The sequence below is a fragment of the Chinchilla lanigera genome, unplaced genomic scaffold (genome assembly GCF_000276665.1).
Source record: "Chinchilla lanigera isolate Chin_1 unplaced genomic scaffold, ChiLan1.0 scaffold00003, whole genome shotgun sequence".
NCBI lineage: Eukaryota > Metazoa > Chordata > Mammalia > Rodentia > Chinchillidae > Chinchilla > Chinchilla lanigera.
In genome coordinates this window covers 11,796,496-11,868,270 of record NW_004955404.1, presented here as the reverse complement: position 1 = coordinate 11,868,270, position 71,775 = coordinate 11,796,496, and the positions used below count along the sequence as shown (strand labels likewise).

Genomic DNA, 71,775 nt, shown 5'->3' with positions numbered 1-71,775 from the left:
AATCTTTGCTTCATTTGGAATATAGTCTTAGGGCACTATGGTATGTGCGTGGAACTAAATTTTTTCTCCGTTTAACTACCCTATTATCATTGCTGAAAAGTTGGTGTTTTCTCCCACTGCTCTGATATGATTTTGTCGAATACTAAGTGTCCATAAATTTGTCATTTTATCTATTTTGATCTTCATGGTCCCTTCCATTTGTGTATTTGTCTTTTCATACACCCATATTCCTTCTAATTATGGGGCTTATACAATACCTTGTGTTATCTGTTGGCAGACAATACCTTTGTATCTCTACATTCTTGCACATTGTGTTAGCTGAAGATGCCTTTGGTCCACACTATCTTTACTAGGGTATTTGCATAGCAAACAGCCTTGGAAGACAGAGATCATGTCTCCCTGAAGCAAAGGGCAGGCATGTTTATGCCCACAAAGGAAGATTTGGGCTTCCTAAACTCAAGCTTCTTCCTCTTCAGTGCAGTTCAGTGTATGCAGGCCTCTTCTGCGGCACTGTGAAGCTCTGGTGGGGTGGACTGCAAAAGGGATAAAATTCAAACTCTTCCTGGTCCTTGATATGACCTTACAGAGTAGTCCTTCCCCAGTTCTCTTCTGTTGTTGCTCTATTTTTCTGATATCCTTACATGTTTATTTGTCCCTGTAAGCATAGGCTTATCTGGTTCCAACAAAAACCAAGCAACCGCGCACCAAAACCTTCTGTTGCTTTTACATGCAGTGTGTTAGCTTTACAGATCAATTTGGGGAAAATCCATGTCTCTCTTGTCAAACGCCCCTCTTTTCCATTTTCAGAGTTAACTTTGTAATCCAGATCCATATCCATTTACACTTGAGTTAAAACCCTTCTTAGGATCAAATCTAGGGTTTTGTTTGAAATAAGCGGTGAGAAAACCTTTTGGAATGTCAGGATGAAAAGCATAATGCCCAAAATATGACCTGTGACTGAACAGAACCTGAACTCCACCTGTAAAACGGTAGCAGAGCCAGGCCTACAGGGGTGTTTGGGAGAGTGAATGAGTTAATGTTTGTGGGTCAGGCCTGGGGAGAGCTCAATAAATGGTATTCTTGTTATTATAATTACCTCTTTGTCCTAACAGTGATCTTTCATCTCATTTGGACTGAAAAATCCCAGTTCTAATCATTTTAATATGTGCAAATCTATATGGTAAGAAAACTTGGAATCACCCTTCCAGCTTGGAACTATGATTTATTGAATAGCTATTGAACGAGGATTCATTAATTTGGCTAACGTGGTTATTATCATCTATAAATAAAGTCTTCTCTCTCAAATTTATCTTTTAATTGAAAAACCTTTTACATTCCTCATGGAGGCTCCTACTTAATCATTTTTACAGTGGAATGAGAATGAAAGCCCTGCCACTCAGAGAGGGATTGTAATGGATGGTTTTGTTCTATATCAGAACTATTGTAATAATTCTGGGTCCTCTGTCCATGGAAAGTTTGGTTCAGTGATTAAAACTGATAGAAGGTGCTATCATCTTCCCAGTTTTACTGGAATTTGGCTATATGCTTTATTCCAACATATAGTTTTCAGTTCTTAATATTTTATTTGGATATTAAAAGCCATGCGTTTTAGATCAAAATGACATATGTGAATGATTTCCATGATATATGCTCACCTTTTTTAAAAAAGCCTAAATCTGAAATGCAAAAGGAGTCCTGAGCTATAGAAAGCAATTTCCTCAGCACAGTCACCTTGTCCAGAAGAAGGAACGAAGAACAGACCAGGTCTGTCACCTCATGGAGAAGCTATGGGATTTGAGGCCCAGTTTCCCGGTCCCAGGCCAGCCTGCCCAGCCGGGCCATGGGACACTTCACCATGGTTCGTAGACTCACCTAACTGTAGAAAGCAATAGCTACTTAACACCAACCGGTTAGCAACAGTGAGAAATCTGACGAACACGTTTCTCAGGCCAGCACGGGCCAGGGGACAGCATGTGTTATAAGGAGCTGGGGAGACAATGCAAGAAAGGTCCCATCGCCAAAGCCCCACCCATGAGGGTGGCTCCTTCTCCATTCTCTTTAGCACACTCTGTCCCTCCTGCTCATGTCATTTTCATACTCTCCTGCCTTCTGGAATACCAGAGACTACTGCAGTGGACATGCGGAAACACGACATAAGCTAAAAATGCCACACTGCCTAGGTCAGTCTAGCGCACAGACAACATCCAGCCAGAGTGGGCTTGTGCCTGTTCCTGGCTGAGCTGATGGAAAGAGTGTCCAACAGAACAAGTCAGAAAAGCAACTGCATGGATGGGAGCTGGCTGGAACATACCTGGCCGCCTGGCTGTCACGGTGGAGGATGGTGACGGGGTCTCTGTGGTTTAACCCCAGCCAGCCTGTCCCCAGCAGCTGCAGCCCCCTTGCCCAGAACTGGAAAGTGCAAGAGAAAGAGTGGGCAGCGGGTCATGGCCCACAGGTTTCCGCTTCGGGATTGGGAAGAGCAGGCCGGCAACGTACCTGGTGGGGAAGCCAGGCTTTCCCAACAAGCTGAGCAACTGTCTCAGGGAAAGGAAGAAGAGAAGCACAAAGCATACTCGGAAGCTGCAGTGGGGCTTTTGATTAGAGGTGAGGAATGAAAAGGATATGACTTCTCTTCTAGGATCACTAGGTGACAGCAAAATGGTTCCATACATACGTGAAATATCTAAACCTGCAGGAATTAGAGAGACAGCAACGCTGGCATTTTTAGAAACTGAAAAGCAGATAGATGAGTGGTAAGATATTTAGCAGACTTCTGAAAGCTGAAGCCAAAGTTAGCAGTAAGCAAAGGCACAAAACTCATATTGCAAAACACCAAACACACACACACACACACACACACACACACACACACACACTCAGGAATCCAGAGCACCAGGTGCCTTGGGCGCAAGGGTAAAGGTGGGGCAAATAGGAATGGGCCCTTAAACCCTCCTCCCCTTCGTGGTTGGCTTCTTCCCTAGGTCTCAGCAGAGAGGTGGCGGAGCCTCTGGTGAGGGTGAAACCACAGACTATGACAATTTTGCTAGGCTTGGAGCACTAGAGGACAAACAGAGGGGGTCAGTGAAACTACGCAGGTGGCCAAAGCCCTCCTCTTCCTGCTTCCCACTCTCCCGCTTCAGGAACAGACGTGCTCTGCTCTGGGGAGCCCGTCAGCTGAGGGACGTAAAAGCAACAGCACTGCCTTCTGGGCTCGCGCTGTAGAACGGCTCGTCCAGGGCTCCCTAAGCTAAGACCACGGCCAAGTGCGTGGAGGTGCTAATCGGCATTTTGGCCCCTACTCTGAAACATGAGCAGAAGACATGTGATGGGGTGGGCTGTTTGAAACACATACCAAAAAACAAGCCAATCTGAAAAAAAAAAAAAAAAGGCCAATTGGGGGAAACAGACTACACAGGGGAAGAAAAATTTAAAATAGCTACATTGGTAGACTAAAAGTGATGAGAAAATGCTGTAATCCTGCTATAAGCTGGTTACTGTAACGGATAATAATTCAGATAATTAAAAAGACACTTTGGATTAAAGACAGCATGGTGGAAATCAAAAATGCATGAGAAAGTCCAGAATGTAGATGAGGCAATTTCAAAAGAAAATAGAACAAAAGGAAGAAGAGACACGCAATAAAAAAATTTGAGAGCTGGTCAAGGAGGACTCACATCTAAATAAAAAAGCATCTAGAGTGAGCAGAGGGAGAAAATTAAAAATAAAAAAGTCATAAATGTGTTCAACCGTCAAAGGACACGAGGGCCCGTTTGCTGCCCCACAAACATGGAGCACAATGGATAAAAACAAGCCCACACCAGACGCATCACCACAACATTTCAAATTACAAGTGGAATATTCCCAATCCAGAAATCCAAAATCTGAAATATTCTAAAATCTGAAACTCTTTGAGCACTGACACGATGTTACAAATAGAAAATTCCAACCTTGTGTAACAGGTGCCTGTCAAAACACAGGTGCAGTAGAAAGACCGAATGGACTTACCTTCAGAATGTGTGTATAACACGTATATGAAGCAGAAATGAATTTCATGTTCAGAGCTGAGTTCCACCCGCAAAGTGTCTCATTATGTATAAGCAAATATTCTAAAATTTTAAGGAATCTTAAATCAGAATGCTTCTGGTCCCAAGCGTTTTGGTTAAAGGGTACTAAGCCTGTCTTAGAATCTGAGCAATGATCCTACAGGCTTCCAGAGAGAAAATATTCTCAGATAAGGACCAGTAATGGACACGGCTTGGGGTTTCAATAGCAACGCTGAAACGTTTTCCAAATCTCCAGGAAAAAGGCCTCCACATGAAGTTCTACACGGTCAAATGTCAATCAGCTAGGAGGGGAGAGTAAAAACATTTTCAGGACTAGGAGGCCCTAGGAGAATTTTACACCTCCTAACTTCCTCTTCTCAAGAAGCCATTAATGATAGAGTTACAGGACACAGGGTGTGACAAAGTGGATTGGTCAAGGAAATCCCAAGATGGTTAAAAGGGATTTTTCTAGAATTCCGCTAAATCTCGACAAGCTAGCTATAAGCAAGCCTTCATTTCTCTCTGTCCTCTTCCTCTTTATTTTTGCTTTATAATACTTATCAACACCTGACATTATATTCTGTTTATTAATTTATCTGGCTCATACAAGTGCCCAGAAAAATAGCAATTTTTTAATAAATAAGTGTTGAATGAAGGAATGAAGGATGAGAATATAAATAAAGGAATGCTCACGCTGGTGTGTGAGAGGTGTTTCATGATTGAAATTCTCCATTTTTCCAGACCCAGGCCAGTGGAAGTGGCCTGATGCTGTCCTGAGGCACAGCGACCCCTGCTGGAATCTCGCCTAAGTCAACAGACCAGCTAGGACCACTATGGCCAGTTCCAAGGTGGAAACTTCTAGAAATATAAGTACTCAGTATCTGATGAGGCCTTTTGATTGCATGCACAAAAATGTGCTAATAAGAGATTTCTAACATTTACAAAGGGCATTTGTTGTCATCTTTCCTCAGGAATGTACTCCTCTGCCACCTTGTGGCCAAACCCGGGAACTTGCAGGCAAACATTTTGCCCTCCCTCTGGGCATCTGACCAGACCCTGGGGCTGTCCAAATTCTCAGGCTCCCTTTTTATAGAAAGCCACTGAGATGATTACTTTGTTTAATGGCTCTGATGGGTGACAGCTTACGGGTCATTTCTCCAGAGCCCAACCCTACCTGATCTTTATCTTCTGGTTTAGTCACAGGCCCCACCGTTAACCCAATCATGTTGGACCCCTAGGTTTTCAATAAATGCCTGCACGACCCATGGACAAGGCTTTACCTACTTGGCCTGGGAGCATTTAAACAGCATGTAGTACACGGATGTGCTTACTATATATGTTGTTGATGAAATGAAATAATCGCTTGCATTTATAGAGCATTTACTACACACCAGCCCAAGCACTTTATACATACTGTCTCACTGAATTATTATTATTATTAATTATTATTATTATTATTTTGTCTTTTTGAGACAAGGTCTCGCTACGCAGTTCAGGCTGACCTTGAGCTCACTTTGTAGCCCAGGCTGGCCTCAAACTTGCAATGATCCTCCTGCCTCAGCCTCCTGAGTGCTGGGATTACAGGCATGTGCACCACGCCTGGCTGTCTCACTAGATTATACCACCCAATTCATCCTAGTTTTCTCAGGACTGACCCAGGAACTTTCTCAGTCCTGGGCCAAGGTCCTGGGACCCCTTACATTACATTTTTGCACTGTCTCCCTGAGGCTGACACTACCATATCTTCACATTTCAAATGAGAAAACTGAGGCTCAGAATTTGAGTAAGTTCCCCTGCATCATCCAACTCATAAGAGGCACCATAAGGACTTAAACTGAACCCTTAGGGTCTCCAACCTGCATCGTGTGGATTCTTCCGTCCTCTTCCCGGAAGCAAAGTGTGGGCTTCGTGGGCCTGGCCCCTTCAGGGCTGCTGCTGTTATCTCAGTGTTGTCTCTGGTCCACGACTATGAAGGTGTGAAGGCAACTGAGGAGTCCTTAAGTCCTATGTGCAGAAACATCTCAGGCAAATAACAGAACCGTGAAGGTGGGCCTGTGATGTGTCCGTGGACCGGAAGCTCTTGCGTGCTTTTCCGGCACATCTGTTTATTCTCAACAGACAATTATTAGACACACATGGGTTGTGGCTTTTGGAAGCTAAGCTAAGTGGGATCAATCACGAATCAGTTCCAGGTTTGTCATCTGAACCAAGGACCCAAGTAAGACCCAAGGACTCAAGAACACAAGTAAGGTTATTAACCTCGTAGAGTATGGTCTTACTGAAGGTTCATCGTCCCGTGTTTTTGGACACAGAGTTTCGCTTTGTAATTCAGGCTGATCTTGAATTCACTGTGTAGGCTGGCCTTGAACTCATGGAGATCCTACTGCCTCAGCCTCCCAAGTGCTGGGATTAGAAGCATGCACCACCACGCCTGGCTTCCTTTTACTTTTGTATTTTGATACAGGGTCTCAGTTCGTAGTTTGGGCTGGCCTCAAACACAGTGCCTCAGCCTCCTAAATATGGGGATTATTAAATGTGTGTCACGACGCCTGGCTAGGTTTGTCTTCCAGAAGACTAAAATCTGGCTGAACAGCAGGGGCTGAGATCCTACTTGTGCAAGCGGACAGCTTGGGGGACAGGCTCTTTGTTCTGCCTACTGACCATCACACAGCTGGGGAGGTATGTGTCAGCCCAGGCTCTGACACGCGTGGCCTGGGCCTCCCTCTCTCCCTTTGCTGAGGTGACGGGGACCGGAAGTTTTCAGGAGCAAACTATGAGACGGGAACTGTCAAGGGGCCAGTTGACCCAGCGTTAGCAGGCCGGTTCCCCATCATCTATGCAGACCTGTCCTCTGAGGAGCCCGTGGGCCTCTAGAACACTCAGCACTGAGAAGCGTGTGGCTCTCGCTCCACGGAACCAGAACAGCAACCTGCCAGACTCGGTTATGTTCCTCTGGGGTCTGTAACAGCTGCGGGGCCGAGGAGTCTCACGGTTAGAACGCCCCAGATGCAGCATCGCATGGAAGCCATGGCCGAGCCCTGGGGCTGCTGAGATGTGGGCAGCAGAGGAAAAGCCTTTCTCCTCCTGCTGCAGGGGCGATGGTGGCGGTGGCCTGGCGGGGAGCCTGGGAGGCCCAGGTCTTCTCCCTGTCTGCTTCCTCTGACTGGGGCTGAGAGAGAGGCCCCGACACAGAATGCTCTAGAAAGCCCACATGCAGCAACACGGAACGGGGAAGGGCAGGGGAACCGCTTTCTGTTTCTCCCACTCTGGTCCCTCTAGGAGGAGGGCAGCGGGAGCCAGGGTTTCAGTCCTGCGAAAAGTCCGGAGGTGGACGGTGGTGGTGGTAGGTAGGCAACAGTGTGAGTGTAATTAATGCTTCCAAGCTGTGCACTTCAAAATGACCTTTTTCTCTCTTCTGTATAGTTGACTGCAATTTAAACAAATAAAGAGACATTTTCTGCTGGCCTGTGCTGTGGGCCCAGGAGGTGGCTTTCCTCCTTCGCTCTCCTCCTGTGCCTCACCCACCCCTGCTCCCAGCCACTGCCCCACCAGGCGACACTGCCTCTGCATGGTGACCCAGATGTAATCTCCATTGCATTATAGGAGGAGTCACCTGCTATGGCCACCCTGGCCCATGGGGCAACCAATGACCAGGTCCACGGGGAGGGAGTTAGTGTCTTCAGAGGGTGACAGCATCCACACAGGAGGCTGTGGATCCCTCTACGATGGCAAAGTGGCTCATCTGTCCTGGTCTGTCCTTTAAGCCAGGGTGTTCTAGCCTCTACACCCAGCCTCTCCTGGGGGGGTCGTGCTGGGTTCAGGGGATGGCAGCCTCTGAGGCCTCTAGCTCCCCCTTCCCTTGCCCTTGCCCCTTTTCTGCGGCCTCCACCGTCACAGGCCTGCCCCGTTAGGTGAAGGGGACACTGTAGCTCATGGTAACAGGCAGCCCCTTCTCCAGGCTCTGATGGGCTCAGGTTCGAATCCTGGCTCTGCCCCAAGCTGGGTATAAAGCCTTGGGCCTGTCACATAGACTGGCTGTCCTCAAGTCTGGTCTGGAAAACCGGGGTCATAAACCTTCTTCTTGTGTTACAAGTTAAGTTCATTCCTATTGCAGATAAATGCTGCTCGTGAGAGAGAGGCACCCTGGGCTTGGAGCAGACGCTGGGGCGGCCCTGGGCAGGCTCCTGGGTCTCCATGTGCCTCGCTTCTCTTCTGTGGAACCTGGTAACCCTGAGCATCGCACATGTGTGCACTTAGCTCAGCAGAGTACCGAGCGTGCCGTCTGCGCATATTCAGGGCTCGGTGCGTGCTGACCACCATTGTTTGTCCCTAAGGAAAGTGAGGACACAAGCCAGGCATGCGGTGCACACCTGTGATCCCAGCACCTGGGGAGACAGTGGCAGAAGGGTCACAAGTTGGAGCCCAGCCTGGGCAACATAGTGAGACCATGTCTCAAAATAAAAAAAAGCAGGATGGGGATGTAGCGTAGTGTGAAGGCCCTGATTCAATCACTAGTACCAAGAAAGACAGACAGACAGAAAGAAAACCTAGAATTCACAGCAAAATTCACAGCTAAAATAGTCAACAAAAATCAAACTTGAACGTACATTTACTAAAGTAACTGTGTACAGCTTAGAAACCTTCAAAATAAGTAGTTTTAATTTTTATTAGTGCATGTCTGCGGTACGTAATGATTGCATTCCTCGAGGGGAGTGGGTGCGTACACAGCACATCTTCCTTCTTTCTGCTCCCCTTTCCCACCTCCCTCCCCCTTCCCCTGTCTCCTGGCTCCCCTCCCATTTTCAAAAGATCTATCTTCCTGTCTCCTATTATCTATATTTTTATTTTGCTCTTTTCTTTTCTTGGTACCGGGATTCAAGCTCAGGACCTTGTGCTTGCCAGGCAGGTGCTGTGCTGCTGAACTATATCCCTGGCCCTTTTGCTCTTTTCAAAATAAATATTTTAGTACCCTGAAATAAGAACTATCCAGAGAGTAAAAGGAAAAAATGTAGAGATAAAACAAAAATAAGCTGAAGTGGAAAAAAGATTTATAGGTAGTATGCAAATATTTCCAAAAATATTCTGGATTTGTGGTAGAAACTTTGAAGTCTGTTCCAGGGGCCAAGAGATGGAGGGAAGAGGAGGGAGGTGGGAAAAGGTGATGTTCCTCCTCCACCCCATCGCAGCATTGTACTGGACATGCAGCCCATGTTCACATCCCTGTACTACCAGGATCATACACCGATCTTCACAGAATTGAATGGTGTGAACACACACACACACACTGTCAGGAAAAAGTGGAAAGGCCTGTGTTTTCTTCCACCATGCCTACCCCATGACAACTGCTGCTGTCTGGTCTTGCAAACAGAGCATTTGCATGATACCGGTATCAGCTGGTCTCGGTTGTGGTTAGAAGTGGTCAAGAGCCAGAGGCAGGAGACCAAAGAGTAAACGCTGAAGGGCAGTGCGCAGGCCTCCCTCTGTGTGTTCCTCATGTCCTTTGAAGGCTGATGAGGATTGTCGCCGTGTCACTTGCATCCATGCACAGAGCACACTACAGTGCTAGTATCAGATCTTTTATTTTTTTTTCCCTTTGGTTTTTTTCTGGCACCAGGAATCAAACTCACAACCTTGCACTTGCCAGGCAGGCGCTGTGCCGCTGAGCTAAATCCCCAGCCCCTAACATCAGATCTTGCTCGTTCAAATGTTTGGAAGTCTGTTGTGTTCTGGGTACCTTCAAGCAAAGGATTTCCAAGTCCTCAGATTGTCAGGTGTTCACAGGACAAGAAACGAGATCTAAGAGATGAAGACTTGCCCAACGCTGCAAGTAGCTAGAAAACAAGTTAGGATTTAAACCTCTTTCAAGGACTTAGGGTTAGCACTTGTGATTATTGTTAAGAGCAGGACGATGGGGCCGGGTGTGGTGGTGCACGCCTGGAATCCCAGCACCCTGGGAGGCTGGGACAGGAGGATTACAAATTTGAGCCCAGCCTGGCCAACTTAGTGAGACCTTGTCTCAAAATAAAAAAATTGGGGCTGGGCATGTAGCTCAGTGTGAAGGCCTTGGATTCAATCGCCAGGACCACCAAAAAAAAAAGGTAAGACAATGGAAACTGAGGCTCATCTCTTTCCTGTAGCTACTGGCTTTTCCCAATAAAGGCCACAAAATGTAAAGTAGAAACCATCGAAGTAGTAAAATTTGTGGTCCCTTATAACTAGTTTTTTTTTACATTAGAGTTTATTAGGCTCATTCAACTTATAATCTGATTAAATTATAATCATTTGTTCACTCCCCTGCCTCCTCCCTCTCACTTGGCATAGCCCAAGGTATTGAAGACATTTACTTAACAAGTAGAAGACCACCATGTTCAGGACGGTAGTGAACAAGATATACACGCAGCTTCCATGCAGGGAAAGTGACACAGCCGCGGTCCATGGAGGGCTGAGAGTACCATGGTGTGTTACGGGAGCTTGAAGCGGAACACAGCCCAACGTGGCATGGTGGGGCGACAGGAAAACTCTCGCAGGAAGTGGTCTGAAAGCGAAGGCTCAGCCAGGTGGAGGGGAACGAGGCTGACCGGAGAAAATGCGCCCAGGAGCTGGAATTTTGCCCAGGAGCTGGAATTTTGCCCAGGAGCTGGAATTTTTTTCCTTCGACCTGGGTTGAGAACTTGAGGCATTCCAGGAAGAGAAGCTCAATGTTAGTTGGACTGGAGTATGTGGAGAGAAATAAAATTTGCTGAGAGGAAAAGGAGTCTCCTGGGCTCTAGCTAAGGAATTAGGACCTGATCCCAAGGAATGAAGCAGGCTTTGATGAATCATATTTGCTTTTCTCACCCTGGACTGCGTCTCAGCTTCCAGGTAGCCTCCACGGAGAAACTGCGAGCCGGGGTTGAAGCATCTTTGAGGTCAAACATGGACTGTTCTCCTAAGCTGGTACCAGTTTCAGCCCTCAGAGCAGTGTACAAGTTTATTTCAGAATCAATCCTTGTTTGCAGAAGAATGTGAAAGGGAAATCATTCTGGGTCTGATATCTGGGATGATTAAATGATCAATATCTGTAGCATAAATTAGGCATTGAGTGTCTACAATGTTCTGGAAGAATTTTTATTTCAAACAGAAAAATGCTTATCAGTACTGAGAAAAGCACTGTGAGATGTGCACATATGAGACACAGATTTTTTTCCCCCTGGGAAAAGTAGGACCAAGAGGAAACACACTTTGATGTGTCATGTCCCCAGGATTTCTCCTATGTGGGCCCTGCTTTTGTTAATGCTTTCACTGCTTCTGATGAAATTTAATGCATATAGAGTGCTTTTAGAGCTACAGAGCATGTTAAAGATCTCTTACCTTACCCAAAGACACAAAAACACTCACTCTTAAGAATAAGAATTTATTTCACATCATTGAAACTTCCAACATCATTACTGGCCTTCATTGAGTTGTCTTTTGAGTTATACATAATTTAAAAAGAGGTAGGGATTAGAAAAACAGGAAGTCATCAGTCAGTACAGCTGGCACTTGTCGTACACCTGCAAGTTCACTTTTGGCGTTAGCATCTTCTCATTTAACATTGTTCTCATAAGAGTATTCGGAAAAAATATGGAACTCTGTTACCCTTTCACAATTAACTTAGTCCAAACTCATTTAATTTGTGTAGCAAGAGAGGACTTATTAAATGCAAGGTATATTCTCTGTTAAAAAAGAGGCTGTGTGTGTTTTAAATAAGACTTACAAAAAGAGATCTCCTCTAGAATTTTGGGTTCATTGCTGGCTCCTTGGAAAATAGCTTTCTGGGTTTGGTTCACAACTGCAAAGTCTTCCCATGAAGGGCCATCCAGTGGCGTGTCCTGCCCGCTGGGAACAAAGGCCAAGGCACAAGCTGGCTCGGTGTGTCTTCCACGAGCTTCCTCACCTTCACATCTTTGTCTGCGAAACCGACTCCAAGGTGGGGTACAGGTCACTCTTCTCGGCCTTCCTTTTCTTTTCTTCCTCGTCAAACTGAGCTTCAATCTCCACTGGATTCACGTAGGTATAGAATCGAGCCATGATGGCAAATATGATGCAGACGACCAGAAGCAATGCGGCGAAGAGGATGTACTCAGCCCACTTCGGAGGAATCAGAGATGGAGTAAGAAAAAGAAAAATACAAATCGTATCAGTGCATATATTACACGTGCATTTTCTTGGCAGTCTGGGTGCAAGGCACCTTGAAATTAAGTTCTCATGGAAAGGTGGTAGGCAAGGAGTGCAGAGAGAGATTGGCCAGGTTTCCCTGAGTGCGTGAGTAGCGGATTATGTTTCCTGACAGCCCAGGGCACAGCAACGCAGCACGAATGGAAGATGGAAGAGAATTTCTCGCACACTTCAGTCTTAAGACACATGGCTGATGCCACGGACCCCAAGGAACACCGAGCGGCCCTTTGTGGGGAAAGAATGTGCTGGATTCTACCAAGTTACCCCTCGGTGACCCCTCACGCTTCTGAGCGTGCAGCATTCGCACACACTTTGTTGGGATCTGGCGTGGGGGGCAATGAAATGGCTGTGGTGACAGAATGTAGAGGTAGAGCTTGTGTGCCGCAGTGCTGAAGGGATGAGTTTAAGTGTCGGAAAATCCCCCCTTTTATTTTAGCCAGAAAAATTGTCACCATTTCAAGAATGGCTTCACTTGAGGTATTATGGAAGTTTCTAGAAAATGTGCCTAGTTCAGGGTGAGTGGGTTGTACCCATTAACGCCAGGAAGGATGACTCCTTTGATAGGAAACCACATTAGCACGTGTGGACTGAACTTAGTCTGGTTATTTTGGTTGTACAACACTAGGGGAAATCAGAATCAGTACACTCTTAGCCACAAGGCTACTGGTGACAGCCTGTCTGGTTGATTTGGCAACGTTATCCAACTGTTACCCAAATGACCGTGTGTTTATAGACGGTGAGGGAGGGTCACAGGGATGGCCTTTGCTGCATAAGACAGGACCCCCAACGTCCTCCTCCAGCCTGTACCTGCTCACTGAAGTGGCCGGCCCCTGCCACGATAAGCACGATGATGTTGCCGACAGCCACCGTCAGCAGCCACCCCGCCTGAAGCACTGACTTCATGTTGGAAGGAGCCTGAGGAAACAAAGTGAGGTGAGCCCCAATCTCGATTTCCATCTCAGAGCGGAACACCACCGACCAACTCACTTCATCGAGCAGTCTGCCTTCAACGTGTGCACCATTAAAGGTCGATTTGTTTCAGCACGAAAGGGGTTTTCCCTTGGATAGCCTGACTCCCGACCCCTCCTGCTGCTCAGCATCCTGGAATCCATGGGCGTCCCTCTCCAGACACCAGCAGAGTGGTCCTCTTAGGAAAACGTACCGACCTACAGATCTACAGATCTTGCTGCAGCAGAGCTTGTAAGCCCAGCCGTCCAGCGCATCTTCCCGCAGGAGGGTGCTCTCTGGGCTGCGGGCCTTTTCACCTGAGGCCTCCCTGCTGAGCTGCCGAAAGCCTGCTTCAAACTCTCCTCCTCAATGCCTCTGTTAGACTATGAAGTCATCACAGGAAGGGATTATCTTAATTACCATAATTGAAGGTACAAGAAATTGTGGGATACAATGATCATAACTGCAGTTTCGATAAAATAGTTCAGAAATTAAGCTATAACCGAAGTATCAAAATTTGCCTCATTTGTCAAATATACTTAAAAGCAATATATTTTAGATTGTGCTTAAAGCTGGGTCTTACTGGCTGTGTTTGCTGGGAGCTACACTGACCTGCACTGAATCTTACATACTGAGGACACAGATCTGTAACGAGCACATTTATAGGTAGTTGGTACCATTTTGCCGTTTAATCTACTATCATGACCATACTGGCAATCACTAATACAGTTTTTTTACTTAGGACTCTAAACTCTCTATGTGTTTTTTTTTAAGTGGTGATGGGGATCAAACCCAGGACCTTGTATGCTCTGGGCGAGGGCTTTCCCACTGAGCTACAGCCCCTGCCAAGGCCACGAAGTGCCAGGGTGATGGACTAGTGTTCTTATTCAGGAAGGGCCTCTGATCTTTCTCAAATCTCAAAGCCCTTGTTCTGTAGAAGATAGAGCACTCTGTAGAATTTTTAAAAACTATAAACACGCAGTGCTTTAAGATTTAAATGACATCTCAGAAGCATTTTTGAAGGCAGGGGGTTAGGAGAGGGTGGTAAAAAACAATAAGCAAGAAACCTGAGAATATGAGAACTCCAGGCCCGTGACAGAGAAGACCACCTCGCCGCAGGTGAGGAGGAAGTACTGCGGGATCTGCAGAGCCATGTTGACCGTGTTGGGTGAAATATCTTCAAATTGCCTTATTCCAGGGCAGCCGTTACTCTAGAGCATTAAGGCAAAGGCGGAAAGTTGAAACTGAAGTCAAGATTGCTTCTTCAACAACCGTTCAAACAGGCATGCTGCTGTGCAATTTAACACGGAAGTACACAGTCTAAACGTAGGTGTGCAACCCTGCCTCCTCTACTTGGGATGGGATGGCCTTGGATACACTGAAAATGTGTGCAGTAATATTTTCCTCTTAAATTAGAGTAGATCGGAAGTCAGATTTGTTAAAAACATTGGTTTCTCTTTGAAGTATAAGTTCCTCAAGTGCATGCTTATAGTCTATACGGAAGCACGTGCTATTGGACAACATGAACTCCCTGTCAGTGTAAATCAATCTGCTGGACCTTATTTTAGTGGATAATTTTAATTAACGATAAGTTGAAGAATGAGTGGTGAGTTGAATTAATTCTGACCATTTCCAATAGAGATCCTAATATTCTTCTATGGGTATGCCCTACGTGTTTCTTTCTTTTTTTTTTTTTGGTACTGGGAGTCGAACTCAGGACCTTGCACTTGCCAGGCATGCGCTGGGCTGCTGAGCTATATCCCTGGCCCTGCCCTACATGTTTCTGAGCGCTCATGTCAGTAAAGGCCGAGCAGAACTTCTGATAGGCTGGACAGAGCTACTGACCTGCCTTTCAATCACGTAGGTGTAAGCGCTACCGAATCCAAGGTTGGAAGACTGAAAATCCCGTGAACATGCTTGTGGAAACTCTGTTGAGCTTATTGTGAAGTTTTTTCTATTAAGAGAAAGAATAAAGAATAATAGGTTCATAGTCTTGGCATTAAAAGTTTCAGCGTATTTTTTAAAGAAAAAGTCTTGATACCCTTGAATTTTCGAGGAGCGTGTCGAGGAAAGGTACTTACATGCCAGAGGAAAAAAACCGATACTCGCTGGCATTGTAACTGGTGACATCTTCATAAACCTGCCCGCTCATTGTGATGTTGACCACGTTGTTAAAAGTATTTACAAATCTGAAACAGAGGACCAGCTGCCTTATAAGTAAACCGTGGAATAGTATATTCTAGGTTATAGGACATGCACCTGACAATGGGCTATGCTACCAGTTTTGAAGGATTGAATATACTTCCAGAAAGTTCCTAAGGTCTAAAGGCAGAAAGTTAGCAACCCTAGGTCTGCCCTTGTGCACTCAAGTCATGACAGCACCCCTAAGAGGATGTGTTCAGTGTTTATACATGTCAGGTACCTTCTGAGTACTTTGTAAATATTACTAGTACAACAATATTTGGGGACAGTTAAGTAGGCACTGAAATAAATACTGATCCTTTCCTTACTCCATAGGCAGCCATGCCTTGGTGCTCCTTAAGCTTTAGTGTTAAAGAGGTGAAGGACCAAGACCAGAAGTTGCCCAGTACCTGGAAGACACCCCAGGCAGAGATTCTTTTAAGGGGTAGGGAGCAAAACCTGTTGTTTCCTTTACATCCAGAAGCCAGGGGCAAAGGGGGACCTTGGCAGGGATTGCAGAGACAGTTTCAAGAAACTGCTTTCATGGGGCTGGGGATTTAGCTCAGCAGCACAGCACCTGCCTGGCAGGAGCAAGGTTGTGAGTTAGATTCTTGGTACCAGAAAAAAGCAAAAAAACAAAACAAAACAAAAAAAAGAAACTGCTCATAGATGGTGGAGACCAATGTGGCTCTTGAGTGACACTGACCAGCACCCTGCTGAAATGCAGGAAGGAGTGGATACCCAACAAGCTCTGGCCCTCGTGACAGACTTCCAGTCCGAGTCCCCTGTGCCTAAACCTCCCATGGAACCAGGTGAACCACAAAGGTGGTGAACAGGAAGGGCAGGTGATTAGAGATCACTGCCTTAGGTGGTGCAGGCTGTAGAAGACTCTGAAATTCTTAAACTACTCAGGGGATGAGGTAGGTGCTACATAACATAAGACCGGTTGGTTTTTCCCTACTGAACAGGTGAGTGAGGGCTCATAGCTGATCATCCAAGGTAGAGAATGGGAAATAATAGTGCATGTCTAAGTTCTGTAAAGAACTATTGAAAGTTCATGCCCATAAGATATGGGGCCAAGTTTTATCAGCTTTGTGACACATATTAATGTGACACAGTGGTTTTTACATGTAATTTGTAAAGGATACCATATTTATACATCTGGGGTGCATGATCAACATATTTTTATCAAGGATGATGAGAAGTTTAAAGGGCCACTGCCCTAGAGAAACTTCCTGTATATGGACAAAGAAAAAGGTAAGAATGTGGAGTGTGGTATTATTTGGAAAAATAGGAATAACTTAAATTTTCTTGAATAGTAGATTGGGTAAATAAACTGTGGTATATCCATGCAATGAATACTATACAATGGTAAAGTGAATGGGTAAGGGAAGCACATATCAATATGGCTAAGTATGAAAATAATACATTTTATAATATTATCTATAATATTATAAAACAATATTCATGAATACATATAATATGTAGCAATATGTAATGTTTAAGAATACATAAGAAAGCTAAACAATCAAATTCTCAACTAATTTTTGACCAAAAGAATTGCTACTTTATTTAAAGGCCAATTTAAGGTAATTGTTTAAATCTTGCAAATTACCAATACCATGTAATCAGAAGGATTCCATTTACTTAAAATGTGTATATTCTTCTTTTAATTCAAATTACTCAGAAGTCTGACTTCATGAAATTATTGAAGTTGTTCTACTTATTGTCTGACATCCATTTTCGAGATCTCCCCCTTTTTTAAATCTAGGACATTACTGAAATAATAAAACCTTTGATCCCTTAAGGATGTGATGTTGTCAGTTAATAGAAAAAAGTCTCTGATTTATCTTTTACCACATAGGTAATGATGGTGAGGGTGATAGGTTACCAAACTCACACATCTCTCTTCTTTTTCAAGATTTCATCAAAGAGAAAATTTTTTAAGTAATTAAGCTTTTATAGCAGCAGATCAAGAAAGGATACCACGATCTAAATTGCCAAGCTGGGCATGGTGGCGCATGCCTGTAACCCCAGCACTAGGGAGGCTGAGGCAGGAGGATCACTGTGAGTTCGAGACCACCTTGGAAGTGAGCACAATTCCATCTTGAACTACATAGCCAGACCCTGTCTCAAAAAGACCCCTCCCTACCAAAATTGCCAAAATTTCCATCAAAGCAATGAAAACCATTCCAAGGCAAAAAGGAAACCCTAGAGGGGATGACAGCTCAGAATAAACGCAAAGGTCAGGGAAGGACCAAGTGACCACAAGCAGCATATCTCCTTCCAGATCCTCTAGGACAGCTGTGTCTGTGTGGGGCAGGACAGAAGGACAAGCCAAAAATCTGAAAGGTGTCAAGGGCTGACGTATAACCCTTTCAGATTCACATGCTGGAGCCCTCACTCCCAGCGCCTCAAGATGTGACTTGATTTGGAGAAAAGGTCTTCAGACGGGTAAAGTGAGGTCGTTAGGGTGGGGTTTAAGCCGGTACGGCTGGTGTGTTTATATGAAAAAGAGATTAGGACAGGAGCATGCGTAGAGGAAAGACCATGTGGAGACAGACACAAGATGACCACCTCCGAGTTAAGGCAAGCAGCCCTGGAAGAACCCAACTGTGCTGGCACCTTATCTTGGACTTCCAGCCAGAGGAACAGTGAGGACAGGACTTTCTGTGTGAGTGGCCACCCATTTGGTGGCACTGTGTCATGACAGCTCTGGAAAACTCATACAGAGGGGAACAAAGAAAATGAAGGAAGGATCCAAAACCCTGAAGGCCTTTGTGCTGGCAAGATGCATAAAATGCCCGTGTTCAGTTACACTAGAGAAATCGGGAAATGCCAGGGAGAAGGAAGTTACCAAAGCTTGACGAGAAGTTGAAATAAATGACAAAGACTGGCAGACACATGTTCCCATCGGAACAAGCGAGTGCAGCAGGTGTAAATGTAAGGGCTTGCGATTTGCCTCGTACCTTGGTAAGATATTTGGGAATGGGTTGCAGAAAACAAGAGAGGAATCCGAGACAAGATGACAGGGAACCCAAGAAGGAAAAGCACTTGTCTAGCATACAGTGGAAAAGTCGATGAGGACAGTGGCTTGCTTAGTGGGACAAGGAGCAAGTATGCCTGTGAGATCACAGAGCAGGCAGAAGAGCTGGTTTTCAGTGAGGAGAGAGGACTCCCTGGACGTAGTATGATTAAGAAGGTGGAGGCTTAGAGATTGGCTAAGGGCTTACACTTTTGTAAAAAAAAGGCCCATTGGGTTACAGGAAAGAAAGAAAGGAAGGAAGAGAGAGAAGAAAGAAAGAAAGAAAGAAAGAAAGAAAGAAAGAAAGAAAGAAAGAAAGAAAGAAAGAAAGAAAGAAAGAGCAAGAAGGCCTTGGTAAAATCAAAGCCAACAAGAAGGGCAGCAATGAACCATTCATGGGATGTGATAGGATTGTCCAACCCACCTTGACATGCAGAAGATTTGAACCTGAGGAATACTTTTTTCAAGGATACAAAGTATGTCCTTATATTCTTTCTCTTTCAGACTGAGCATACTTTAATGATACTATTGTGATAATATTTATATGATCTTAGTGTAAATCCTATTGATCTATTTTTAGACACAACATAGTACAAGGAAAACACTGAACCATAGACATGATAAATAGGAAATGAACTGGAAGTGAGGAAGGTAAAAAGTAACTATAATTTCTTTATAATTTATATTAGTAATAGATACCATCCTAGTGATATACTGTCTATTAGTCTGTGTTTTAGTGCTGTCTTAATTACTTTCTCATTGCTGAGACAAAATACCCGACACCCAAAGTTAAGGGAGGAAAGGTTTATTTAGGTTTACAGTTTGTAGAGGTTTCAGTCCATAATGGGCTGGCTCCGAGGCTAGCTAGCATGGCAGAGGGGCATCGCCCAGCAGGAAAGAGGCAGCAGAAGACAAGCAGCAGCAAGCCACAAGCGACAAGTGACAACCAAGGATCCTCTTTCTGTCTCTTATATTTGTGTCCAACCAATGAGCCAAGAGTGAGAAGCGAAAAAGGCGTTTTTCAGCATGTAAGGACTTGCAATTCACCTCGTATCTTGATAAGATATTTGGGAATGGGTTGTAGAAAACAAGAAAGGAATCCGAGAAAAGATGACAGGGAACCCAAGAAAGAAAAACACTTGCCTGGCATACAGTGGAGAAGTCGATGAGGACAGTGGCTTGCTTAGTGGGACATGGAGCAAGTACGCCCGTGAGATCCCAGAGCAGGCAGGGTTTTCAGGGCAGGTGGCACTCACAACTTAATCCTAGCTTTGCACCATGAATCAATCCCAGCATCACATCCATGACCCCAACATCACACACCCCAGATGCACCCACCTCCAAAAAGCCCCACCTATGACCACATGAAGCCTTGGGGGGACCTCTAGATACAAACCCTAACAATTACATACTAGTAAAAGTTAAAATCAGAAATTGTTAAGGACACAGCCCCCGAAGTACGGGGCTGGAGTTGAAGGTTGAGGCTAAAGGAGATCTACTCTCAGGTTTTCAATTTATTCTTACAAAATCTTTTTATAATATATGGGTTTTGAGAGCACACAGTTCTCCACATTTTAACATGTCTAAACTCATAAGTACCATCACAATCAGACTCACTCCAAACATCACGCTGTCCTGTAGTCAAATCCTTTCTCCACTCCTAATGCAGGGCAGTCATTAATCTGTTCTGTGTCTCCATGGTTATTTTGCTTTCCCAGCATGCCATGTAAAAGGATGGAACAGTATGTAATTTTTTGAGACTGGCTTCTCTTGTAGCATAAGACATTTGAAATGCATTCATATTGTGGTGTGTATCGATAGTTCCCTTTCCTGCTGAGTAGTATTCCGTTGAATGGATGTACTATACTCTTATCACCCACTGAAGACCACTTGGGTGATTTCTAGACTTTGATGATTGTGAATAGCTTCTAGACACATTTATGTACAGGTACTTATGTAAATGTAAGATGGCATTTTTCTAGGTTAAATATCTAGCTCTTATGGTAATTGTGTGTTTATCTTTAGTTTAGAAACCTGCAAAACTATCCTAGCACTCTCAGAGACTGATGCGGAAGAATTGAAAGTTTGAGCCCAGTTTGGGGAACTTAGAGACTTAGCAAAACTGTCACAAAATAAAAAGTAAAAAGGGCTGAGCTCAGTGTGTAAGACCTATGTTCGATACCCAGGGCTGAAAAAAGGCAAAGGACTTAGGGAAGACACTGCCAAACTGCTTCTCACAGGGCCTATAACGTATTGCACTCCTCTAGCAATGGAGGGAGTTCCAGGTTCTCTGTATCCTCATCAACAATCACTACTGTCAGTTTTTAAAAAGTGATTGTAGTATGGTGTGGTGGCCCAGGCCTGCAATCCCAGAACTTGGGAGGCTGAAGCAGCAGGATTGCTATGAGTTCAATGCCAGCCTGGGCTACATAGTGAGTTCAGGACCACAATGAACTACATAAAAAGACCCTGTCTCAAAAAAAAAAAAGGGCGGGGGGGTCTGGGGATTTAGCTCAGTGGTACAGCGCCTGCCTGGCAAGTGCAAGGTCCTGAGTTCAATTCCTGGTACTGGAAAAAAAAAAAAGTGATCCTAGCCACCCAATAGGTAATGACACATGATGTTCCATATGTTTATATGCTTATTCACCACCTGTATATCATCTCTGGTGCATGTCTGGTAAGGCCTTTTGCTTTTTTTTTTTTTAAGAGAAAAAAATTTCAAAACAAGATAATAGGGGGGTAACAATGGTTAATACATTGAGTATTGTTATCTTTAAATTAGTTACTCAGAGTACAAGATATAGGCATTTAATTGTCCAAACAATATTAGCACAAACCTTTCTTTTCAATGAACTAAGAAAAATTAGTAGTATAACTATCTTAACTATCTTGTACACACACACACACATACACACACACATATATAATTTGCTTTTCCTTCATTCTTTCCCCCATCCTAGTTTTTCTTTCCTTTTAAACAGCTTTTTCCCGTTTCCCAATATCTACTGTAAATTTTGGATCTTATTTACTCTTTCAGCTTCTTACACTAGGGAGACAATATGATGTTTGCACGTGTGCGTCTGGCTTATTTCACTTACGAGTATGGTCTTGAGTTGCATCCATTTACCTATATATCTCCAGTTTACCCTTCTTTATGGTTGAGTAGTGTTTCACTGTTTAAAAAGAATACATCTTTTTTTATCCACCACATCTTTTTTTATCCATTTCTCAGTTAATGGACATTTGGGTTGTTTCCAAGATCTAGCTCTTACAAATTGTGCTGCTATAAACATTGGGTGCACATATATTGCTGTGGCATAATGTTTTTAATTCTTCTGTGAAGATACCCAGCAGAGGAATAGCTGGGTCAAATGGGACCTCCAATCCTAGTTTTTTGAGGAATTTCCACTCTGATTTCCATAGTGCTTGCACCAGTCTACACTCCCACCAATGGTGGAGAAGGGTTCCTTTTCCCACAAAGCCCCTCCAGCTTTTGTTATTGGTTGATTTCTTGATAATAGCCATTCTTCCCAGGATGAGATGGAATTGCAGTGTTATTTTATTTTTATTTTGTTTTTTTGAGACAGGGTCTTGCTGTATAGTTCAGGCTGCCCCTGAACTAATTGTATACCCCAGGCTGGCATTGAACTTGCTGCAATCTTCCTGCCTCAGCCTCCTTATAGGCATGTGCCACCATGCCTGGTTCTCAGTGTTGATTTTTATGTTACTTCATTTCATTTTATCTTATTTTATTTTTGTCTTTTTGAGACAGGATCTCACTGTGCAGTTCAGGCTGGCCGTGAGCTCACTTTGTAGTCCAGGCTGGTCTCAAACTTGCAACAATCCTCTTGCCTCAGCCTCCTGAGTACTGGGATTACAGGAGTGTGCCACCACGCCCAGCTCTCAGTGTTGTTTTAATTTGGATCTCTCAAATGACCAGTGATGTTGAACATTTTTCATGTATTTACTTGCTGTTTTTATTTCTTCATCTAAGAAGTGTGTATTCATCTCAGATGCCCATTTTTGGATTAGGTGTTTAAATTTGGGCGGTCTGATTTTTTTGCGTTCTTTATATGTTCTTGATAATAATCCTTTGTCTGAGGAACAGCTGGCAAACAATTTTTCCCACATTGTGGATTGTCTCTTCACTCTGTTGGTGGTTTCTCTTGCTGTGCAAAAGCTTTTTAATACGATGTGATCCTAGTTGTTGATTCTTTGTGATAGTTCCTGTGTGATTGGGGTTTTACTTAGAAAGTGTTTGCCTACACCAGTGTCTTCAAGAGTCTTACGTATTCTATCTTCCAGTAGATTTAATGTTTCTGTTTTAATATTTAGATCATTGATCCTTTTTTGTTTTTCTCTTTTTGTGGCAGGGTCTCCCTATGCAGTTCAGGTTGGTTAACCTGCCTCGAATTTGAAGCAATCCTCCTGCCTCAGCCTCCCAAGTGCTGGGATTACAGGTGTTTTCCACCACACCTGGCTCATTGATCCATTTTGAATTTAGTTTAGTGCATGGTGAAAGATATGGGTCCAGTTTTAATCTTTGGCATATGCAGAGCCAATTTTTCCAGCACCATTTATTAAAGAGGCTATCTTTCTTCCACCGAATGTGTTTGGCAACTTTGTCAAAGATAAGGTGGCTCAGTATGTCTGGAGTTGTTTCTGCATCTTCTTATCTGTTCCATTGATCTTTTGGTCTTTTTTTTTTCCAGTGTCACACTTTTTATTATAGTAACTTTATAGTATAATTTCAAGTCAGAGATTATGATGCTCCTTGCCTTGTCTTTGTTGCCTAGAATTGCCTTTGCTATTCTAGGTGTCTTCTGGTTTCAAATGAATTTTAGGATTGTTTTCTCTAATTTTGTGAGACATGTTATAGGAATTTTGATCAGAATTGCATTAAATCTGTAAAACAGTTTTGGAAGGATGGCCATTTTTGCTAGATTGGTTCTTCCTACCTAAGAGCAAGAGATATCTTTCCATTTTCTGATAGCCTCTTCAATCTCTTTTTTCAGAGTATTGCCAGGCGTGGTGGCACATGCCTGTAATCCCACCATTCAGGAGGCTGAGGCAGGAGGATTGTTGTGAGTTTGAAACCCGCCTGGGCTACAAAGTGAGCCCAAGGCCAGCCTGAACTGCATAGCAAGTCCCTGCCTCAAAAAGACAAAAACAAACAAACAAAGAAACAAAAGAGAGGGCCGAGGATTTGGCTTAGTGGCATAAACACCTCCCTGGCAAGCTCAAGGTCCTGAGTTCAATTCCCGGTACCAAAAAAACTCAAAACAACAACAAATAAACCAAACAGAGTACTGTAGTTTTCAATGTAGAGGTCTTTTACATCCTTTGTTAGATTAATTCCTAGGTATTTCATTTTTGGGGATGCTATTGTGAAAGGTGTTCTTTCCCTAATTTCTCTCTCAGTGAGTTTGTTATTCATGTACAGAAAGTCTACTGATTTTGAGTGTTGACTTTATATCCAGCTGTGCTACTGAATTTGGTTATTAAATCTAGAATTCTTTTGAAGCAGTTTTGGGGGGCCTTTAGGTAGAATATCATGTTGCCTGCAAGGAATGATAATTTTAACTTCTTCCTTAACTATCCTTACTCCTTTTATTTCTTTCTCTTGTCTAATTGCTCTGGATGTTTCCAGAACTATGCTGAAGAGAGTGGTGACCATGGACAGCCACCCTTGTCTTATTCCTAGTCTTAGAATGAAAACTTTCATTTTTCTCCTTTTAGTATGATGTTGGTTGTCGGTTTGTCATAGATGGCTTTTATCAGATTGAGATAAAGTCTTATTGATTCCAATTTTCTATAGTTTTTTTTAAAATCATGAATGAGTGTTGGACTTTGTCAATGGTTTTTCTGCATCTATTAAGATAATCATATGGTTTTTGTCTTTGGTTCTGTTAATACAGTGTATCACATTTATTGATTTGCATGTGTTGAGCCATTCCTGTATCCCTGGGAGGAATCCTAGTTGGCCATGGTGTATAATCTTCTTGATTTGCTACATTCTGTTTGCCGGTATTTTATTGAGGATTTTTATGTCTATGTTCATCAAGGAGATTGGGCTGTAGTTCTCTTTTTTGGTTGGATCCTTCTCTGGTTTTGGTGTCAGGGTAATGCTGGCTTCCAGGACTTGATTGGGGAGTACTACTTCTCCTTCAATTTCATGAAAGAGTTTGAGAAGTAGTGGTGTTAGGTCTTCTCTAAATTTTGTACAGAATTCAGCAGTGAATCTGTCAAGGCCTAGGCTTTTTTCTTTTTTTTGTCTTTTTTTGAAGCAGGGTCTCACTCTGCAGTTCAGGTTGGCCTTGAGCTCAGTTTTTAGCCCAGGCTGGTCTCGAACTCAAACTCTCAAAGATCCTCCTGCCTCAGCCTCCCAAGTGCTGGGATTACAGGCATGCACCACCACCCCTGGCCCCTAGGCTTTTTTTTATTGGTAGGTTTTTAATTATATCTTTAATGTCACTGACTGATATAGATTTATTTAGAATTTTTATATCTTCTTGATTCAGCTTTGGTAATTCATATGTATCTAAGAATTTGTCCATTTCTTCTGTTTTATTGGAATTCATGTTCTCAAAGTAGATATGGATGACCTGAATTTCTGCACAGGGTCCATTGTGATTTCACCCTTTTCATTCCTAATTGTGTGGATTTGAGTTTTTTCTTTCCTTTTTTGATAAGGTTGGCTAAGGGTTTGTTAATTTTATTTAAACTTTCAAAGACCCAACTCTTTGATTCATTGATTCTTTGTATTGTTTTTAGTCTCCAGTGCACTAATTTCTGCTCTAACCCTCCCTTGTATGAGCTTTTGGCTTAGCTTGCTCTTCTTTTTCTTAGAAGTTTGAGGTTCCCCAGTAAGTTATTTAACTGTGCTTGCTCTGTTTTCCTGATATAGCTATTCACTGCTATACATTTCACTCTTAGGATTGCTTTCATTATGTTCCACAAATTCCAAAGTATGTTGTATTGTCATTATCATTTAATTGTAGAAACTGTCTAATTTCTTCTTTAATTTCATCTGTGACCCATTAGTTGTTCAGGAGGGTGCTGTTTAATCTCCATGTGTTATGAAATTCTTGTGGTTTCTTTGGCCATTGATTTCCAGTTTTATTGCACTATGGTCTGATAATACGCATGGGATAATTTCAATTCCTTTGTATTTACTTAAGCATGCTGGATGAGCTAGTATGTGGTTTATTTTGGAGAACATCCCATGTGCAGCTGAGAAGAATGTGCATTCTGATGTTGTGGAGTGGAACACTCTGTAGACATTCACTAAGTCCATTTGTTCAAAAGTTCAATTCAGTTCTAATACTTCACTGTTGACTTTTTGTCTAGTTGATCTGTCTTTCTGTGACAGTGGGGTATTGAGATCCTCCAATACAATTATATTAGTGATTATTTGATTTTTCATGCCCATTAATATTTGTTTTACATAGTTGAGTGTGCTTGCATTTGTTGCATATATATTTATGATTGTTATCTCTTCCTCTTGGATTGTTTCCTTTACAAGGATGTAGTGACCTTCTTTATCTCTCTTAATCTTGGCTTGAAATCCACTTTGTCTGCAAATAGAATAGTTACCTCTGCTTTTTTCTGGGTTCCTGTTGCATGTAGTATTGTTTTCCATCCTTTGAATTTCAATCTATGAAGTTCTTTTTGAACTCAGTGTGTTTCTTGCATGCAGCATATTGTTGAATCTTGCTTCTTGATCCATTTTGCAAGTCTGTCGTGATTGGTGAATTGAGACCATTGGCATTGATGGTTATAACTGATATATATTGACTTATCCTTCTCGTATTATTTTCCTGTTGTTGGCTCCACCCTTTTTTCCCATCTCTCTGTTTAATTATTTGCCTTGCCTGGTGGATTCCTTCTGCTGGGATTCAAGGAGTTGTAGCCCTTGTTATCTCTTCCTAGAGTGTCTTTCATAACGTTTTGGAGTGCTTGTTTCATGGCCATAAATTTCCTCAGATGTTCTTTGTCATGGAAGTCTCTTATTTCTCCATTAACTTTGAAAGATAGTTTTGGAGTGTATGTCAGTCTGGGTTGAAGATTGTTTTCCTTTAGAACTTGAAATACTTCACCCCAAGCTTTCCTTGACTTGAGGGTTTGTGCTGAGAAGTCAGCTGTGATTCCGATGGCCTTTCCTTTACAGGTGATTTACTTCTTTTCCCTAACAGCTTTTAAGATTCTATTCTTGTGTTGAATTTCTGGAATCTTGACTATGATATGCCTGGCTATAGATTTTTAAATTATGGCTAACTGGATTTCTATATGCCTCACTTACCTGTATATCAAATTATCTTTCCCTACCAGGGAAATTTTCTGCCATGACATCAGTGAACACTTTTTTTTTTTTATATCATTTGTGCTATCTCCTGCTTTTTCATTAATCCAATCAATCTTAAGTTATTCTTCTTTGCCTCATCTAGCAGCTGCTGGATTGACTTCTCATGGTCTCTTGCTACTTTTAAGGAATCTTTCTTTTCATGATTGGTAACCACAAGCCTGTCTTCTATGTCTGAGATCCTGTCCTCACATTGGCTTAATCTGCTGTGGATACTTTCAATGGAATTTTTATTCTCCTGGATATCTGCTTGAATCTGCCTTATGGATTCCATTTCTTTCCTGTGTTAGGCATTCATGATTTCCATCATTTTCTTAAGCTCCTCTATTTTTTTGTCTCTATCTGCTCTATAGTCACTAAGCATAGTTTTCATTGTCAACACCATCTCTGCAGTTATCTGAGAAATTATTTCTGATTAGATTTTTTTCTAGAGCTTTATTCAATTGCTTTGCTGTTACCACTTCAGAGAGTCAGGTGGGTGGCTTTGGGATTGTCCCACCTCATTGTGCCCCCAGGATTGGCTTTGGTGAACTGGATGTCTGGAGTTGCATCTTGTTTAAGTATCTTCTCATTTTCTTTTCTATTTTTAGTTTTTATTCCTGGGGTGATGCTTGTAAATAGCCTATGGTGAGTTGCTTTATTGCTAGTATTTAGAACCCTTAGGAAATGACTACTTCTCTGAGATATCTTCAAGGTGTAACTTGTTTTTGGGTTGGAGTCTTTTGCAATATCTTACATTTTCAATTTGTTGGGCATGAGAACTTGCTGCCTGCTTGACTCAGCCCCTGTTTCTTTGGCACTGTGCCACAGTATTTTCTATGATCCTTAGTCAATCTCAGTCTTGGACTATGAGGAAGAATAGCTGTTTGGAACAATTATGTGACTTTTGGCTACAGTGGTACCATCAGTAATAACAGTAGCAACAATCACAGCCTAGAAAATGACAAACTGAGATAACCATTAATTTGCTACATTTAACTGTATGAACTAGATTTGTAGTTATGTAAGAAAATTTAACTTGGTCTTAGCCGAGATCAAAAGGCTGAGAAGTGATATATAAGAAAATTTAAAACAGACTAGAAAATTATATGTAATATATAAGTCCTTAATATGTCAATTTTACCCTCAGGAGCTAAAATTTCAAATGAATTAGGAAGAAAATAGAGAAGTAGAAGAAGAGAAACAGATTAGAAGTAAGGCTGGAGAACAAAGGGGGATCACACTAACTTTGGGAAACTGGTGCAGAAGACTGGAGGGGAAGAGAGAAGGGAGAGAAAAGAGAAGAACAGAACAGAACAAAAACCACAAAGAGGCTAGAAACCACCTTCACACTCATATAAAAACAAGATCTAACAAGGAAGGAGAAAAAAACAAGAATAAAAAACATAAAACAAAACCCAAAACACAACAACAACAACAACAAAAAACAAACAAGAGAGAAAGAAAAAAATAGTCCACTACTGGATTTGTCTCTGTTGTCACTGGTAGACAACGTGTGGACACAGAGTTCCGATCCACACTGATTTATCCCAGCAAGTCAGCAGTAGCTTTTTGCTGGGGTAGTGGATAATCTCAGCAAGCCTGCACCTTGTGGCCAAAACCAACTCATTCACCCTGCAGCTGTCAGCACACCTTCCATGGGTCTGAGCCCAGCTGAGAGATGCTGTGTGGAGCCTGCTCTGAGTTCTGAGCTAGCTGGCCCCTCCCCAAGATGGCTCCTGGTCAATCGCTCTCCCCTATGCAGGATGACTAAACCCTTAGCACTCACTGCTAGCTAGCGCAGTTCTTCATGTCCGCTGCTCCCCTCCACTGCTGCGTCTGCGTGACTGCTGGCACTGTGTGTCTGCAGTTTGAACCACTCCTCTCAAGCAATGAGTCCTGTCTCAGCGAGAAGGTGCTGCCTGCCACCTCCTTCTTCGTTGAAGCTTCTTGCTTCACTCTCTCTATGGACTTCAATTTATGCTTCAGATCCTTCCCCAGTTCAGGGGGCTCATTTCCCTCCTTCTTGTCTTCCTCATGTTGCTATATTCCAGTATCTGACAGTGACTTTCGGAGAGGCTCTTTCTCTGCTGCTTACCACTCTGCCATCTTGGTGCTCCAGTTTGTTGGATCTCTCTTCTTGTGAGGGCACTGATCCTATCATGTGGCCCCACCCTCATGACCTTCTCTAACTCCAGCTATCTCCCAAAGGCCCCACCTCCACACGCCATCACACTGGAGTAGGGCTTTACCATACGAAGGGGGGCACAAACATCCAGTCCACAATAATCCCATATAGGGAGATTGACCAAGTAAGTAACAACTCCACCATTTTTGTGCCTCGCCTTGGTTTATTTTTTAAACTGGGCTATTTTCTTACTGAATTTTGAGAGTATTTTCTACCTCCTGGATGCATGTTGTCACATGTGTGGTTTACAAGAATTTTCTCCCAATTTGTAGCTTATCTTTTTATTCTTCTAAGAGTAGTAGTTGACAGAACATTTCTAGTTACAGTGAAGTCTAATTTATCAAGGTTTTCTCCTATGGATTGTGCTTTTGGTGTCCTAAGAACTGAATGTTACAAGGACTTCTGAGTGCTTCTTATATAAATTTTAAGGTTTAACATGTTTTATGTAGATCTTTAATCAATTTTGAGTTAATTGGCCTATAGGATATGTAAGAATTTTTACACAATTTTCAGCAAGAATTTTGGGTAAGATAACAGGTTTATTTAAATTTTTTTAAAGACAAAGTCTTACTACATAGTCCAGACTAGCCTTGAACTTCCACTATCTCAGGCTGGCTTTAGCTTGCAATCCTTTTGCCTTAGCTCCCCAAGAGCTGGGATTCTAGGCATGTGCCATTGTGCCTAGCTCAGGTATGAGGTTTAGGTTAAATTCATTTTTACATGTGACTGTCCAAATGTTTCAATACCATTTTGAGAAGACTTTCTTCAATCTATTTAATTGACTTTGCATTTTGGGCAAAGAACAGTTGACTGTACTTGTGTGATTTATTTCTGAACTCTTTGATGGATGGCTCTATTCTTTTGCCAATATCATTTTGTCTTGTTTACTGTAGTTTTACACAGACTTACAATTGGTAGTAATATGAGTCTTCCAACTGTATTCTTTTTAAAATATATTTTGGCTTTTTTCCTTTGTCTTTCCATGTAAATTTTATAATTGTCTTATTTATATTTATAAAAATAATGCCATGATTATGATAACAACCATACTAAACCTATAGATCAATTTGGGGAGAACAGAGATGGTACCGTATCAAGCCTTCTAATCAATGAACATACCATATAACTCCATTTATTTGGCCTTTACTGGTTTCTTTCATTAGTATTTTGTAGTTTCTAGTATTCAAATCCCATACATTTTGTTCAGTTTACGCTACACATTTCATACTTTGGGGGGAGATATTGCAAATGGTATAATATTACAATTTCAATTTCCAACTTTTTCTTTTTTTTTCTTTTCTTTCTCTTTTTTTTTTTTTTTTTTTTTGAGACAGGGTCTCCCTATGTAGCTCAGGCTGGCAGGAACTTACAATTTAGCCCAGGCTGACCTTGAACTTGTGGGGATCCTCCTGCCTCAGCCTCTGGAGTGCTGGGATTATAGGCCTAGCCTGGATCCAATTGTTTATTTATACCAAGAGACAGGATGGATTTTCGGTTGTTGTTGGCCTTGTACCCTGTGACCTTGATTTGGGTAAAGCACTGAATACTTTTTATGTAGACAGCTGTCACATGCGAGTAGGCACAGCTTTATTTCTTCCTTTCCAGTCTACATGATTTTGTGTCTTTCTGTTGCTTCAGTGCTCTCGCATGCAGAAAAATGTGCAACAGAAATGGGGAGAGTACTATGTCCTTGTTCCCGATCTTAGGCGTCAGCATTTAGGCTTTCGCTGGGGAAGTTTTCCGTAGGTGTCCTTCTTAAGGGAAAAGAAGCTCTTTTCTACACCTAATTAGCTTAGAGGTTTCATCATAAATGGATGCTGAATGCTTTTTCTGCATCAGTTGATAAGGTATGTGTATTTTCCTCTTTATTTAGATGATGGATTATATGAATTAATTTTTTTAAAAAAAGTATTGCACCAGCCTTACATTCTTAGGGTAGACCCCATACTCTTTGTTTATAGCCTTGTTTCAGCTGGATTTACTACGGGCACACATCACTTCTATCAGAAAGTAATATAATTTGAATTTTAAAGAAATATTCATACCTGATTCCATTTTCTCCTTTGTCTGGCTTCTTGTTAAGCCCATCCTTTACCTGAGGAGAGCAAATGGTACCATAAAAGCATTTTTGATATCTAATTCCTTAAGATAAATTCACACTAACATTTCAGCCTTTGAGGAGAGTGATTTCAAACCTTATCCTAGTAGCTGAGAGCATAATTTTATTACATTTGAAGAATTCTATTTTTTTCAGGCTGACAGGAGCCTCTTCTATTTTTGATCCTTGACTTCCAGTGGTTCCAAAGAATACCACTTTCCAAGAATTTAGAACAAAGTTACTCAATAGCTCTCTAATTAAGCAAATGACTGAGATTAATTGCATAATAAACTGCACACACACCATCCCCCATTCAGTTCTTTTAAAAACTTGATTAATATTTAACTCTTCCCATGTACCAGTCAAATTTTTATTAGAAGTCAAATGACTGGTGTTTCTGAAAAAGGAAGAAGTTGAAAATTATCTGATATAATACCACACAGAAGTAAAACAAAGTCACACCAATAAAAGTCATGTCTCCAGCTTCACACATTGCAGTCAGTGGTAGATGTCAGCTACTCACCACGTGGTAGTTACCAAGGGCCCACACCAGGAGGGTGTGGCGATGGCCCTGCTCAAAGTTGTGGGCTACTGCAGTGACTGGTGATCCGGGGGAAGACATGTTGATGCTTGTCAGTTGGTCTATATCAAAAGTCATATATGTATCTGTCTGTCAATGGGTGGAAAGGGATCGCAGTGAATGCCAGAGTCTTGTTTTGCACAATCAGCACTGCAGTGGCACATTTCTCGGCATTCAACTTTCCAAGCTCCTGTTCTTACCCATAAGAAATGCCTTGTGGAGAGCTGGCATGTGCTGCTTCAGCCTCACGGATTCTGTCATGAAGCTTTTTAGCATGACCACAGGAATTCTACTTTGCATCAAGCATCTTATTTTGTTTTGTTTCATGAAAATAAATGCCACGGAAATTATCTCAGGCACTGGGCAAAGAACAGCAGCAGAGGAAGAGCAACAGCGCCAGTGGAGTCAGTACTGGGCTGCCCCATGCATCAAGAATCAGTCATGTTTAAGTCTTACTAGACTCACACAGTGAGTTCAGGACCAGCCTGAACTACATAAAAAGACATTGTCTCAAAAAACGACAAGAATAAAAAGTGATTCTAGCTGCCCAACAGGTGATGACCAATGATGTTCCCTATCTTTTATGCGCTTATTCACCATGTGTACATTCTACGTTGCTAGCTTGGCAAGGTCAAAGGCAATGGTGCCATGCACAGCTGATAGGAATGAGAGTAGTTACACCATCATCGCCAGGGTCAGGACCCAGCTCCCAGGACGTTCAAAGCTTCCTGGGGATCCCAATACGAACTCAAAGTTGGGACAGCACAACTATCCAGAGCGAGGTTTCCTAACCTTGGTGCTGTTGACATGAGGCCAGGAAATTCTTTGTCATTGAAAGCTGAAAGTCAGCATCTTTGCTTCTACATATAAGGAGCCATTAGCATACTTCTAGTCTCAGTGACCAAAGATACCTCCAGAGAGTGCCAGATGTTCCCCAAGGAATACAATCATCCAGGTTTGAACCACTGCCCTTCTCTGCTGCTTGAAGCATAGTTTTTGACAGTAGCAGCAGATGGGAGCCCGTGGAAGTGCATTTCTGATCTGCTGGTAAAGAATCTGCATCCTGGTGGTGCATGCCTATAATTCTAGCACTCAGGAGGCTGAAGCAGGAGGATCACCTCAAATTTGAGGCCTGCCTGCTACATGGTGAGTTCAAGGCCAGCCTGAACTACACAGTGAAACCTCATCTCTAAAAACCAAAACCAAGCAAACCAAACCAAACAAAACTGAACCTGCACGCTCACAAGCTGAGAGGTGGTCCATACACAGACTCAGGTCAGGAGCACAGTGATCTAGAGCACAGCCAGCGAGAGATCAAGAGAGTAAGGCACTGTGCTTCTGGGCAGATTTATACAAGGACTGAGAAAAACTCCTCCTCCAAATCCTATCATAACTTGGGACAGAAGATGGCAAAGAAAGTTGCATTTCCCTGTGCTTACTTGAGACATCTGGCCGACGGTCACCGTCTCTCCCGGAAAAGAAACAGCGATGTTATCATTTCCGACATTCAGTACTTTAATTTGGACCTGGTGTGCTTTGGGGAAGACTGGAAGAGTTTTCTGTGCAAAACAAGAAAAAATTGACAGTGAGTTCTTTTCATGCGGTGCAGAAGGTCATTTTGCTTTCAGTTTTGACACCCTGTTCTCCCTGGCCGTCCAAAGCTGCACTGGCAGGGACAAGCACACCCCCTGCCATGCCTGTGGGTCCCTCACCTCACCTCATGGCAAGCAGAGAAAAGGGTGCTCGTTGATTTGGATTGTGGAAGGCATCGGAAAGAGGCTGCTGGCGGCCTTACCCGGCACCTCCTGCTCAGAGGGCCCGGGCGTGAAGCCTGTGTCCGAAGGGTTGGAGTAGCCACAGCCTGAATGAGCCCCTCACCTGGCAGGACGTGTGAATCTGACACCTGCACCCTCCCTGTCCTCTGAGCCCCATCCTCAGCCCCGAATGGAGGATGTGCTGACCATTCTCACAAATGCTTTCAGCCTTGGCCCTCCAGGCCTGGTCTTAGGACCTCTTGTCTGTCTGTCTATCTGTCTGTCTGTCTGTTTCTTTTCTACAATGGTCTCTCTCAAATCTAGTGCCACCAAAGCAATCCATTTCCACTTTAGCCCACAATTCATTTCCCATAGAGCCAGCCATCAGCAAGAGCGTGAGCACACCTATGCTCAGAGCAGGCTGTGCCCAGTAGCTAAGAGGTGGAACGAATCCAAGTGCACCGATGAGGATATAAAGAAAATGAGACATGTCCACAACGTGGACTATTATTCAGCCTTTAAAAAGGAAGGGGATCCTGCTACATGCCACAGTGTGGGTGAACCTGGAGGACACTGAGCCAAGTATGAAAGGACAAACACTCCATGATCCTGCCTATCTGCAGTGCCCAGAGCGATCAGATCCATACATACAGAAAGCAGAATGGTGGATGCCAGAGTCCGGGGGGATGAAGGGAGGGAGAGTTATTCAACGAGTACAGAGGTTTAGTTTGGGAAGATGAAAAAGGGTGTTGGTGAGGGGCACACAGCAATATGAATGCATGTAATGCCACTTAAAAATGGGCGAGACACTATACTTCATGTTATATTTACCATAGTTTAACATTAAATTTCCTTTCTAATTTTAAAGAACTTGAAAGAGAAGGTTGGAAACAGAGAGACAGAGAGAGAGAGGGAGAGAGAGGCCCTCTCACCTCATGTTTCACATACCACACACCTACTTCTAGGACTAAGGCCTAATCTCACGCTAATAATGTTAGATTACTGTGGGCCGAACGTGGGTTAGTTTAGGAACAAACCATTATTAGAGACGTTAGCATCCAGAAATGTGTATTTCCATCAAAAAGACTATGTGCATACTTGGAAGTGTTGCTTGTTTGTGAACGATGAGCCTAACCAGATCTCCTACAAGTTTACAGGACAAAAGGACCATAAGTTTCTTCTTTTAGCAGAGCACACCACTCAACCCTTCCCCAGCTGTGCCTTCGCAGTGTGAGAACCCAGTGTTCCCCGAGGGAGAGGGACTATTCTGACCCTTGCCTCACACCGTTCCGTAGCTCCACGGCCTAGAATTGTGTATGGGAGACCCTGGTGTCCCCAAGTTCTCTTGTTCCGGAGAGAGATGCTGTGTGCTCCCCTAAAGTCAGTAGGAAAGGGGTTTGGAGGCTCGAGGGAAGACTCACATCAATTTCCACCTGCACAACTGCAGCCACCACAAAGGCCATGGAAGCCAGGAACATTCCAACTGTCATCTTCTTCAGGGAGCTGGTGGATACCAGAAGAAAGGGAACTCAGCCAGCCTCTTGCAGCGATGCTAAGGGTAAGCTTCAAAGGACGCCCTCCCCCGTTCCCTACAGCACAACCAACTTCCCCACAAAGATGCAGGCACCGGGAAATAACTCTTACTCCAGTATTTGTGACCAGCGTTAAGGTGAGCAGATAGAATACAGCTTCTCATCTGCATTTTTATGTTTCCTTTCTAGAAATGATAGTTGAGGTAATGCTCAGGATTGCAGCTCACATTTCTATCATTTACATGGTATGATTAAAAAATATGGTGAATGCTTAAATTTTTTTAATAGAAATATTTCTTGCAGTAAAAGACATTACCATTAATGCCCCCCCCCCCAAAAATCCTCCCCCTCGCTTTGAACACACTTATCCCTTCCTTCTTGTTACTTTCTGAAGCAGTTCTGGAAGGCTTCTTTCCTGAGTGTCTTGTGTTGTCACGGCGGCCTTGATGACTTGATTTGAAATGCTTACCTTTCCTGGTCTCTTTGACTTTGGGGAAGAGCCACAGACCACGGAGTGCCAGCTCCGGTGACTCAGGTATGATGAGGGCACACTGGCATGCTTTTATGAGCCTGTCTTTCCACTGGATGGCACTCAGCAGTGGCAGTCACTGAATTTTTTTTATCATATCTCTGAGACACCCAAAAGAGTCTTCTAAAGCTGGTTCAGAAAGTGGCAAGAACAATGGCATGAGTGTGCTCAGAGTGAGGGGGAGTGTTTTGAGGGGTGATTAGCAGCCAGGGGTCTTTTACTATAATAAACATTTAAAAAATGTAAACATTCATTGTCTACGGTGACCATATTTACAGAAGACATTCTTAATTAAAGGCTTTTTCAGGCACAACTCAGAGGATTTTTATTGCTTTTAAAAATCTTTTCATTCATTTTATTTTAGTTTTTGCAGTACTAGGGATTGAACCCAGGGCCTCCCTAGGTATCTCTCACCATCTTTTGAGACAAGGTCTCACTAAACTTCTAAGTTGCCCAGGCTGGGCTCAAACTTGCTATCCTCCTGCCTCGGCCTCCCACAGTGCTGAGATTAGAGGTGTGCATCACCATGCCTGCCTAGAACTTTTATTTTAAAAGACATTTTCAGAAACATCAACATAAAAACATCATAATTCATTTCTTTTCTGGTGCCAAGAATTGAACTCAGGACCTCACGCTTGCCAGGCAGGCACTGCACCACTGAACTAAATCCCCAGCCCCATAATTCATTTCTTTAAAAACCCCACCAACTGGGGGAAAGCGGCCATGCCAGAGGCAGAGGGGTGTGGTTCCTCGGCAAAGCCTTGGGCCAGTGGCGTGGGTACCAGCCCCAACCAACCAGGAACCTACGTGAAATTTAAACCGCATTTGGCAATCAGCGGATAGATCACAGCTTCGAAGATAGGGACCATGATAACAATCAGGATGGCGTTCACAGTCTGCAGGGGAAGCAGAGAGGATGTTAGCGCCGTCACAAGGACCACTCCGGGCTCCAGATGAAACGGCAGTTTCCGCCTACCTGCATCTGATCCGGCTGGATTTCAATAGCTCCCTGCAAAGGAGAGGGGGAAATCTCACTGAGAAATGCCATGCAGGGAAGGAGAAAGAGGACAAAGGGACCAAAACAAAGGAGCAGGGACCAGGGAAGGTAAAACACGAGACCCCAAACTTACAATTTTCCCGTTCATGGTTGTTGCTTGCAGTGTCCACCTAGAGCCCTTAAAAATAAACACGTTTTTGCATCAGTTGGCAACAGGCTTTTTAAAAGTTCCTCAGTCTTTTCAAACTCGGCAAGGAGGTGTGAAACGTTGTGGGGTTTAAAGTCTTAACCATCAGGTTGGTTTCCAGGCTCCACGAGAACTCAGGCAGAAAGTCCGAAGCTGCATTTCTGCGACGCCGGCTGCTCCCTGCGCAGAACTGCAGCCCTGGTGCAGGTGAAGCTGCCCGAGAGCTAGGCAGGCTCCCCAGAGCGCGGCGGAAACCTGCTGCCACGCCCACAGTGAGAACAGCTCCAAACGCTCTGCAAAGGCTGCGCTCACGAGCATCACAGTTCCCAGAGCACCCTGCTTGCTGAGGGCCACGACGACTGTCTAGACAGCCCAAAGCGGATCTCCTCAAGGCAGGCTGAACTGAAATCTGGGCAGCCCAGTTACAGTTAACCTGTCCTACAGCTGGCAGTGATCCCATAACCAGCATGGTAAAACGATCTCTTAGAAGGTAGATTTTTCCTTGTAGAGATAAACACTTCTCCTTTATAGATAAGCGGCTCCTGAAAACGTCCTCCTGCTGAGTGCATAACCAACCCCTCCCGTCCTCGCCCCGGAAGGGACAGACCATGCAGACACCGGCCCCAGGAGGCCAGAGCCCTTCCTTCCCACGAGGAAGGCAGGCAGGGCCGCAACGGCCGGCGGAGAGAGCACAGATGTGCTCTCTAGTACACAGATGTGTACTGTCTGCTTGTGTTCCTCGCCTCTGCTCCCAGGTACTAACGACCCTTGCACATCTGGACACAGCCAGATGGTGATGGAGGCCCAGGAGGCCCCACCCTCTCCTTGGAGCCGGCCCTGAATAAAGCCTTTTCTTTCCATTAAAATAAATGCTTGCTTTGATTTGCTCAGCAGAGCAAAGAGACCTGAGTGTGTGGGTAGAAGTGGTGGTAACACTCCGCTAATAGTGATTTCCATGGAAGACTAAACTCAGAAACGCTTTCCTGTGAACCCATCGCCTCCACCAGGAGGGCTTCATAGCAAGAAGCGCTCTGCTTTGTGTTCTTCACATGTACGGGTCCCTGAGCTTACACAGCTGCAGTCTGAGCCTCACACTGTGAGCTGGGTTACCACGGCCTTTGCAGAAGGGCTAGGAGTGCTTACCCAGAGTCACCCAGCAGTAGGCTAGGAGTATTTCACTCCAGCATGCGTGTGATTCCAGCGGGCTCCTATCTGACATACAGGGCTGCTTCCCTGCCCTTTAGAGGCTGGCCCGCATCTCATGCTTACAAGCAAGGAGATTAATGTATACGCTCAGTCTTTCCCCAAGGGATGATTTACACTTACGGTAGCCTTCCTGTACCATAAAAACACATGTGCTCATAGGTTTTTTTTTTTTAACTTTAGTTTCTAAAAGAAACTATCCTGTTTTCTTCAACTCCTGAGCACTGTGCATTGAGTTGCCTGGCACTATTGTGCAAGATTCCAATGTGTCAAAAAAAAAAAAAGTACAACCAGGTGTGGTGGTGCACACCTGTAATCCCAGCACTCGGGAGGCTGAGGCAGGAGGATCGTTGCAAGTTCGAGACCAGCCTGGGCTACAAAGTGAGCTCAAGGCCAGCCTGAGCCACATTGCGAGACCCTGTCTCAACAAGACACACACACACAGATTCCAGTGTGTGCCTTACAGCTGGGGTAGGAAGAGCAGAGCGACGTCACCCTCCTGGGCTGGGTCCCCACTTGGGGGGACCACTTCTGTGCGGTGCTTCCCATCCCTGACGGTACTTCTAGCCCAAGCATTCCACTTTAGAGAGGAAGACATCAAGACCTCTTGGTTTCAGCACTGAGGATCCCAGCAAAGCCAGGACATCTTTCCAGTGCTGGCTTGGTAGGAAACAATTTTGACTGGCAGGAGTCCTGGGTGCCCTGACAAAATCTCGCACAAGGCTGCCTTATTGACCATGTTTGCCTCATTTGCCTCGCTGTTTGCAACAGTGAACAGAAGCTTCAAGAATTCCTTTTTTTTCTATAGATAAACTCAGTGTGATATAACAATTAAATAAGTGAAGTCCAAAAGAGGAACTGGAGGGAACATTTTTAGGAGCTAACCACGAAGTATGGCTCTGTACACGGCAGGACCCAGAGTATGTCTGCTAAACACAGAAACATTACCTGCTGGTCAAACAAGGCCCAGAACATGGGGAGTGGAATATACAGGAACATCACCCGCATAACCATCTTGACTTGACAGATAAGCCGCTCCTGGAGGGAGGAGAAATGAAGCAAGGGCTGTGTCGCTCACGGCGCCCAGGCACTGTTCATTTCAGTGTCAGACATTTGTGTCTAGAGACTAGCTGGGAGGTGAGTTATTGTCCCAAAGAGCACCACTACTGAAGATATGAGTGAAAACATTTGGTGAATTCTACTAACTATAAATCCCATCAGCACCCCTTACCTCTCCTATAGTCAAATAAAGTTACGTTAATCATAATTACAAGGGGCTGGGGATTTAGCTCAGCGGCAAAAGCGCCTGCCTGGCAAGCGCAAGGTCGTGAGTTCGGCTCCCGGTACCGGAGAAAAACAAAAACAACAACAACAAAAAAATCATAATTACATATAATTAATGGCAGTTATACAAAGTGAAAAACTAAGAAAAGGTCATAGTGTTTTCTGATGAATCATATCCATTGTTTATCAAGTTCTCAACTTCAAAAAGGAAAATGTTAGGTACATATACCGTGTTCCCGTGAGGAACATAATCATTATGTACTGCAAACATGTTTTAAAAATAAAAATGGAAAAACCAAAACTCCTGCATAGTCTTATTTACTTTGCTAACAGAGTGAGGAGGGTCTCATTGACTGTCCCTGTAGACTTGTTTTTTGTTTGTTTGTTTGTTTGTTTGTTTTGGTTTTTCTCCTGTACCAGGAACCAAACTCATGACCTTGCACTTGCCAGGCAGGCGCTTTTGCCGCTGAGCTAAATCCCCAGCCCCTGTCCCTGTAGACTTAACACACTCTGCTGGGACTTCGGAAGTCGCTCTCTGGAAGGCCTGGGAGCACTGTGGGAAGAACGGTTACGTACATCGTATTTCTCTCTAGCCCAGTCCAGCCAGTGCTTCCTCATGGGAAATTCCTTACTCCGATGCCTGAACCTGTTTTTGATGGCAAACTGAAAGAAAGAAAAGAAATAAAACTTCAAAAACAGAATTTCAACAACTTCATCAGGAAAACAAATTGCAATTACATACCCTTTAATGGAAAAATAAGTGCAAAAAGCAAAATATAAAATTGCATATTTGGTATAGTGAGCACGTTAAAAGGCACAGCTATACACTCGTCTCTAGTTCCTTCTAACTGAGATGTCTCAGTCGGGGTAAACAGAGTCACAGTGTCACACTCACCCTCCAGACCCTTTAGAGACGCGTGTCCAGTAGACACATAATGCAAGAAACATTTCCAATTTAAATTTTCTAGTAGCAAAAATAACAAACGAAAGGAAAGCAAGTAAAATTTATTTTAAATATATCTTATTTAACTCAGTAAACTCCAAATATTATTTTCATTTATAATCTATTAAATAATGAGACTCTTTATTTTCTTACAAATTTTCAAAATTCAGGGAGATATATCCACTTATGACATATCTCAGTTTGGTTGCTAACTTTTTTTTTTTTATCAGAAATATACGATCTGTCTTTAATTTCATAAAGTTTATATTTGAAAAACTGGATTTACAAACTAATGTTGTTCCAAACATATTTTAAAACTTTCTAGTAACTGTACTGAGCATTATTCAAAAAAAATTTAAGACTGAAAACCCATTCAGAAATACATTTTAAAGAAAATAAGAGTAAAGCACTTGTCTAGCATATATGTGTGAGGCCCTGGGTTGGATTTCATCCCGAGAAAAAGAGGAAGAGAGAGAGACAGAGAGAGACAGACAGAGAGAGAGAGAGAGAGAGAGAGAGAGAGAGAGAGAGAGAGAAAGAGGGACAGAAGAGTGGAACAAATATTTTAAAAAAATATTATGTTGACTTCTTATAATCTGGTCGATAAAATAACCAATGAGTTGAGCACATATTTCAGTTGAGGGTAGGAGTGATCAGACAAGCGTACCTGTCACAAAATGAGAGGCTGCTGAGATTCCTTGTTGGTGTGCTCACGAGAGATCGTCAGGAAATGCAGAGTGCATTTACAGTGACATAGCAGCGAGAGGAAGTGAAGGTGGTGGCAGCGGGGGACATGTGCCTGATTGAAAGGCAGTAACTCAAAGCTGTGGACTGACTGTAGCATGCTGGCCATACGGTCCTACAATATATATGTTCACTAAAAAAGTATGGAAAGGGAAAAACTGATTTTGTTGTCTAAAGATTCCTACTTTTAACATTTATTTCTCGCCTATAAATGCCCCTGCATGTACATATCTCATTAGATGTAGATGGAAGAAACAAAATTCTGCATGTTCTTATTATTACCACTTTCCTATTTTCAGCAATTGAGTGGACTTAAATTCTTGCTAATAAAAATATTGTAATGGTATTCTTATTTTTTTGTAGTACTGGGAATTAAGCCCTGGGACTTTTACTGAGCTACATACCCAGTCCTATTTATTTAATTTTATTTTGAACTGGGGAATTTGTTATTAAATCCACAGAAGAAACATTTTACAAGGAACTGGGGTCCCCAGGAAGTGGAAGTCAGGCCACCAGGGGCTGGGGATGGGTGACAGGATATAGATCAGAGCCCTTTTTACCTTTGACACAGGTTTTGCTAAATTGGCATGGCAGGATTCAAATTCGTGATCCTCTTGCCTCAGCATCTGAGGATCTGGGGTTACTGGTGTGTTCCACTGCAGCTAGCGCAATGATATTCTTTGCATGTGAATCTACGTTCACATTAAAAAATTATTTTCTTAGCCTGTTTCCTTCACATCGCATCCCTGACCCTCAGGGCTTCAGTACTCTTGATACACTGCCGAACGGAGGGTCCCATTTTGGCTTCTCTGAGAAACGTCAGGCATTGGCTGCCAATGTGACAGAGGAAGAGTCACTCTGACCACCGACCTTACTTCAGCTCAAAAGCCAGCCTACTCTTCCCTTCATGAGTTCTGTTTGTGTGCTCATTTTGGGAGTTTTATATGAAGTTTGTAATTAAAACTGATCAAAATAGTTAAGAACGCTAAAGAGGGAAAGTAAAGGTGTGATTGAATTTACTTGAAAGGAGGTACAAGGTTGCGGGGTGACTCAACTCCTCCAGAGAGGGTTACTGAGATACTTACACCGATGCACTTGGCCACTTTACTCATGATGTTGCCCTGCGGCTTGAACTTCTTGTACATTCCACTGCCGATGACAAATACAACTGCACGGGGCGAAAGAAGATGTGTTCATGTGGCACTTGCCAGAGCTACCTGCGGCCTGAGAGATGAGCTTTTATTTGAGTTATAAGCGTGTTTAGAAATAACTGGATTACTTATAGAATCGGTTTACCTGTCTACCTCACAGTTGGGAATGGTTTTTGGTTTTTTTTTTTGTTGTTTGTTTTTTATTTTTTTGAGATGGATCTCACTGTGTAGTTCAGGCTAGAGTTGAACTCACTATGTAGCCCAAACCAGTCTTAAACTTGTGGGGATCCTCCTGCCTCAGCCTCCAAGAGTTGGGATTACAGGTGTCTGCCACCACGCTCTGCTTGAGAATGTGCTTTTGAGCCTAATAGTCACACACTCTCTGAGTAATGTTATATCTGTGCTCGACCATATAAGCACTAAAGCCTACCACTGTCTATCAGTTTCCTGGAATGCGTACAATACAGCAATTTAAGCACAAGTTCTACTTAAAAGGAGGTAAAAGGAGTAGATGCTTACACATACAGGACTCACACATTTTTTTATAGACGGTAAGCACACCACTAATTTTCTGGCTACAGTGGCAGAAGTACTCTTCTTATCATTTTTCTTCTTAATATTCAAGCAAAAAGGACTTAATCTGTTGAAATTTTACTTATTCACAGGTGGTAGAATTTTCCCTGTGGTCACCGTACAGAATTAACTGCACCTGTAGCTCAATTTACAAAAATCGGAAGCACCTTTGGAATGAAGCTGCTCTTCCAGGGACCTTGTCAGCACAAGGCATATTGTGAGACTTGATTAGAAAAAAAGCATTTGGCAAGGGACTCTGGAAACACAGTCCCTATAATAGGATTTCTGATTTCTAATCCCACAATTCAAAAGTCACAAAACAAGAAAGGATCACTTCATTTCTACTTTGTTTCCTTCATTCTGAAGGCACACCTGTAATCCCAGCACTCTGGGAAGCTGAGGCAGGATGATCAAGCGTCCAAGCCCATCCTGGGCAACTTAGTGACTTGTGAGAACCTGTCTGAAAATACATGATAAAAAGGGCTGGAGATGTAGCTCAGTGTGACGCTCTGAGTTCAGTCCTCAGTATATATGTGGCCGACAAAGGAGACATTCATTTATTCTTGCCTGATGCAAGCTGTCCTCAAGGCAGAAACGCACATTCGTGGTGAAGAAGGCGAACACACTAAGTCCACATTTTCTTTTGCCAACTAATATTTTAATTTTTACACATTCTTTTTGCAGTACTGGGGATTGAATCCAGGGACTGCACCATGCAAGGCAAGTGCTCTACCACTGAGCTACACCGTCAGTCCTTTAAAAATTTTTTAGGGGCTGGGGATATAGCTCAGCAGCACAAGTGTCTGCCTGGTAAGTGCAAGGTCCTGAGTTTGATTCCTGGTACCAAAAAAAGTTTTTTTAAAATATTATTTTGAGCCATGGTCTCACTAGGTTTTTGAGTTCCTTGAACTTGCAGTCTTCCTGCTGCAGCTCCCAAGTAGCTGGGATAACAGGTGTGTGCCACCAGGCCTGGGCAGTCTTTCAGCTTTTGATAAACTGAAGCCTAATTCATACTTAGGAATTCCTAGAGGTGGTGTTGATGTATAGGATTTTGTCTGTTCTCAATTCTCCCATAAAAAGAATTTTGAGAATGACACGCAGACTAAATGAGAATTTACCGAAAGTGCACACTACAGTGTCTGGTATAAACAAGACCTTTTAAAATGCTGTCTACCATCCAGAATTAAAGAGAAGAACCACACGAGCCTTTTAGCTGAGTGTGGCAGTATCTGAAGAAATATGGAAGGAAAGGGACATACTGAAAAGGGGAGAATGCTGTGCTCTCCCATGAATGTGAGAACAAAGCAAAACTGCTACAACACGAGCAAGAGACAAAACTGGGCCTGTCTGGTCCTAGTAAGACCTGAAAACAAGAACTGGGGAGAGTAATGCCCGAGTGACAGCTCTGTCACCAGTGGGAGAAGAGGCTGCGAAGACATGAGGGGGCCGCCAGGCTGGGTCCTTGTGCTGCCATCGTCCAAGCCAAACTGCCTCATGTAGGAACCTTCACCTTTCCTCGAAGGCCTACACCAAGAACGTGCAAATGAATGTGTCTAACATGCACCTGTGCACCTTCCAGAGGGAAGGAATTCTAGTAGCGTCATTTGGGGATGACCGATTGTGGAAACTTAATATGCACTGGGAGTATTTCAGTGGCAGCTGAGCCAGGTTGCCATTATTAAAAATAAGATCTAGGGAAGAAATGTTGCTAAGAACAAAAGCTTCCAGCCACAGGTTCAGCTGGCCAAGTAGATTCTACCACCTGCACCTTCATCTGCCTAAAATTGTACAGTACCTGACCTTTAAATGTCCAACTCAGCTCATTCCTTTTCTTGTAAGTCCTTACTTTCTTCTCTCTGGGAGACAGCATGGTTAATACCCAATTCTTCACTCTATTGTTTTGTTACAACTTGTTATGTAGACTTTAAAAACTTAGTCAACATAGTTAATGTAGGATCTGACCTGGTCACAGCCTTGTATTAATCCAAGCAATTTCTACTTACTTAGGGATACAGCCATGAGAGCAGCAGGAACCCCAAATGCCAGTGGGTAACAAGCTTGTTGACTGTGAATTCCGCATTGTTGAACTAGGGAGAAATGACAAGATTCATGTTCACTATGGTATTGGTAATGCCCTGGTAATTACATGTTGTTTTCCTTAATGTTCATCACCTCTCAATTTGTCTAACTGATGTCACTGCCCACTGAGCAAAACAGCATTATGGTAGAAAGAGCAGGAGACGGAGACCAGTTCTAATCTTAACTTCTACATAGCCGTGCAGGTAGGCCCTGTTCTGTGGATTTCCTAAATGGAGGAGATAAACATAACCGAGATGCAACAATCTGAGTACCTATATGGAGCTCAGTAAATAAAAGCAAAAGTGTGCTGGAAGATCAATATCCACATTCCGGTATCCATGATAATCACGTAATAATTAGGAGTTTGGGCAGAGGTTGACAACTCTTCTCTATGAAAGGTCAGACATAAAACATTTTAGGCTTTGGGGCCAATTTGGTCTCAATAATAAACGCTCAATTCTGCCTTTGTAGGGGGAGCAGCCAGAAACAATAACTAGATCAATGGTCTTGCTCAGTTTTCTGGATTTGGCCTGTATGGCCATAGTTTGGCAACCTCCAAGGGTTATTTTAGCTTTGAAATCCTAGCACTAGTAGGAAAACCATAAGGCTTTGTGAGGGCAACAGAGATTACTGGAAACCCTTTCAGTAGGATGCTGGAGCCTCCAGGAACGATCCGATCCTACAGGGATTTTGTCTTGTCTTTGATGGCTATTTCACATTTCTGTAGAGGCAGAAGGTAACCAGTGGGAAAACGGTAGTCATGCAAAGGTTTCCTGTTGACAGATAGGCAAATGATTCCTAAAAATAGTTCCTCCTATAAAGCATTAAGATCTCTGTTGGAAAAATCCTTATCTGAACTGATTGTAACAACTTTCTAGTTCTCATGAATTAGTTAGTTGGAGTGGGAGTTAAGCGTTTGTCATTTTCAAGCTACTAGTCTTTGTAGAAATGTATGAATTCCTATAAAATATTTTATTGCATGATTTCACTTGATCCCAGTGTGGATACCATGCTTTTGTTAAGTTATTACAAAAATGCCAGGCATTCCCTTCCTTACACTGTATTTCTCTGAAAATAAGATCTAACCAGAAAATAAGCCCTGGCATGACTTTCCAGGATGCCTGCAGTATAAGCCCTTCCTCCATAATAAGCCTCAATTATGATCGTCAGCCAGACAGACACATTCAGTATGTCGGCTGCAACATAGGACAGATGTGTTGAATTATAAAGTAGTATTAATATATAATTTAATGTAAATATTATCAACATTGATACTTAAATGATACTCTAAATTATAATTAAGTATAGTATTTGTAAATACTCAAGTAGGCACCTTGGATGAGAGGTACACGCCTGTATAAACAGAGGAATTTGAAATGTACTGCTGAATGACCAGTCCGAACATCGACACACCACACAAATGATGCGTGCCCTTGATTATGAACAGATGTAGTTGTGTCTAATATGAATCCTCATAATTCAGTATGTCGTCTGTTGTAATAGATGTACTTTATGTGCTTGTGTAAAGTGAAGATATGTTTTCTGAATTTAGGTGCTACAATTTTTTGTTTCTTTGTGTGGACCATCTTTTCTTTGGTCATTTTGAGACAGGGTTTCACTATGTAGTTTAGGCTGGTCTTGAACTCACCTTGTAGTGCAGGCTGGCCTCAAACTTGCAGTGATCCTGCCTCAGCCTCCTGAGTGCTGGGATTACAGGCATGCACCACCATGCCTTGCTGGACCATCATTCTTTTTTTTGTTTTTGTTTTTGTTTTTTTCCAGTACCGGGAATCAAACTCACGACCTTGTGCTTGCCAGGCAGGCACTGTGCCGCTGAGCTAAATCCCCAGGCCCCTGGACCATCATTCTTAACTGTCATCATTTTTGTTGCCACTCCTGTCTTTTAACAGTTTTCAATTAACACTTGATTTAACAAAAACTTTGTGAAGCCCAGCCAGCACGACATGGGCGAAGAACTCATGGGATAACATCACTGACAGCCGTGTTGCCAATGCACTGTGAGCAGGCTACATGGACCAGAAGTGCTCATTTAAGGAGAGTTCTACTGCTGGACATGAGAGATTGGGGCCAATGGTTCTACAGGGAATAGAGTTGCAAAAAATTCAGGCCAGAATTTGGGGTCTGGAGAATTATGACAATGTTTGAGATGAAGATGAATGACTCTATTGGATTAATGTACATTTTTGTACATGACTAAATGGAGATTATTGTACATGTAAAAAAAAGATATCCCTTGAAAATAAGCCCAACTGCATCTTTTGGAGCAAAAATTAATATAAGAACCAGTCTTATTTTCAGGGAAATATGGTAGAAATTCACAAACACTCAATGGGGGGGAGGTGAACAGCTCAAAGATCTGAGTGTTATTGACAGTTGTCTATATTTACTGTCTCATTCTTTGCTCTCGGTAGTTCCTTCAGAAATACTGGAGATGTGAGAAAAGCAAAGGACAAAACCTTGCCCACTAACCTCTTCTGGCCACTCAACTGTCAGTGGGGAGCAGAGCTTAAAGGCTGAAATGTCGATCATAGCACACGAGGCCTTGTTCCCAAACAACCTTCTCGATTCTTATTTCTCACGCTGAACAAGGATTCTGCGCTAATGAAAAACTAGAGAGACTGGTGTCTGTGCTAGGGATGATTTAAACTCCCCAGGGGTGAATGGAACCAGGGATTCAAGAAAGATCTGAAGGGGAGGTAAAAGCTGGAAGCAAAGCAGCTCATATGCTGGCTGTTGATGTTCACCCCAGCACAGGACAGCTGAACTCTAAGGGCGGGGACAAACCAAAGCCACAAGACGGTGACTTGGCCTCTGTACCTGACCACCTTCTCTACAACTCAAAAAGAGAAAGCATGAGTCCCTTTCAGATATTCCTTACCTCTGAGGATGGGAGTGATGATGGTAGAGAGCAAACTTCCAGCGTTAATGGCCAAGTAAAAGATGGAAAAAAATCTGTTTCTTTGCTTTTCCTGTGACAGAAAGGAGAAAGTTAGAGTTCAGTGACCTGGGCTACCTGTCGTCCAAGCAGGTGACACTGACACCCGACTTGGCTTTGGTCAGGGTCTCACTTTCAAGCGCCCTCCAACAGAATGGAGAACAGACTCAGTGTCTGTGGAGTCTGATTCCTGGAGGTGTTTCCTGCGGCGCAGTGTGCTTACCTGGCCCTCCTCAAACTGATCACCACCAAACGCAGACACACAGGGCTTGATTCCTCCCGTGCCAAGAGCGATCAGGACCAGGCCGATCATGGACAGCGCCCTGGGGAAGGGAGCAGGTTAGGGCCAAGGTGGCAGGTAGGTCCTTAGTCGTAGGAGCCTTTCTCTGATGTCCCTCAGAGGACAAGGGACAGCTATAACATGGGGAAGGGAGGCAGATGTGATGAGAAAATCATCACAGGACTGCAGCCTGAGAGCTTACTGGGAAGTTGAACTCATGGGGCTTAGAGGGCCTAGCCTTGTCTACTAATTTATCACCTAGAAATCTGAAAGCAATGGCTCGATATATGAACAAAGACTGGAATTCTTCTGTAGCCATATCAATTTCAGTAGCGGAATGTGTGAATGAACTGATAATTCAGGAGATGGGGCTGTAGCTCAGTGGTAGAGTACGCACTTAGCATGCACAAGGCCTAGGTTCAGTCTCACACACATGCGTGCGTGCATGCACACATACACACACACATGAAAAGTTAGTGACCAAATGTAAACTTGGTCATATGCAATCAAAATCGACTCCTGCAGTCATTAAATGTCCATGGAAAACATGACTTCATTGCAGAGTAGAATATCAGGTTATGCAGTATGTTCTTAATTTGTGTACAAAGTACAGATTGATTGGATTTTTTTTTGTACCAGGAATCGAACTCACAACCTCAGGCTTGCCAGGCAAGTGCTTATGCCACTAAGCTACATCCCCAGCCCAGAAGATTGAAAAGAAACAAAAGATTTACTAGTATGTCCAGATGATAGGACTGATGGTGATGTATCTTAATTTACTTTTGTATTTTCAGGTTATCTGTGCTTTATATCCTGAACTGAAAATAAAATCATAGCATTTATCAACTATCCTTTTGTAGTTTTAGTAAATTTACAGTTGAGTATTATAAATCTCAGGCCTTACAAATATCTGTTCTGTATATTTTTGATTGCTAATCTTGTTTAAAAATACTAAACCTGGCACAAGCCTGTAATTCCAGCACTCTGGGAGGCTGATGCAGGAGGACTGTAAATTTGAGTCCAGCCTGGGCAACTTAGTGAGACTCTGTCTCCAAATAAAAAACACAAGAGCTGGGGATGTAGCTCAGTGAGAAGGTCCTGGGTTCAACTGCCAGTACCAAAAAAAAAAATCAAAAATTTAAAAAGAAGCTATGAAACAGACACACTCAAGGCAGATATTGCACAGAAAGGACTCCTTAGGCATCATGCCTTCTAACCATCTTCCTGCCTTTACCGGCCTAAGCTCTTTCTCCTTGTATCTGAAGTGGTCACTCAACCATCTTAAAGTCAACAGAAACCTGGTGGGCTGAACGTTTGAGAATTCCAGGCATGGTCCCACACCAACCCCACGGAAGGAAGCATAGGCAGCCGGTATTTCTTGAGTGCCCACTGATTACCAGGGAGCCTTCCGGGTGTTCTGAATTTGCCCACTGCAGTCCCCACTAAGGCGGGACCACTCCAAGTAAAGAAACAGGCAGAGGGAGTAAGATTTGCCCACGATCACATGACTGCTAGAAGGTGCTGTGAGAATTTGAACATCACCCATCTCCAAGGTCATGGTCAGTTTGTTTGTTTATTTAGATTTTGAGACAGGGTCTCGCTAAATTACTCAGGCTGGGCTTGAACTTGCAATCCTCCCACCTCAGCCTCCCAGAGTGCTGCAATTACAAACATGTGTCTTTACAGTCAGCAAAGTCCATGTTCTTAAGCAGCCAATTTTCCCAAGGTCGTCCCTGAGGCTTAGACACTCATGTCTGAGCCATCCACTGTGCTCAGCGCTGTTCCCCTCACCAACTGTTCCCTTCACCAACACTCTTCCCTCTGGCATCAAGATAGGTGTCAGGGCCCTGGTCTGGACAGCCATCCAATCGACTCGTGGGCCAGAGAAGACATGGGCACTGTGGGTACAGACTCAAATTTCAAACATATTCCCAAGCCCATGGCATGGCTTGCTTAGGGATCATGGAGGTGAAGCACAAGAAGAGGAGACAAGATCAATCTTTACAACGAGGGTCTGAGGCCAGGCAGTGGGGAAGGAAAGGAACCCAGCGGAGGAGCACTTGTCTGTACCTGTCACCTTCAAGAGCCCCAAACAGATGGCTGGGCCAAAGGTTTATGACACCCAGTCCCTGGAACATGAGTAGATATGCGGTACCCGAGGAGATACCAAAGGTGTCAGGGTCTTGAGGAAACTTCATGGTGTTAAGGTCCAAGATCTACAGGAGCTACCGCCCCTACAGAAACCCAAGGAGGACATAGGTACCCTCTACTGAGCACACATCAGTGGAAGACCCAGCTCTGGCACCAAACAGCCTCCTCTACACTGCTGCTGAGCAAGGACACACCTCCCTCTGCTTATTGTGACGCTAGAGGAACAAGACGAGACACCACAGCGTCAGACAGACACCTCAGGGAACCAACTTACACGTGCATGGCCATGCTGTTGGGGGTTCCATCGTGGTTGTAGTCTGTGAGGTCATTAATTGAGCTTATTGAGATGACTCCTTGCCCGATGGTGTAGACGATGGAGAGCCATATAATTGTCCTGTGTTTGAAAGGGTGAAAGGAATCTTGGTTAACTCCCACAGCTGTCCACTTTCTATCCCTTGTCCTTCAAAACTTACAAGAGCCCAATCGTGAATGAACTCGTTTCCCAAGTGTGAGTAAAACTGGAAACTCTCAGAAAGGCATGACATACAGGGACGGAGCAACACTTTGGCCAGGGGATCAGGAGAAGCGGAAAGACTCTTCACCTTTCAAGTTGTTGAAAGACTCAATTTTTAAAAAATAAGTATAGATATTAGCGTTCATAGATTTAAACAGGGAGATACCGGTCCTGCAGCTGGTAACAATAGCTGGCCAGGAGCAACCATTGGTTATTTTTATAGGCTTCTTTGGAGACAGTGAAGACCTTTGCCCTGCAGATGTCGTGATTCCTGGGGCCTGGAAGAGGTTCTACCTTCCTCCCCCTAAGCAGCTCTCGGCAACCAGGATATGCAGAGGCTTTGTTTCCTGGCTTCATACATCAAGAACAGTAGGGTCCCTGCCAGTACTTCGAGACAAGATATGATGTTATGTAATTGCATTCATGTTGTCAGATGCCAGGCACTGGTAGGCCCTATGGGGTAGGACGCTGAACAGAAACAGACCCCAAATGCTCTCCTAAGAGTTTATGTCCCTCAGTTCTTCATTCCCCGATGCCACCATCCCAGACCTCAAAACGTACATTTGCATTTTGACTTGGTAATTTAATAAAAATTAATGGTAATTTTGACTTGGTAATAAAGTCCCCGCCACTCACTTGAACTTCCCCAGCCACGAGTCGGCAATAAGAGCCCCGAGGATCGGCGTCAGGTAGCACAGGGCGACGAAGGTGTGGTAGATGGCCGTGGACAGGTCGTCGTCCCAGCCAATGAAGTTTCGGAAGTACAGAACCAGCAGCGCTTCCGGCAGAGGGCAGGAGGAGGAGGAGGGGAGCAGAGTTAGGACAGGCTGCGGCCATCGGCGCCCTTCGCCCAAGAGGGACAAGCGGCTAATAGTTACCTCTCATTCCATAGTAGGAGAACCTCTCACAGAACTCATTGACCACGATGAAGAAGATGCTCAGGGGGTAACCAAAGCAAGTCTGGCAGAAAAAGAAACACAGGAGGCTGGGATCCGCTCCTCCCCAGCCCACTCGCAAGCTAGTGCCAGTGGTGTGAAAAGCAGCCAGGCGCATTGAGCAGCTTCCCAGCGACCCGCCAGAGGCAGAGTCTCAAGTTAAAATCTTTATTCCCTCATAGTACTCATTGGAGTGGAGACAGCAGTGAAATAAAGCAACTAGTTTTAGCATTAGACTGAGCAGGAAATACACAGAATTTCCTAAAGAGAGGCCATCCCACAGGGATAGACAGGATCAGTCCCTCACTGAGGCAAGACACACAGTATGTGTTCGCTAAGTGGACGAGGTGCAGCTGCGAGCACGCAAGAGCAGAACAGACCGTGCCTTTTACAAAATGGAGGTAAGTGCAGAAGGAGAAGAGACACTCACCCGTGACTTGGACATCCCTAAAAGAAAAGCAAGACGTGAATATTAGAGTCAGGTCATCACAACATTTTTCATGAATCTGAACTCAGGCCCCTGACTTGTGGCAGGAGAGGTGCTGTCAGACACAGCTGCAGCCCTCTCTGAGAGCCGGGCCCAAGACCCGCGCTGCTCATCTGCTTCGGGCCCTGGGGTCTGTGTTTCCTGGAATAAGTTCCCCAGGCAACTCTCATGTCAGTCAGAAACGAGAACTGTGCCCAGCAAATCATGCCCAGGCCATTTCCTCCTTAGCACATCTCGAAGACTGCCTCAGGATAAAACTTAAACATTTTAGTGAGTTCTTCACTGTCTCCCAGGTCACTGGGCGGTTAAATAATTGAGACACAAAATGCTCGTGGGTGCGTAACACAGGGAGGGTTTGGCCACCCTGTCTGGATACACAGCTGCCTTCCTTCCAGCACGCTCCCAGCGATATCCCAGTGTTCACTCGCTGAATGCGCCTGGCCTCGACAAAAGTCCTTAACACACTGGGCAGCAATACTGCAGCCACACTGCCCCCCAATTTTTACCACGCCTCTTCCTAACTCATGTGTTACTCTTTTCTTAAATTTTTATTTGTGCATGTTTGCAGTACCTAATGATTACCTTCGTCACGGGGAGTTGGTGCACGCACACACATCTTAATTCTTTTTCATCCCCTTCTCCTCCCATTCCTCCACCTCTTGGTCCCCTTCCTTTTGCAAAAGATCTCTCTCCCTGTTTCCTATTATCTGTCTTTGGCTTGGCTCTTTATCTACACTTTGGGTTTCTCACATGAGAAACCATGTGCTATTAAAGCTTGTGGGTCTTATTAATTTCACTTAACATCATGGTGTCAAGGTGCATCCTTCTTTATAGCAGACTGCTTTGTTATATATAAATACCACAGCTTCTTTACCTGTTCGTCTGTTGAGGGACACACAGGCTGCTTCCAGGAGTCAGCTATTATGAGCTGTGCTGCTATAAACATGGAAGTACAAGCTTCAACTTTGCCACTAATACTCTCCCTTGAACATCACAGAGGAAGAATGGGTACTTCATTCACATTCTTGCCTCCATCTCAGGCTGACCCTCAAGGGGAAGAATCATGTGCTGTCACACCAACCTCTCCTGTCTGAACCTCGCCAACAGTGCCTCCCACTAGTAGGGGCTCTTGCTAGAGGAATGAATCAGAAGAGCAAGAAGAAAAGATGAAAATACAAGTGCATGGGTACACCGAAGGCCGATGGACTCCACCACCTGCATCTGAGTAGCGCCCTGCAGTGCCACCATGTCTGAAGAAGTAGAAGACACTGCTCTTCTGTCCCCCGCCCCTGAATTTTGACACAAGGTAACAGTGGCCCTTGTTTCTAGTTTTTGCACCTCCTTGACCTGTTTCCTGCACCCACACTCTGCACCTGTGCTTATCACTGCCAGTCCCCTCTGTGCACCTTTCCATGGGGGATCCACTGCCACCTGCAGCCCGCCTCGAGCTCATCTTAGAGCTCACAATGCCAGGGCTCCCGGAGCCCTGCCTCTATGAGGCACTGGCGGTCCACGGTCCTGGGTCGCAAAGTCGGGTGTGCCTCAGAGTCACCAGGGAGCTGCGAGCATGGATTGCTGGCCCCCGCCCCAGTGCTGCTGACTCCGTAGGTCAGCGGCGGACGTTTGACTTTGCACTGCTGACAAGTGCCTGGTGTGGCTGCTGCTGGTCCGGGCAGCACGCTTTGAAAACCACTACACTGGAGAATTGGAGAATTGGCAAATAATCCTTAAATCCCTACAGCGACCCATGTGTCCTACATCACAGTGGAGCTGCCAATTCAGAAAGCAGCTCGACTGGAAACCAGTGCAGAACACCGGTATTGGAGAATACTGATTTTGGCCGTTTCTGATGATTTACATTTCTACGAATTCTAAGGTGAGGTCAGTGCTGCAGGCCTAGGGACCACACTTTGAGAAGCACATGCAGGCTGTGCTATCCCGCTCTGCAGCATTTCCCTGGCTCTGAGCACAGAAAGACCAGCGGCCTAGAGCAGAAAGCAAACACAGGGTCGCACACTGCTGCAGTCTCTGCCCTGGGTCCTGCCTCCATCCCTTACACCGTTCCCCACCCAGGGCCTTCCTCTCAGCTTGGCCACAGCTATTTTCACTATGTGTAAATGAAACCACAGCCCTGCGGGGGGTAGGGGAGGGGGCTCACTTCTTGCTTGGCCCAGCCCCGCAGTCACTCACCCCTGGCCGGGAGCTTCCCTTCCTGTTCCCCTCACGCTGCTGTTTCCACTTCTCCAGCTCAGCGTGGCTCCAGGCCTCATACCGGCTGTCATTTTTGCCCACTTAACAGCATTTTAGATGCTACTTTGGCCCTGGCTCTAAGAAGGGGAAAATACACTGCCCTGGTCTCACAGAACCCCAATGTCCAATCCACTCAAAGTGCTGGACGGAGATTCCAACACCAGCAAAGTACTTTTCTCACTGATGAGACCTCTCTTTGCGGGGAGTGGCTGCTTCTAGGGTAGCACGTGCAGAACACAGGCAGGGGGTCAGGCCTGGAATTGAAGCTCAGTTCTTCTGCTCTCAGGTCTTGGCCCTGGGCAAGCCTGTCTTCCCTCTCAACAGCCCACCAAACAAATGAAGATGTGGCCACGTGATGCAGACCACTGTGAAGTGGCTCTGAGCAGGACTTAAAATTAACCGTTGGCTTTTGATGTTTACTTGTGAGTCTGTCCAAGGCCTAGGCCCTTGGTCTGGAGATGGGCAGCGGATTCATGATCAGTGAAGCTCTGTGAATCACTCGTCCTGGCTGAGGGCTGTAGTGGCCCGTGAAGCCACGATGCCTCAAAGGACAAGATAAGGCCGCAGCTGAGGATGCTGGCCCCAACCCCAATTAACTAAAAGGAGACTGCAGCTGCAGGCTCCACACTCCCACAATAAATGTCAACCTAAAGATAAGGTAGTTCTCCTGATTGACCTAATTTACTACTTGGGAAAATATTTCTCAAGGTCCTGCTAAGATTCCTGTGTTTTCTTCAGCATGCCCCCACCCTTTGTTTGAAAGCCAAATAAATACAGGCCTCACAGAGAATTTCTTTGTCTTAGCCCCCAGAGAACCTTGAGCTCTGTTAGATGGTTTTTATCCTCCTGGTCTCTTATTTGAGCCTTCACTGTCCACTATTTAGGAGATTATGGGCCTCATCAGTCTGCGATAACTAAGGGATAATATTAACGCAATAGCCACAGGCCTTGCAGGGTTGCTACAAGAATTCCTGTGGCATCCACAGAGTGAGACACGTCAGCAAACGGGAGACCCGACCACACAACCCTCAGCTCCTCCCACTGAGGCACTGTCCACAGAGTGGAAATGGAGGGCGTGGCTGAGTCTCCAAGGAGTCAGCTGCCTCCACTGTGGAGTACGAGGCTCAGACTCTGGCTCGTACTGGTTCCACTCACCCCTCCAGGTCTGGTAGTGCCTGTCAGCCCTTCAAGACCGGCCCGGGTGGAACTCATTAATGTCCCCATGGCACGCCATGGTTTCCACTGGGCCTGGCCAATGAGGAACCCTGGATAAAGCACGGGAGGAGGAGGAGCTGGAGTGCTTGTTTTCCTGGCACTCTCCCTGCCAGGTAAACTCAGATTGGTTGTGTCCTCAAGTGTCAGTCACGGCTTCCCTGAGGCGGGCCCTCTCTACTCTTCCATGACTCTCTCTCAAGTTTTGTTCACTTTCTTCCCCTCATCCTTCAGGCCTCTTACGGTGGTAACAGGGAGGCCTGCACTGTCACTTATGGTTCTGCATCTCCCTCCAGCACCATCCCTCGTCTGGATATCCTTGTTGTGGATAGACCCTCCTACTGGGAGGGTGCTGCTTCATTCTCGATGGGCTGCGGACTCTATATGCCGCCATCTTTCATGACCAGACAGAGAGAGTCCCAGTCAATGAAACAGAAGGACGGGCTACGCAAATGGGCTTTTTAAAGGCTCCACACAATCCAGGCTCACTGGAGCACCATTTCACTGCATGGTGTTTTGTTGAGGACACAGCAGAATCCTGTAATGTTCTGTCTACTGAGACTGCAGCTAACACGACTGCCCACCGCCTCCTAAAGCAATGCAGGAGCGAGACTCATGCACAGGCCCATACTGTCCTCGTCATGGGCCACTCAGGGAAAGCGGAACAGAGGGCTAGAGATCCAGACTGCAGACTGGGCTGGAGTTTCATCACAGCTATTCCATTCCAGAGTTCTTCAGAATCCCGGCCCATGGGGAAAGACTTCCTCTCTCCAGAGTAGGAAGTGGATTTTTGTGTTGTTGAATATTTTCTGGCACTGGTTGCTTGCTAAATAATATTTATTTCAAAAATACACAGGCTTACCAAAAAAGACACCAAAACATTCAGGGAGCTTAGACTTTATCGTAATGATCATCACACCCGGAACTAAATGAGGAAAAAGGAAATACTCGAAGCGGAAATCTGATAGTGGTATCCATCGATCATCCAGGGTACACTGTGTCCTGGAAGGGGCACCTTCCCAAGAACAGCTTTGATTACCATGGGGCAGAGGTTGCAATCTCTTTTGCAGACTCCAGAGCTATCGCTGGCTGGCTGCAGTAGTCAGCACTTCTTATCTGCAAGTCCCTGCGTCCTTGGGATTGCTATCTTCAAAGGGCCAAGTGTAGAGCACTGTTCATAGGGAGGCTTCAGCTTGAACTCAAATCACAAGTAGAACAAGGTTCAGTTTGCTTGGTGAAATTGTGTTTGTGGTTGGTATTATGGTCGCAAAATTAATCAGCACATCTGAGTGGTCTGATGTTTCCAGAGTCACTCTTAAATCACCTGGATGCACGGACATGTCAGAGCCCAGTCTAAAATCCAACCTGTTAATGAAACCACCAAGGAAATGCCAGCCTTTGTTGCTATTCTATGCCTACAAAAGACTTTGACTTTCTTTTGCCTAAATAATTTAATAAAATAAGTATATGATATACATTTCTACACTTACTGACTTGGTGGTGTGGTGGAGACAGATAAAGCAGGAAAAAACAATACTCCACTGTTCCCCACTATTTAATAAAATCTCTTCCTTCACGTGAATATCTCTCCTGTTTACACAACGCTTGCTTCATATTTTGAACCACTTAGTTAAATTGCTAATGTTTTATTATCTAGAAATCAGTATGGTCATGAATCACCTGAAATGTTCTGAGAAGTATGTTAGGTGTTAGTGTCATCGTTGTGCAAATATCACAGAATGAACCTACACAACCCAAGATGGTATCGCCTACCACAGGCCTGCGAGCAGCTGTGATCTTAGAGAAATGTGCAACCTGTTGTTGATTGAAATGTCACCATGTGGCACATGGCCAAACCCCTCAGAAACATGCAGGGCATAGACAGTGCGTCTCTAGGAGTTGGACTTTGGAAGTCGGAAGGAATGAGGCACTTGTGGAGGTTTAAACAAGAAGCTCTCACAGTCTGCTGGGCAGAGAGAAAACTTTCCATCACTGCCAAGTGTCAAACCAAGGGAATAATGCAAGTTTTGCATGATGTTTGAGGGATGGTGTTTCTGAAGGAACATGGTGTGGCAGGTAGAACAGTGGTCCCCACAGATGTCCACATCCCAATCTCTGGAACTTGTGAACACATTTCCTTCTACAGTGAAAGGGACTTTGTGGACATGGTAAAATGAGATGCAGAGTTTGTCCTGAGTTTTTTAGTGGACCCAGTATAAACACAAGTGTTCTACAAAAAGTCGGAAGAGACAATGTGATAACAGGACAGCAGCATGATTGCAATTGCTGCTGCTGCTGGCGCCATGGGCCAAGGAATGCAGGCAGCCTGGAGAGGCAGGAGAGGCCAAAGAAACTGGCAGCCCTGGGCCTCCATGAGGGGAGTCCTGTAAAACCCATTTAAGACTTTTTTTTTCATTTTTTGAGACAAGGTCTTGCTACCTAGTTCAGTCTGGCCTTGAACTCTTGGCAATGCTCCTGCCTCAGCCTCTCATTTCAGGCTTCTGACCTCCAGGATTGTAAGACAGCACTGTTTTATGCCATTGCATCTGTGGTATTTTGTCACAGCAGTAATAGAAAACTAATGCACATGGATTTGCCTCAAACTCTATAATTATATAGGTAGGTCTTTAATCACTATTTACATGTAAGTAAGGTTCCATTTTCCTACCCTTTGTGTGTGTGTGTGTGGTATTGAGGATTGAACTCAAGCCCTTTACGCTGAGTTACATCCCTTTTTATTTTGAGATAGGGTCTCAATAAGTTGTCCAGGTAGGACTCAAACTTGCAATATTCCTGCCTCACCTTCCCAAGTGCTGGGATTATTGGCATGCACCACCATGCCCAGCTAAGTTGTCCTTTTTATTATTACTTTTCTAAGCTATATATATATATTTTGTTTGTTTGTTTTGTTTTGTTTTTGGTTTTTTCCCGGTACCGGGAATTGAACTCATGACCTTGTGCTTGCCAGGCAGGTGCTGTGCTGCTGAGCTAAATCCCCAGCCCCCTAAGTTATATTTTTCTATGTGGAGGTTTGAAGTTCATCCCTGGCCCCTGCCTTTTTAGTTGGACTGGCAGGATCCAAGCTCTGTCACTTGCTCTGTGCCTTTTATAGGTTAAAGAATCTTCGGTACCCACTGCGGGGCAGGGGCTGGGGGATGCTGCCTTATCAAGTTGCTAAGTTGGTCTATGGAGGGGTTCAGCTCCAGAGCAAGCAAATGAAGCTGACAAAGCAAGTGCCACAGACCTCCGGGGCATGCAGAGTCCTCTAGGAGACCTGGCCTGACCTCACAAAGGGCAGGAGTGGTTCTGAGTGAGGGTGAGCACATTCTCAATATTGCACCAGTATCGATCAGGTGGAAAGATGTGGTCCTTTGAAATTGGGGGAGGAGCTTGAGCAAAGACATTCTTCTCCTCCTTGGGCTTTTTGAAAGCTCTCAATCCCTGGCCTCCATTCCTTCATTCAGAGGGGCCTACCATCTTCATAAGCTGGTTACAACAAAACTGAATCTAAATGAATAAGATGAGGGTTGTTAGTTATTCATTGGTAGATTTTTTTTTTTTAACCAGGTTCGGATGGATAGTTAGAATGGACTGAGCTAAAACTGATCAAAAATTGACTATGGGGCACCCTGGCAGGGTTGAGGAAGTGGCATTCGAAGAAGAGGCAGTCCCCTTCCAGGGTTGCTCACACTGACCCAAAGCAGAAGAGCCCAATGATGTCCCCTTGGGAAGCATGAGGATTCCAGGGGCCAAAGAAAGCCAGCTTTCTCCAGCACACGCCACTGTGGCAAGGCATGCATTTCCAAAAGAGCCACTTTCCACATGGACGAAGGTCTAGCAAACAAGGCTGGAGATCTTGGGCCCCTAAGGCTGGGGATCTTGGGCCCCTAAGGACCCATGGCTCCGGTTATGCTAGAGAGACCAGGAAGATGCAGGCCTGGAAGCAGGTGCTGCGTAGGTGGTGGCAGTTGCTGGTGACACCCCTTGTTGCCCTACATTCCCACTTGCTGGTCAAGATGCATCATTCACCATCTCAGCCGGGACAAGGAGATGCCCTTGTTTGTCCTTCTTTGTCTCCTGCCCCAGTATGAAGGGAGTGTCCCCAGACAGGGACCCTGTTCTCAAACCTCATGGCAGGCTGCTCCCCCTGGGAAGTAGGAGGCTGCTGCCGACTAGCTTCGGGTGCATCCTCCTCCTGCAGCCCAGCCACAGGATGTGTCCCCACTTCTTGCTGTGCGCCGGGCCCTTCCACCACCCCACGTGCTCCGCCGCTGTCCCTCAGCCTCGCACCCCGCTGGCCTGGGCTCCAATTCTCCCTCCTTTCTGCTCTGCAGTCTCTACAATGGCTGTGGCACTGTGAGTTGTTCTGGCCTCTGAAAACTCTCAGGGCCTCGCATAATCATATGGCTTCTCTCCCTCTCTCTTTTTTTTAAAGAAAATAAAATGTGGGCAACTTCAAAAGAGCCTCGGGGGACCGCACCAGGCTGCACTGTGCTGGTCTGATGAGGGGGATGGGAAGAGCGTGAGGCCTGATGTCATACACTGGTTTGATTATTTTCCAGAACAGATAAACTTTGGTCAAGTAATGAAAAGCCTTTTGCTGTCCTTAAATGGGTTCTTCCGCCCTCATAGTCAGGTTGGCTTCAAGACAGAGCTCCACATCTGTGACCCAAGTGCTTGTCCCGGAGTGGCCCTCATCGAGGCTGTTTCTTGCCTGACTTTATTTTTTTTCTTGAATTTTAATATTTTGCCCGCTTTCCCAGTCTCAGGCCATATGACACTTCTGCGTGCATTAGGAAAATGTGACCTTTAAGGCAGGGACAAAAATGTAACCTTTTTGGCTCTGCAAGTGGATGGGGGCTCTGTCCCAGTAGGAACAGGGGGGCTGTGCTGCTTAGCAGGTGGGGCAGGGACTGAACCTCTCTGGCTGGCACCTCTCGGGGGGGGGCACAGCCCACACTCTTGGGAGTCGTGCTTCAGCTGCGCTTTATGGAAATACAGCTGTCCTTCCCTACAGCTACCTTCTCTATGGGAATCTATGGGTCTTTGGCTATATCGACAAATAGCCAATAAGCACGGCATGCTCCTGTCTGGTCCCCAAGACGCCACATCCAGGAAGCTGCGCCAGCGTGCAAAGGAAGGGAGTCATCAGACCTTGGAGAAGACGTCAACTGACCCCAACAGCATGGAGCTACTGTAGAGAGGGAGAGACCCAGCACTAAGCGAAGAGGGGCTTGAGTGATGCATGACAGGACTGGCTCAGCCCCGGGGACCCAGCATGTATCCACACAGACCACCGGGCAACTGCTCTGAGTCCTCGACATCTGTTCTCCTGCCGCATGCCAGGGTGAGGCTGTGGGGCACTCCATCCCCTTGCCTCTGAGTCCTGACCACCAGGCAGTAAGTGGGGCACTTTGCCAGCAAGTGCAGAACACGAAGCCGTGAAGCCACTTGGCTGCCACATGCCATGGCCTCCTTACCAACAGGGAACCTCAGTACTCAGGTCACGGTCCTCAACCCCTGGGATTTCTGTCACTGTGGAATGGGCTACTGACAGTCTGGGTCTTTGTGTATGATGACGACGAGGAAAGACCTGCCAAGTGTACACCCAGTAGTAGGAGGCAAGCAGCTACGTTCACTGAAGACCATGGCAAGCTGTGCTCAGGGCAAGTGCGTGCCACCAGAAGGGCACAGACAGAGGAAGGGGCCGGGGTGACGCAAAAACTGCACACAGTCAAAGCACACCAAAGCAGTGATAGGAACAAAGAAGGCGGCAGAGAAATTATGCTTCTGGAATTTAAAGGCCAGGCACATCTGTTTTAGATGCTTTCCACTGAATCTCTAGGTATATCAACAGGAATGACTGACAGGGTGCCGAACCATCTTAAGGGCCCGTCCCAGAATTTAACCCGGTTTTCATTATATTTATGACAGGTAGCGCATATTTATGAACCTGTAATGAGGTGGGAGTAGGGTAAAGGTGACCTGAAGGTCAGGCTAGGACAGTGATGGTGAACCTCTTAGAGCTTTCAATGCTACAAACACCCCACAGTGGCACACACGCCATAGGCTCGCCACCACTGACCGGCAGCAGATCCAACAGCATGTGCTCTTGCCTAGCGCATCAGCAATCTCCTGAGCTTCGGGTGTCTTATTTTTCACCTCTCTCAGTACAGTGGAAGGCAGACGACCCTAGAGCTCTACTTAAATGTAAATGTAAATGCAAATGTAAATGAGCAAGTGACTTACTCAGCTCCACTGTTTGCAACTCTGTTCATTTCCAGCGTCATCCATGTGGGGAGGGGCTTGGGAGCTGGCTCCTTGGCTGCCCTTCCTGTGCCATGCCTGGGAATAACAAGCTGCCTCTCCCATCAGCCAGGCCTGGCTCTGTCCTGTGGTTCGAACACCTTGCCTTCAACTTGGGGGTCTGCTGCTCAGGCTTCGGGGGCAGCTGTTGGCCGCCGTCTTAGCTTTTAGCTGCCACACAGTACCTCTAACTATGTGGCCTCAAACAATGCAGATGGATTGTCTCACAGTTCTCAAGGCCCAAGTCTGAGATCTCGGTGTCGGCAGGCTCGTTCCCTCTGTGGTGAGGAGGGAGAATCTGTCCCCTGCCTCTCCCTCAGCTCCTGGTATTTGTCAGCCATCTCTGGGGATCCCTGTCTGGCCTAGAACTCATTATGTAGCCCAGACTGGCCTCAATCTCATGGTGATCCTTCTGCTTTAGCTTCCCGAGTGTGAGATTGTAAGCATGTGCTGCCATGCCCAGCTTCCACATTTCCTCCCCGCCCCCTTATTAAAGACACTGGTCCCACTGGACTAGGGGTCCACCCTACTCTACTATGGCCTCATCTTAACTAATTACACTGCAACAACCCCATTCCCAAAAGAAGTCACATTCTGAGGTACGGGGGTGGGGGAAGTTTGGGCTTTAACGTATCAATTTTGGGGATACAGTTTAACCCATTGTAGTATATCCCTCACTGCTTTAGGTTACAGATATTCTTCTGTCCTTTAATAAGATTTCTACATATGGCTGTATAAAATTATAAGCTTAGGAAGGCCGTAATGGCCATTTTCTGATGGTTTTATAAATTTATAACTCTTAGCATTTTTTTCCCGTAATCACAGACATGGATCTCTGAGCACCTCTCCCATTCATTCTGCTCTAGAAAAACCTGATCTCTGTGGGCTCCAGGCTCCAAGCACCTTTGGATGTGCTTAGATTGCTTCATCCCAACCTGCCCATTCACAGGGAGTGGTCAGCCAGCCGGGAGTACCCCAGAGTTAATATGTAGCGAACAGAAAGATCCCGGCAATAGTCCGAAGTTCTGCCCAGGCCTGGGCAGCGAACAGGTGCTCAGGTGAGAGGGTTTTCCTGGGGGTTAGAACAGTAACCCTTGCTCTCCAGATTAGCTTCTCTATTTAGAGGAACAGGACTTAGAGCTGAGCTTGCTCCCTTTCCTCGGAGGAGCCCCTAGCAGGAGACAGGGAAGATCATGATGGAAAGTGCCTACACCTCCCTGCTATCATGCTGTCCACATGCGCAGGCAGCAGAGACTGCACATCAGCATCTGTGTTACGTACGGACCCATCCTGCATCGGTATACTGCATGATCTTGTACACTGTCACAGGAGAAAACAGTGCCATAAGTGTTGCTAAATTAAAAAGAAACCATTTCCTAGTCTTTCAAGGGAAGTTGTTTTGGAGACAAACTAGAGATTTAACTTTTCCACCCAAAGAGTTTTTGCTCTTATATGATAAATCATGGCTAGAAAAATGCTTCATAGTCACAGTAAGCATAAAGTCAGGCTACAAGACTGTGCGCAAGATGCCAAGATTTTGCCTCATTGATAATAGGAAATACAAGAAAGTTGTAGAGGAGAATGCTAGTAAAATACTATGTGTATTTTAAATTTTATTAGCTACTGTCTAATAATTCTCCATGAAAGTATTAATTGGCTTACTTTTTTAGGTTTTTTCTAATAATTTTGGAATAAGTAAGCACTAAAGCAGGTACTTTAGAAAAAAAGGATTAAAAAGGTGAAATACTATGAGTAGTTACAAATCGTCTGAGAACTTTATCATAGCACAGTATCGAAAGAGCATGGCCATGATTTTTACAATTTTACATAAATTATCTGTGTTTACTATACTACATCACTTTGAGGGTTTCATCTTTACATATAGGTAAAGTTTTCTCTGTACCACTTTTGTTACTGAGTTGATTTTTTAAAGAACTATTTGGTGCTATGACCAAAAAAATCCACCTGCCTTACTACGGGAGTCACTGATCACCAAATGTAGCAGCTAGGCAGAGGACACAAGCCCTGACAGAGTCATCTTTGCATGCTCAGAACATTTCACCTAACCAGATGTAAGTGATGTGCACATTTCAGAGAGAACATTTTCTCTACCATGTGATGGGCTGAATAGTGTTGCCCCCAAATTCATGTCCTTCCCCAAATGTCAGATCAAACTTTCTTTGGAAACAGACAAGAAACACCTCAAATATACAAATCTGCCTCTGACAGATCCTCATGGAGCTTATAATACAATCTTGTCACCCCAGGAAACTACAGAAATTCTAAATGCTTTGATTTGAGAACTTTTAAGAGGACTTCTTATCTAAGTACATTTTGTGAATTTTGCAGTCTTCCTTACATCTGATTCTTAAAATTTTCTTATGGGCATTGTGCTCATTGTCACATATCCAACTGGATGACTTAACAATGCGCTCTGATGACGAACTCCTTTCAGCAGCCCTGTGGGGGAGTCCCCGCCAGGTCCAGTCTTGGAGAAACCCATCTGGGAGGAACTAGACTTCCTCCTCCTTCAGGCTCTGGGGAAGATCCTGTCCCTCTTCTCCCGGGGTGGCATTTCCCGACTGCTGTGCTGTCCTTCTAACTCTGTGCTGCCTGGGATGGCAGCTGTGCTTGTAAACCAAGGGCTAAAGTGATGGGACAGTGAGTGCAGGTTTCTTCTGTTGCAATCACAGTATTACAAGTCACCGATCCTCACTCATCTCCTGATAATGCTGCTCTTATTCTATTCCCTGTCACTGCAGAGGAATGCGGAGATGTTTCTCCAACCTCGCCCTTGTTTTTCTTTGCTTATCAGCTCACCTGGGACACCTACCCACTTTCTCCCCTACAAGGGACAGGACCCAGATGCAACGGTGTGCAAGGAGATGCACGGATACAGCGGAGTGGGCAGTCCGAGCCTGTGTGTGTGGTTCCACGATGCCATATCATCCCCCTCACCAACTATTCTGCCCGGTGTCATGGTTGATACATTGTGTTGACTTGAGAAGCTAAGCAACTCAGCAGGGAGCCAGGGGCCGGCCTTTAAAACATCCTCATCTGGTGCCAGGGGAGGGCATGGAGGTGGGGTAAGCGCTACACCCTGCCTGGGTGGGGAGGAGTAGCCTGCTTACAATATAAGGGAGGAAAAAGGGGCACGTTCTCCCCCTTTTGCTCTTGCTGCTTTTGCTGTCTTCTGCCACTTTGGACTACTGCCCTTGTGCTATGCCACCCTGCCTTGGAGCCAGCTGATTATTGACTGAAACCTCCACAAACTGTGAGCTAAATAAACCTTTCTTCCTTAATTTTGGGTATCAGGTATTTTGTCTCAGCAATGAGAGAAAAGTAACCAAGACACCCAGAGAACAAGTGGCAATCCTTCTGCCAGGGACGTTCCTCTGGAGCTGACCTCATCAATTATGTCCTTGATGGGTTGCTCTCTGCTCTTCATGGGATGGCGAGGTAACCCAAAAGGCAAAAGAAGAACTATTCATCAAAAAACCCAAGAAAGCAAAAAAGTCAGATGGTTCTACTCTAGAGATGCTGTAGGGGTGTGAAGGATGATGCAAAAATTTAGCATGGATGGAAAATCCTCCAACCTTGCCATGTTACTTACTACTCATTGCTGTTTGCATGGGTTCTATTTACCTCAATTACAACTCAGAGGGGGAAATGGGATTTCAGTTTCTCCCAGGTAGGACTATTTTACATCCTACATGGGAAACAAAGCCTACAAAAATAGGTGACTCAGGCCACCCCGCCAGGCCTGGCTGGACCACACTGACTCTACCACTTCCACTTGCACTCAAGCTAGGCTCTTAAGACAGCACCTTGGGGCTAATTTTCAACTTCTGCTAGGAGTGTACCCAAAGCTTCATTGCCATGGACATGGACCCACATGGACCCTCATTGGACAAGCCAGGGCCAGGCTGTACTAGGTGGGCAAGGGTCAGAAAGAGAGCCCTGTGACTTGAGTCATGTTGACCCATGCTCTTTAAAGTGTGGTCCTGGGACCAGCAGCATGAGCATCCTGGGAACTTGTCCAAACGTCCATCCTTGGGCCCCACCCAGCCCTACTCAACCACAGCTCAGTGGGTGGCGGCAGTGAGAACAGACGCTCACTGAGCCGAGCCTGGAGTGTGCCCAAGTTTGAAAGCCACTGGCTGAGTGCGCCTCCACTACCACCCAGGAAGAACCCAGGGTTAGATCTGTCTCCTGCTGCTGGCTGGGACGCAGAGGGCTTCCTGAAGGCCATGTGCCGCAGGCCCCCTTCCAGCGTGCAGCAGAATCCCGCCTCCCTGCACTCGGCCTGCTCTTTGGTGACCCAAGAGCTCCCAAGGAAAGGAGAACATGGGGAAGGACTGTGAAATGGCCAGGTGTGAGGCACTTTTGAGGCCAGTTCATCATTTTAAACTCTAGCAGGAAGTAGAGTTGGAAAAACTCATCAGAAACCTGGCCAAGGCCAGTGTCAAGGCTGAGATCTAGAAGACACACACAGGATAAAGGATCCTTCACTAAGAGAATGCATTTCTCAAAAAACCCAGAGGCCTTGGAATCTTGCTACATTTGGATAATGGAGTTGGGAGAGGACAGAGCAAACCCTCAGCCAATGTGTCCCCAGTGAGCAGTGGCCTGGAGGCCTGCTCCCTCCTCCCTGGGGCTTCTTCCTAGCTGTGAGAAGTTCTCTGCCTGCTGAGATCTCACCTGACCAGACCAGTCCGGCCCAGGAATGCAGCCTGCTGTCTCTCCACTGCCCACTCAAGCACACAGACAGTACTGTAAGGCAAGGGTCAGCAGACCACCACCTGTCTCTGTGTGGCTCACATGATAGATTCTCATATTTCTTTATTTATTTCAATTTGTTTTTTGAGATAGGGTCTCTTTATACAGTTCAGGGTGGCCTTGAACTCACTATGTAGCCCAGGCTGACCTCAAACTTGAGGCAGTCCTCCTGCCTCAGCCTCTCCAGTGCTGGATTACAGGTGAGTGCCACCACGCCTGGCTCTGATTTTCACTTTTAAATGACTGATAGAAATTTTAAAGACTTCTGTAGTCCATGAATGTGATATAAAATTTGACTGTCAGTGCCCACGATGTTCTATTGGAATGGCTCTGCCTGTGTGTTTACACGTGGTCTGTGGTTGCTTCCACACTCCAAGACCAGAGCCAGGAAGGTGCCACAGGGACCGTGTGCCCACGAAGCCCACAGCGCCTATGACCTGGCTTTTCCAGAAGAGGTGGCTGACCGGCTTTAAACAGGGATGCAGTTCCGATCCCACCCCAATCCTGAAGCCAGGGACAGCTGTGTCACCACGTCCCAGGCAGCAGTTATTGTTTACTGTTGGGTTCTTGTCACTCCCATTAAGGCGGAGTGAGTGCTGAATGTCGGTGTGCCCCTCATTCTCCTGTCCCTCACAGCCTCTGTGGGAGAACCCAGCGTGAGCATTTGTTCCAGTTACACAGCACCAACTCAGCAGCCCAAGGCTCAGGTTTTTCTAAGAACTCTTTCTTGCTCTCTGCCCCATTTGCCAAAGTGTCGCTTTTGGTTACGGGCATCTGAAACAATGTTGGCGTAATCTAAGTACCAAAGGTCTGTTCTCGAGAGGATGAGTCCACAGCTTGCTTTCTTACAAACACTTTTTTACAAACTGGGTCTTTCCATGTACCCTTGATATCAGAAAGTTGAAACGTGAATAAAAACCAGACTGGCAACTGAACATAAGCTGTTGCTACTCACACTGCTCTGCCAATCTCAGTTGCAAAACCCAAAAATCACTCCAGGACCTATTTGCAAACTAGAAAGCATCTGTCTGGAGCTATGTTTTCAAAGCCAACTTTGTATTCGTTTGTCAGTAAAAGGGTGGCTGCCTTTGACATCTATCCCGATTTGAGCTAAGTGCTAAACATGACTTGATTGTCATTGAACAGATACTTTTCAGGTATTTGGTGTCTGAAGCCCAACAGAAATACTTCAAAGCAGCTGCCAGGAAGGCTGCACAGAGTGACAAGCCGAGGCGTTTGGGGGAAGGACCCAGAGCTCCAGCCCAGGAGCATCCACAAAGCTGAGCTGGTTCACAACTCGGACTGCCTCTACCCAAGCGGGCGCTTGAAGCGCCTTTCTGGAGCAAGTACACTCCGCCTCGCTTAAGCCTCCGGTGTGGGACTACTCGCTGCTCCTACTTCCAAGCCCCTACGTGGCACGGTGCAGAGGAAGTGAGACCCCAAGGCTTACTCTGCTGGGGAAGAACCAGGGTGGCAAGGGGTGGGACTGGAAGAGGAGGCAGGCAGGCCAGGCTGAGTGCCACACTGCCCAAAGGCAGGAGTCGCTCAGCGGGGGCTGACCTCAGTCTGAGACCCAGCCACCCCAGAAGGGAGAAGAGGGCTGGGCTGACCTCCCTCTTGGTCTCTGAGCCAAGTGGCCTTCTAGGCTTTTTGCTGCTACTCCATTTCCCCAAAACCCTGGGGCAGGGGCAGAGCCTACAGAGGGGGCAACAAGCTCTAATACCCCTTGCACCAGGGATCCCTCTGGAACTCCGGGATCGCCTCCCCAGCAGAGGCGATAGAAGGCAGCCACAGGCGCCCAAAGGACAGACACGGGGCGGGCTGGCCCACAACCGCCAGCATCGCGCCTGCTGCCATCGCCCGCCCAGCTCGGTCCGGCGGGAGGCTAAGGGAGGAGGCGAGTTCCCAATAGGGGCGCCGGTCAAGCCTCCCAGTCGGGGCGCCTCGGAGCGCCGGCCGCTGCGCCACAGAAGCCAGGAGACGCAGGACAGGACAGCGCGCGCTCGCAATCCCGGGGACCCCGCAGACCTCCGAGGGGTCGTGGTTCCCTTTGCCCTGGTGCCGGCCCTCGGCCCCCAGCGCCGCCGCCAGCCACTCAGGGACCACGGGGACCAGAGACTTGGGATCGGGGACCGCAACCCGGCCGTCCCGCGGCGCCCCGCAGACACCCCGCCCGGCAGGCGCACAGGCAGCCCCAGTCCCCCTCCACCCGGCGACCTGGCCGGCGCACTTACCCATGGTGGCGGCTCCGAGGGCTTGGGCGAATGCGAGGAGTCGGCCAGCCGCTCTGACTTTGCTTCCAGGCCCTGCCCAGCGAGCTACCTGTGCAGCTGGAGGTGTGCGAGGCGGGGCTGGCCAGCTCCACCCTCGGAGGTGGCCGTGGGCGCGGAGCAGAGATCGTTGCGCTTGAGCCCCAGCAGGAAGCAGGTGCTCCGCGCCTGGGGAGGTGGGAGGGAGCTGGGGCCCGGTCACAAGCCACCTGGGGGGCGTCAGGCCCCGCCCCGGAACCACTAACAGTAATCAGGACTACAGCTGAGAATGTGCATTTTTAACAAGTCTAAGGGTGATGCCGCTTGCTGGTCCTGGGCCACACTTTGCAAACGGCTGCACACGGGTTACTTTGTGTGCGCGAGTAGAAGTGGGCCACAGGGTCAGTTCTGCGATGTGAGTTACGTCTCTTGGTGCATGCGTGCATTTATGGGTAAGAGTTATGTCTGTTTGTGCATGAGTGCATATATCTGTGTGTGATTTATGTATGTCCATGTATGGGTGCATATGTGTGTGTGTGTGTGTGTGTGTGTGTGTGTGTGTGTATGTGGCTTTACCTGGAGTTTGAACTTTTGAGAACATTTCTGGAGGAGTCCACCTGTCCTTTCTTTAATAAAAATGAATAAAAATAAAAATAATAACCATCTCTGCATCAGTTTTTGCTTTCTGGTCTGATTCGAGTTTGTGTTGTGCAAACAGGGAGGAACATTACAAACAAAAACAAAAGCATCTATTTTAAAGTGGGGGTGAAATGTACATACCATAAAATTTACCATCTCAACTCTGAAGTATATATTAAGAGGGTTAGGTGTTTTCCTAGTGTTGTGTGACTGCTGTCCCTCTCAGTCTCCAGAACATCTCCATCTTCCCAAACTCAAACTCTCCCCCTTCCTCATCCCCGGCCACCACCTGTACCTTCTGCTTCTGTGAACTCGACTCCCTGTGGTGCCTCCTATCCGGGACGTGGTATATCTGTCCTTTGTGGCTGGCTTCCTTCACTTGGCATAATGTCCTCCAGGCTCATCCACACTGCAGCAGGGTCAGAACCCTTCCTGTTTACGGTGCAGAGCGTCCACTACATGAGTGCACAGTGCCTCTTTGTTAACCTTCTCACCTGTCTCTAGTATCTCCCAAGCCCTAGGAGCTCCCAGCTGCACAGGTGGGAGATGTGTATGGGGGAAACAGAGGCAGCCCTTTCTCACAGGTCTGCACCTGCCCTGCTTTCTTCACAGTGCTGGGGAGGAGGAAGCTTCCCACCCTTGCCTACCTGGTGCGCACAGGGTAGCAGCTAATGTTGCCTGGGGACTGGAGGCTGCAGGCCTCTGGGAAGAGCGGCTCGCTCTGGAAGCAGCTTCCCCGTGCACTCGCCTTCAGCTGGCTGGACAAGAGGGGGTGAGATTCCTGTAGATGGGTTTTCTCTGTGGCTGGAACTTCTGTTGTTGAGCTCCTGAACCTTGGGATCCCAGCCTCTGTAGATGCACTCCTGTTCTAGACAGCGGTTCTCAAACATGGTCCCTGGACCACCAGCTGCAGCACCTCCAGGGAATTCCGGAGAAGCACAGATTCTAGACCCCAGCCCAGATCCACAGAACCAGAAACTGAGATCTCTTGGGTACAACAGATATCTTGGCCATGTCAAGGCAACTGTTTCTTCTGAGTGTTTATTTAATCCTTCATTCCAGCACTGCTTATCACATCCAAGCTACCGTGCTAGTGACAGGCATTGGGCAAACTGTGGCAGCAATACAGGCAGCTCTGTGACCTCAGAGCCTGCACTGGTTTGACCTTTTACGCATGCCAAGGAACTCCAGATAGCGATGCATAAATGAAGAACAAAACCCCAGGGTTGTGGGAGAGAAGAGACAAGCTCTGCTGCACCTGAACAGATTAGCTGGTGCCTCAAGTCTACTGGAATTCCCAGTATGACAGGGACTTCGAGTTGGTATTTCTCCCGGGCATGATATTTGGCTGTGGTGCTGGAGACGGCAGAGCTGGGAATGTCAGCCTTGAAGAGTCCCATGGCACTGGCCTCTCTTCAGTCCATCCCTTCCCATCAACCCTTCTTATGTTCACCCTCGGTCCGCTGTAACAAGTCACATGAGCGTCGCAGCTCCAAATAACAGAAATGGATCCTCGCACAGTCCTGAAGGAAGAGGTCTGAAACTGGCATGGGCAGCGTGCTTCCCCCAAGGCTCCTGGGGAGACTCCATCTCATCTCTTTTAGCTACTGGTGGCTCCTCTTTGCTTGCGGCCATCTCGCCCTAAGCCCAGCCTCGTCCTCACACAGCCCTCTTCTCTCCTAAAGGCATTTGTCAGAGGACGTAGGACTGACCGGGGTGAGCTCATCTCAACATCCTTAACTCTATCTGCAAAGACCCTTTTGCCAAATAATGGCACACTCACAGATAATGGTTCCCTTTGGGGGAGCGCACCATGGAGACCACGATAGTCCCCAAAGAGCCCCAAGTCTAGACCTGGAAGTACAGAACTCACAAACTGGTCCTGGATAAAGGGAACTGTCACCTGGCCTCAGAGGACTGTCCTTGCTGAATGACTGTGAAAGAAGCAAATGCCTGACAATGAGAACAGGGCTCAGGGGTGTCAGTAAGAATCACCCCAGCCTGGAGCCCTCACGATGTTCTCCTGACAAAGCACCTGCATGGTGCAAGAGCATCACAGCGGCCTGTGCTGGTAGGAACGCTCTTTTGAGGCGGCTCAAGAACTTTTTGGAGTCACCGAGCACCATCTTCTCCAGCTCTGTCTCTCAGACTGCTTGGCTGTAAAGACCTTTTAATTCCATCCTGGGGGAAACTGGGCAGAGTCAAATATAAAGCAAGTAGCTCCGAGGAGGTGGATGGTTAAGGGTAGACTTTAGGCATAAACAATAGACGTTGGTCTCACAAGTCTGAGAAAGGAGATTCTCAGCTATAGGATGGGATGAGAGGGGAGGAGTTAGCGGTATGAAGACCTGAAGGTCATTTGGAAAATAGGAGGAGAGGAAGTTCCAGCGGCTGGTGGAAGTTTGTTCGGTGATACACTGGAACCCAGAGCTGGCAGGGGA

The 71,775-nt window shown here is 45.5% G+C and overlaps 1 protein-coding gene across 1 annotated transcript; it reads right to left on the bottom strand.

Annotated features, from left to right (window-relative positions):
* Positions 1–11,416: 11,416 nt before the first annotated feature.
* On the bottom strand, positions 11,417–68,901 carry Slc15a1 (solute carrier family 15 (oligopeptide transporter), member 1). Its single transcript, XM_005374072.2, has 23 exons — positions 68,681–68,901; positions 51,843–51,859; positions 51,356–51,437; positions 51,114–51,255; positions 50,238–50,357; positions 47,756–47,855; positions 47,476–47,566; positions 44,501–44,584; positions 41,859–41,941; positions 39,663–39,749; positions 38,751–38,840; positions 36,546–36,590; positions 36,392–36,424; positions 36,223–36,311; positions 34,776–34,857; positions 33,040–33,159; positions 31,544–31,690; positions 30,968–31,017; positions 15,269–15,376; positions 15,033–15,141; positions 14,255–14,398; positions 13,047–13,154; positions 11,417–12,152 (listed from the first exon to the last, which is right to left on the bottom strand). The coding sequence occupies exons 1-23, from the start codon at positions 68,682–68,684 to the stop codon at positions 11,961–11,963; spliced, it is 2,127 nt and encodes a 708-aa protein (XP_005374129.1). The 5' UTR covers positions 68,685–68,901; the 3' UTR covers positions 11,417–11,960.
* Positions 68,902–71,775: the final 2,874 nt, after the last annotated feature.

Excerpts from the sequence above, each read along its gene's own strand:
- Slc15a1 (XM_005374072.2), bottom strand. Across the intron at positions 13,155-14,254 it reads TGGAGTTCTCATATTCTCAG|GCTCCTTCCAACATGAAGTC; the intron begins GTTTCTTGCTTA and ends TTGTTTCCTCAG. Across the intron at positions 12,153-13,046 it reads CCGGCCACTTCAGTGAGCAG|TGGGCTGAGTACATCCTCTT; the intron begins GTACAGGCTGGA and ends ATTCCTCCGAAG.